Below are 72,089 nucleotides of genomic sequence, written 5' to 3'. Positions count from 1 at the left end.
CATTGACGGCACTTTGAACAGTGGACGTTACATTTCAGATGTGTTACGACCCGTGGCTCTACCCTTCATTCTATCCCTGCGAAACCCTACATTTCGTTAGGATAATGAACGACCGCATGTTGAAGGTCCTGTACGGGAGTTTCTGGATACAGAAAATGTTCGACTGCTGCCCTGGCCAGCACATTCTCCAGATCTCTCACCAATGGAAAACGTCTGGTCAATGGTGGCCGAGCAACTGGCTCGTCACAATACGCCAGTCACTACTCTTGATGAATTGTGGTATAGTGTTGAAGCTGCATGGGCAGCTGTACCTGTACACGCCATCCAAGCTCTGTTTGACTGAATGCCCAGGCGTATCAAGGCCGTTATTAGGCTAGAAGTAGTTGTTCTGCGTACTTATTTCTCAGGATTTATGCGCCCAAATTGCGTGAAAACGTAATCACATGTCAGTTCTAGTATAATATATTTGTCCGATGAATACCCGTTTATCATCTGCATTTCTTCTTGATGCCGGCCGGTGTGGCCGTGCGGCTCTAGGCGCTTCAGTCTGGAACCGCGTGACCGCTACGGTTGCAGGTTCGAATCCTGTCTCGGGCATGTATGCGTGTGATGTCCTTAGGTTAGTTAGGTTTAAGTAGTTCTAAGCTATAGGGGACTGATGACCACAGATGTTAAGTCCCATAGTGCTCAGAGCCATTTGAACCATTTTTTCTTCTTGATGTAGCAATTTTAATGGCCAGTAGTGTATATCTATGAGGTGCAAAAAAAATCGATAATAAGGTCAGAGCGGCGTAGCAAACATCGAATGGAGAAAAATTTTCAGGATAAACAGAGGCTGGATATACACTGCTGTGGAACTACGGCCATAGAACGACAGCCAATGAGCGACGTGTGTGCGGAAGAGTGTGCATTTAAACAAACTTCCGAATGATAACCAAGTCATGACAAAAAGTGCAGTTACTTTTTAAATTAACTCAAAATACTGTCAGCTGAACAATCAAAGCTAGGCCAACTTGAAACCATTTTTATCCATGGCTGGTTATGTTCGATGCGGATTTTCTGTGATGTTTACTGGGTACAGCTGTTAAATCAACTACTCTGACAGTACCACAATACCATTAAATTGTTGTAAAATAACGGACGGGACGGGGAAACAGAACTACAGTATGGTAGTCGATATGTGGTTCTGTAGTATTCAATATTTAAATGTCACATGTTGTAATGATGGTTATCTCAGAGAGCACATGAATTAACTTTTTTTTTTGCAAGTGCAGTTAGTAATTATGATCTACGACAAATTACATCTAAATCTACTAGGTACCGCACGGTGCGTGGCGGAGGGTACCTTGTGCAGCTACAAGAGATTTTCCTCCCTGATCCGCAAGCAAATAGAAGGAAAAACGACTGCTTATATGCCTCTGTAAGAGTCCTAGTTTTTCTTATGTTCATGGTACGGTGGCGGCAGCAAGACCGTTCTGCAGTCAACTTCAAACGCTGGTTTTCTAAATTTTCTCAGCAGCGTTCCTCGGAAAGAACGTCGACTTTCTTGCAGGGAATTCCCACTTGCGTTCCCGAAGTATCTCCGTACTACTCGTTTGTTGATTTAACCCTCCGATGACAAATCTAGGAGCCCGCCTGTGAACTTCTTTGCTGTCTTCCTTTTATCCGACCTGGTGAGAAACCCAAACACTCGACGAGCACTAATGAATGGGTCGGACTCGTGTTCCATATGCGGACCCCTTTACAGATGAGCCACACTTTTCTAAACTTTCATCCGGCCGCTGTGGCCGAGCGGTTCTAGGCGCTTCAGTCCTGAACCGCGCTGATGCTACGATCGCAGGTTCGTATCCTGCCTCGGGCATGGATGTGTGTGATGTCCTTAGGTTAGTTAGGTTTAGGTAGTCCTAAGTCTAGGGGACTGATGACCTCAGATGTTAAATGCCATAGTGCTTAGAAGCCATTTTTTCCCCCTGAACTCTCTCCATAAGCGAGATCGACCACTCATGTTCCGCACTAGAATCCTTACATGCTCGTTTCATTTCATATTGTATGCATCGTTACGCCAAGATAATCAGTCGGCACGACTGTGAAAAGTAGCACCCTATAATTCCGTACTCGAAAATTACGAGACTGTTGGTCCTACTCACCTACATTAAATTACCTTTACACACCAACTATAAACGTTATCTAAGTCAGTTTGTATCCTGTTACAGTCTCTCAACACGACACTCTATCGAACGTTACAGCCGTAGATCGCTGATCACCCTTTGCCAAATATAAAGCAGATATTAAATTTAAACACTCATTTTGCCAAATCACATTTTTTACAGAAAACGCTCCAAATTCCGACTTCCTGTCAAAGAAATGACTGGCGCATCATCTCGAAAATTCTTGGGATGTTGCGCGTTATTGTTGCGACCTGTAGATGCACTAGTATATACACCGAAACGCGTTCGGTTGCCGGATAAGCTGTCGTTTTATGGCGGTAGCTTTACAATGATGCTTCCCTGACCTATGGTTGCGCGCGATATTTTGTTCCGTCTGACGTCCGCTACACTACTGTTGTTTTCTCTTGACTCTGGAAAAAGCTAGACCCCGTTATCGAATTTACAGTGTATGGCGGAGGAATTTTTGGTTCCACTATCATTCCCAGCCCGCTTTCCCTGTTCCATTGTGGATGGTGTGTGGGAAGAAAGAGTAGCGGTTGACTTCCATATGAACTGTAATTTCTTAATTTTCGCGGTATGGGCACTTAGCGAGAGGTATGCTGCAGGATGTAACAGCTTACAAGGCCGCTCGGAATTTCATCCGAAAACCTATCCGTGATGTATAACGCCTCTTTTGTAGCGTCTGCCATCGGAGTTCTCTCGTGCTTACTAAGCGATCCCATGAGGGAAACCGCAACTCTTTTTTTTATATTCTCAATGTTTTTAATAACCCAGGCCTGTAAGGGTGCCGGACTGGCTATCAGTTTTCGGGAATCAACCGAACGAATGTCCTTTCGTGGACAAATCATTCTTCCTTACGTTTATTCCAATAAATAAGTCTGGAACCTACTTTTCCTGTAACTACGGGGTGTTCAAAAAGTTTCTCAGCAATGCCGTATGATTGTTCGCCGCGCGTGCCGTATGCCGAAGTGAATATACCGAAATGAAACTCACTGAAATACAAGTTACTAATTTATTGAATATTCATATTTACTTCCAAATTTTCACTTTAAATGTTGAAAGTGTCCCCCCTGTTGTTGAATACACAATTCAATTCGTCTAATCATGTTTCCAAACACAAGCTGTAACATTTCTTCTGTAACAGAAGCAGTGAAAGTGGATATTGAAGTATTCAGTTCATCGAGCGATTTTGGACAGTTTTTATAAACAGTTGCTTTCGCTGCATCCCAGAAGAAAAAGTCAGGTGGTGTTAGGTCAGGCGATCGTGGAGGTCAAAGTCCCTGTGAAATTATGCGATCACCAAAAACATCAGCAAGCAGTGACACTGAAACGCGAGCTGTATGCGCAGTTGCACCATATTACGAGAATAACAGTTCAGTATTTCACTTAACACAAGTTCTCCTATGAATCGGTACAGAATATTACTGCAGTATCGTTGTGAGTTTATTGTTTCGTTGAAAAATATGGAACCCACAATCCGACGTCTAGAAATTGCAATCCAAACTCCTGTTTTCACAGAATGAAGTGGTTCCTCATGAATACACAATGGATTTGCAGTACTCCACATACGAGAATTTTGCGAGTTCATGTACCCGGATAAATGAAACCCAGCCTCATCATTTAAATACGTTACATGAAGAATGTCCCTTCCATTTTGTTGAACGAAATTTTTGAACCCTTGACAATAATGCAGTCTCTTGCCATGACCAGTATTTTTCAGTTCTTGCACGACTGTCACTTCTTTTTCCTTACAGCTGTTGGGCCGTTCCGACACTAACATCGATTTCCTAGGCGAGTTTTGTTACTGACTTGTTCGGAATGATGGACATTTTATCGGAAATATGGAGTAGTTTATTCTCAGACAAAACTCTAGGACGACCACTTCTCGGTGCATGTCATTGAACCCGTACTTCGAAACTTGTTAATCAAATCTCGCACAGTATCGCGATGTGGGAATGTTGTCTCTGGTAAAACTGAATTAAATGTTTGACGAACTGAAACTGTGTATTTACCGCCAGCTTTGAACACTTGTTCGACTAAAAACACACTTTCTCCAGTGGTTAGCATTTTAACAGTGACAAAAACGAAACAAATGATCAAAGGAATTAAACTTAAGCGTTCACGTCAACACGTAACGACACACTTCAACTATACTACTGACTCTGGCTGAGATAAACGAAACAGTGGAACGTTGGGAGACTCTACATGAATGGAAGTAACCCAGGCAGGCGAACCATCATACGGCACGCGCGGCTGACAATCATATGGCAATGCGGAGAGACTTTTTGAATACTCCGTACATAATTGACACATTAGAGACGGGACTTAATCAGCGTGGTTGGAGCAGCTGCACGGCTGTGTTTAACACGTTTTCCGACAACCGTATCATTCTAATAAAAAATGCGGAACATACATGTGCCGTGTCATTTAAAACAATTGAACGTGCTGTAACTATTCGTAAAAGGGTGATTATGAGATAGAAAGACAGGCAGATACTCAAATAGTGTCATTGAACTTCGTTTTTATTCCGAAATAAAACTTTTCAGCATCGTTCTTACACATAATTTGCAGTGTGCGGTATTTTTTGAAACACTCAGGTATGCGAAGAGCTGTGTTACAATTTGGAGACAACCAGGATATTTGTATCCGGCATGCTTTTCCAGTTTGTCACTTACTCACTTCGAAGCCCACTTTGCAGACACTCGTTTGGTCAGATTTTCTTCTCCTTCGGTATCTTTTCGTCAAAATGTCACCCATCAAGTCTGATTGGTCCAGGAACTGGAGAAGAATGAGTCTCAGCTGCCGAGAATTCTTCCGGGTTGTGTGGTCGTGGTCTATGGAACTCTTACATCCCTGAAGTTTCGTCCAAAGCTAGCTGGACATCTTCGAAGGTGCTCCTGCTTGTGCTGAGTCTTGCTGACAAGACTCGGCACAACAAGGAGCACCTCCGAAGATGTCCAGCTAGCTTTGGACGAAACGTCGGGGAGAGAAAGCCTTCATTGTATAAGAATGAGTCTGTTTCCAGAATGAGATTTTCACTCTGCAGCGGAGTGTGCGCTGGTATGAAACTTCCTGGCAGGTTAAAACTGTGTGCCCGACTGAGACTCGAACTCGGGACCTTTGCCTTTCGCGGGCAAGTGCTCTACCATCTGAGCTACCGAAGCACGACTCACGCCCGCTACTCACAGCTTTACTTCTGCCAGTACCTCGTCTCCTACCTTCCAAACTTTGGGAGACGAGGTACTGGCAGAAGTAAAGCTGTGAGTAGCGGGCGTGAGTCGTGCTTCGGTAGCTCAGATGGTAGAGCACTTGCCCGCGAAAGGCAAAGGTCCCGAGTTCGAGTCTCAGTCGGGCACACAGTTTTAACCTGCCAGGAAGTTTCATATCAGTGCACACTCCGCTGCAGAGTGAAAATCTCATTCTGGAAACATCCCCCAGGCTATGGCTAAGCCATGTCTCCGCAATATTCTTTCTTTCAGGAGTGCTAGTTCTGCAAGGTTCGCAGGAGAGCTTCTGTAAAGTTTGGAAGGTAGGAGACGAGGTACTGGCAGAAGTAAAGCTGTGAGTACCGGGCGTGAGTCGTGCTTCGGTAGCTCAGATGGTAGAGCACTTGCTCGCAAAAGATAAAGGTCCCGAGTTCGAGTCTCGGTCGGGCACACAGTTTTAATCTGCCAGGAAGTTTCAAGAATGAGTCTGTTGAACTGCCCCAAAAGAGCTCCCTAACAGTAACGGAAACTGGAAGTGCACTTCTATCTCCCACTAATATTTCATATCGTGTCTACTTGTACAGAACGAATGCCTCAATGCATTCATGGTGCCTACTACAGAACAATGGAAAAACAATTTTTTCTGTCTTTCAACATCTTCTCTTGAAAAGATATAAGAAAAAATTTGGTATGAACTACCCACTCCTAATAGCAACTTTTGAGGCTTTCGTGCACAGGTAAGTGAAAATTCGTACACGGCGTGGTAGCACAATGCAGAGACCCTTTCTTGTGCTGTCTGTGCTTTTTAGGTGGTTACCGATAAAGGGAAGAAAGCGCAGTGGTAGCTACGAAGTTTTGCACATTCCACTATCAAGGCTGGCGCCGTCCGCTTGAATATCTGCCGCTCCTTGAGTCCCGCTATGGTTACGTTGCGAATGGAATAAACATGGTCATTCCACGCCGGTCCGGATGATTATCCCTAGATATTTTAAATGTTTCCGGAGAGATATCTAAAATAGTATAATCGAACAGTACTAGGTCTCTCCTGCTATTCACGAGTGTTACATTACATTAATGTAAATTCAGAGTTAAATTGCGGTCCCTGCACGTATCGTCGATTCTCTCCAGGTGTTAATGCATTTCGTTAATTCACGTAGCTTTAAACTCTTCTTATAGACAACAGAATCTTGTACGAACAGCCTCACGAATCTCTGCTACCGACATTAACGGCCCAGAAACACTCCCTTGGGGTACTTCATAAGTACTCTATCCTGTTAAGAACTTGATATCCTTAACTGAAAAGCGAAAGAAACTGGTACACCTGCCTACGTTGTATAAGGCCCCTGCGAGCACCTAGAAGAGCCGCAATGCCACGTGCCATGAACTCGACTAAAGTATAAAGTAGCGTTGGAGGGAACTGACGCCATAAATCCTACAGCGCTATCCATCTACATCTACATATACCTCTACGTGGATACTCTATGAATCACATCTAGGTGCCTGGCAGAGGGATCATCGAACCACCTTCACATTTCTCTATTATTCCAATCTCGTATAGAGCGCCGAAAGAACGAACACCTATATCTTTCCGTACGAGCTCTGATGTCCCGTATTTTATCATGGTGATTGTTTCTCCCTACGTAGGTCGGCGTCAAAAATATGTTTTCGCATTCGCAGGAGAAAGTTGGTGATTGGAATTTCGTGAGAATATTCCTCCGCAGCGAAACACGCCTTTTGTTTTAATGATGTCCATCCCAAATCCTGTATCGTTTCAGTGACACTCTCTCCCATGTTTTGCGATAATACAAAACGTGCTGCGTTTCTTCGAACTTTTTCGATGTACTCCGTCAGTCCTATCTGGTAAGGATCCCACAACGCGCAGCAGTATTCTAAAAGAGGACGGACAAGCGTAGTATAGGCAGTCTCCTTAGTAGGTCTGTTACATTTCTGACGTCTCCTGCCAATAAAACGCTGTCTTTGGTTACCCTTCCCCACAACATTTTCTATGTTTTCCTTCGAATTTAAGTTGTTTGTAATTGTAATTCCTAGTATGTAATTGAATTTACGGCCTGTAGATTTGACTGATTTACCGTGTAACAGAAGTTTAACGGATGCCTTTTAGCACTCATGTGCATGACCTCACAATATTCGTTATTTAGGGTCAATTGCCAAATTTCGCACCATACATATATCTTTTCTAAACCGTTTTACAATTTCTTTTGATCTTCTGATGACTTAAAAACAGCGTCATCTGTAAACAACCTTAGACGGTTGCTCGGATTGTCTCCCAAATCATTTGCACAGATAAGGAACAGCAAAGGGCCTATAACCTACCTCGATGAACGCCAGAAATCACATCTTTTTTACTTTCCGTCAATTACAACGAACTGTGACCTCTCTGACAGGAAATTACGAATCCTCTCACATAACTGACACGATACCCCATAGGCACCCAGTATCACTACAAGACGCTTGTATCGTAAAGTGTGAAAAGCCTTCCGGAAATCGAGAAATAAGCAACCAACTTGAAATCCCTTATCGATAGAACTCAACACTTCTTGTGAATAAAGAGCCAGTTGTGTTTCATAGGAACGATGTTTTCTAAATACTTGTTCACTGTGTGTCAATAGATCCTTTCCTTCGAGGTAATTCATAATGTTCGAACAAAATATACGCTCCAAAATCCTGCTGCATATAGACGTTAATGATATGGGCCTGTAATTTAGTGGATTACTCCTACTACGTTTCTTGAATATTGGTGTGCCCTGTGCAAATTCCCACTGTTTGGGTACGGATCTTTCGTGGAGCGAACAGCAGCATATGATTGTTAAGTATGGAGCTATTGTATCAGCATACTCTGAAATCAACCTAACTTGTGTTCAAACTGGACCAGAAGACTTGCTTTTATTAAGTGACTTAAGTTGCTTCACTGCTCCGAGGATATTTAGTTTTACGTTACTCATGTTGGCAGCTGTTCTTGGTTCGATTTCTGGAACATATACTTCTTCTTCTTTTGTGAAGTCATTTCGGAAAGCAGTATTTAGTAACTCTGCTTTGGCAGTCCTGTCTTCGTTAGTATCTCCATTGCTATCGCTCAGAGAAGGCATTGATTGTCTCTTGAAGATAGCATACTTCACATACGACCAGAATATCATTGCATTTTCTGCCAGATTTCCAGACAAAGTTTCGTTGTGGGAACTATTACAAACATGTCGCATTGAAGTCTGCACTAAATTTCGATCTTGTGTAAAAGATCGTCAACCTTGGAGATTTTGCGTCTGTTTGAATTTGGCATGTTTGTTTCGTTGTTTCTGCAACAGTTTTCTGACCCATTTTGTGTACCAAGCACGAGTAGCTCCGTCGTTTGTTAATTTATTTGCTATAAATCTGTCAGTTTCTGCCGATACTATTTCTTTGAATTCAAGCCACATGTGGTCTACGCAAACATCGTTAATTTGAAAGGAGTGGAGATTGTCTCTCAGGAAGGCGTCAAGTGAATTTTTATCTGCTTTTTTGAATTGGTATATTTTTCGTTTTTGTTGAACGATTTGGGGGATATAATATTCAATCTCACTACGTCAAAGCTGTGTTGACTAATTCCTGTATCCGCTCTGATGCTCATTATTAACTCAGGGTTACTTGTTGCTAAGAGATCAAGTGTTTTTTCACAACCGTTTACTATTCGCGTAGACTCATAAACCTTTCAGCAGTTGTATAAACTGAATTGGGAGGTCGGTAAAAGGATCCAATTATTGTTTTATTCCGGTTGTCAACAATGACTTCTACCCATACTAACAGGAACTATATACTTCAATTTCGCGACAAGATATACTACTTCTAACAGCAACAAACAGGCCACCGCCAACTTTTTTAGCCTATCCTTTTCCGAACACCGTTAGGTTATTTGCAAAAATTTCGGCTTAGCTTATCTTCGGTCTTAGTCACCTTTCAATGCCTATAACGATTTGAACATCAGTGCTTTCTATTAGCGCTTGGAGTTCTGGTACTTTCCCAACACAGCTACGACAATTTACAACTGTTACACCGATGCTTCATGTATCTACGTTCTTCCTGTGTTCGGCCTGCACCCTTTGTGACTGACGCCCTTTTGTATTTTCCCGAGACCCTCTAACCTAAAAAGTCGCCCACTCCCCGCCACACAGTCCCTGCTACCCATGTAGCCGCCTCTTGTGTATAGTGGACGCCTGACCTATTAAGCGGAACCCGAAACCCAACCACACTTTGGCGCAAATCGAGGAATCTGCAGCCTACACGGTAGTAGAACCGTCTGAGACTCTGATTCAGACCCTACACTCGGCTCTGTACCAGAGGTCCGCAATCGGTCCTGTTGACTATGCTGCAGATGGTCAGCTCTGCTTTCATCTTGCAAGCAAGACTGGCAGGCTTTACCACTTCTCTTAGCCACTCGAAACCAGAGAGAATGTCTTCTGATCTAAAGTGACACACATCATTGTTACCGACGTGAGCGACCACCTGCAGCTAACCTTTGGATTCATTTGTCCCCCCCACCCCCACCCCCAAAAAATTAAGATGAAATGGTACTACTGATGTCAACAGCGCATCACGATGCTGCCATTAATGATTTCCAGGTGAAGCGGCTACATTGGAGATAATTAATTTGTATAATATTATAAATGTGTTATCGTTCTATTTGAACTTTGTACCACATGTGATGTATCAAGATACAGTAGGTAATGCCACTGACATTGTTCTTTGCTCTAATGAATGTGACAGGAATTAAAGCGCCAAAATTTGATTCCAGTCACAAAACCAGCCGGACATGTCGAAGGGTATCGTAGAATTTCCTCGAGCACTTAATACGCGCCAAGCGACTCAAAGACAAAATGTGAATTTCCGTAGAGTACTGGCTAAAAGAGTTCGATGACAATCATGACCATTACCTCAAAAACTTGCTAACGTTCAGAAAAAACAAAGTCGTTGTATGAAATGTCCAAGGACATAATACCGAAAAAAAAACGTACTTGCAAGAGATGTCACACAGTTTTATTTGTGGAACATAAAGTAGTAATATACTTACAGCATTTTCAAAAATCTTTGAGAAAGTAATGTACTCAAGAGTGGTTAGCCATCTCAACAGTAATGGGATACCTAGTAAATCACAGTTCCGATTTCAGAAATGCTGTTCCACTGAGACAGCAATATACAATTTCACTGTCCTCATAATAGTCTTTAAATAGTAAAATGTCACCAGTAGGAATATTCTGTGACTTATCCGAAGCATTTGATTGTGTGAACCATGACATTATGTTACAGAAATTACAATTCTATGGTAAAAACGGAACAGCATATTAGTGGTTTAAGTCATATCTACAGAACAAGAAGCAAAAAGTCTCTTTATACGCTTCAAGTGATTCAACGGAGTTTGCCACTTCATCTAACTGGGGTTACATTAGGTGTTCCACAAGGTTCGCTCATGGGTCCCCTCCTGTTCTTGATATATGTGAATGACCTCCCTTCTTATGTGAAACAAGATGCTCAACTGACACTGTTTGCTCATGATACAAGCATAATTACTAATCCAGTAAAAGAAAGTCCGATAAAAAACGATAGAAATAAGGTGTTTGGAAAATTTATTAATTGGTTTTCAGCGAATGGGCTTGCTCTGAACTTTGAAAAATCACAGTACATCCAATTTCCTGTTGCAAAACGTATAAGTCCTTCAATAAACATAACACATCAAAATAAGTCAGTAGCCAGGGTAGAACATACTAAGTTTTTGGGTGTACATATAGATGAGAATCTTAACTGGAAATTCATATTTTGGATCTCCTAAAGCGACTAGGTTCAGCAACTTTTGCAATCAGAATAATTTCCAATTTTGAGGCTGTAGAAACTAGTAAGCTAACATATTTTGCATACTTCCACTCTCTGATGTCATACGGAATAATATTCTGTGGCAACTCAACACTTAGGCAAAAGGTATTCACTGCTCAGAATAAAGTAGTTAGAATAATGTGTGGGATTCATAGACGCACATCTTGTAGGCATCTGTTTAAAAGGTTAGGAACTCTTACAACTGCTTCACAGTACATTTACTCAGCAATGAAATTTTTTTCTCAGCAACATGGACCAGTTTAATCAACAGCGACATTCATCATTATAATACCAGAAGAAAGAAAGACCTACACTATACTTTACTTAACCTATCTTTGTCACAGAAACGGGTAAAATATGCTGCTATAAAACTTTTTGATAAATTATCAGATGAAATAAAATATCTGACAGATAGCAATAATAGTTTCAAAAACAAATTGAGATCATACCTCCTCGACAACTCCTTTTATACCATAGATGAATTCTTGAATATGAGTAAATAAATCTGGAGATATAATATATGCATTTTGTGCCATTTAAGGGAATAGGATAGATAATACAAATATTTAGGTATAACACTATAATGTAAACAACAAAAAAGAAAAAATAATTGTTTCCTGTGCGCATTTCTTGTGCATTTGACACGTTCCACATCATAACGGTTTTTCCGTGCTATTTATCAATGGAGCAAGTAACTAACTATGAGATGATTGTGTCAGCCTGGAGAAATTAGATGATGAATCATGAAAAAGGTTTTTTGCCTAATGAGAATGTGTGGTACTGTCTACATATAAAACATATGTACAAACTAAATATGTCACATAGTTAATAGTTATCATGTTTTCCTCTATTATATTTTCATTTTTGTTAAATTAATGAATTCAGTTATTTCAGTACGATAGCTTCGGCACAAAACATTAATTTTAGGATTGTATGTCTCACTATTTGTAAGTGGTATGTGGCTAACATATAAGTAATAAAATTCAATTTTACTGTTGCCACTATATTAAAAATTATGAATAGTAACAATCCATAGTAATACCATGCAGCTGGTTAAACATAATAATTAGAATCTTGAAATATTCATAATAGTTAAAAAAATTACGTGGGGTGTACTATGCCTGACACACCACTAGCGTTAGAATTACAATCCACACCACTCCTGGATTAACTGCTGCCTTTGTCGTGTGACCAGTTAAGATGCATGTTAATTTTATTTTTGTATGCGTGTGTGATCACCGAGAATGATTGCAATAAATTTAGATTAACTTGGGCCAAGATTTGAATTCAGTTGCTAGTGAATCTTATTTTCTCAATTGCACACCCTTACAGATTTTTGCCATACTCTGCATCCAGTGCTCATTTACCACAGCCCCCCTATGCTGTCGTCAAATACGTTCCTTACTGTTCTTAATGTAGTATCCACACTCTTTGGAGAGCGACCTGCTCTTCAGTAGCTTAGCTGATGCAGATCGCTACAGTAGTCGAAAGACTCGTGTTCATAGTTCTGTTGGTGCTTGTCATGGTTCCTTATGTTTGATAGTGCTATATTATGTAGATGCAATCTCATGTTGATCGCAATATGCAGGATTACCACACATCTTCATAAATATTGTGATATAATTATATCAATTCCATTATTACAAATTACTCTAAATACGCAACACGGGAAAGTTGTTGTTCAGTTTATATTTGTTTAGTGGGAATGGACGCTGGTTGCAGTAATAGTAAGAGACTTAAGTCGTACGCCATACATCTGAAATACATAAAATAGTTACGCAGCCTGCAGAGGTGTGCACCGAGGCGAAAGAGCTGAATTATTGCGTAGCAGACACGTTCTGTGCCGATAATAAAGTGGCATAGTTCGCCGTTCAGAGTACCTCTAAATTTTACGGTACCTTCACCGCTTGGTGGCGTTTCACTCCTTGAACGCTTGTAAGCTTTAGTGGTCGTAGAAAACTTTACGATCGGGCAAATTCGCTACCATTCCATATTTATGTCTCGTTTCAGAGTCCTGCAATTCAGTGCGGGAACAAATGCAAGTAGTGTTTCGATTTTGCCCACGGAAACCTAGTGCCCATTTATGTGAGTAGCGTTTGAAACTAGCGAGCTTCAACACTAGCAGAGTTAGTTGTTTTGTGAATTCGTATTTATTGTTCAATGCATTTTTTGTCATGCCTCTATTCAAAGAAACGCCACGAAAGCGTTATTGATTTTTCCACATTCACGTGGTGTGCATATCTCTTGGTACAGACTCCTACCATTTTTCTTCCCTGGGTATCTTATCGTGCGTCATTAGCGGGGCTGAACGCAATTACCGAATATCCGTAATGTTGTGGCACGATTTAGGCACGATGAAAACGTGCTACGCTAATTTCAGTGACGATGAGAAAGTTCTAAATTGCGTGATGCAGATTTATAGAAGATTCTGTTCCTCCAATGTAGAGGTGTCCGTTCAGCATTAGAAAATTACGTACAAACATGTCCCTCCAGCCTCTTTATGTGCGGTGGCGGCTGTGGTAGAGTACGGACCCCAATGATGCACACTAGCAAACTCTGATGCCCAACAGAATAAGGTGCCGCCCCAAATGATCATGCAAAAATTAATTTAAAACAAAGACACTGTGATGCAGTGGTACATATTATTTAAAGAATTAAGCAGGAAGTAAATGGGTACCACACCACTCACATGGATGTATTAATGGATATCTTGTGGATCTTGTAGCGATGAGCGGAAACAAATGGTCGTTACAATAATTAGATTTATAGGCCGTACGCATGAAAATTACCCAATAATACGTTTAAAAAATTAATAATCAGACAAGGGATTATAATTCTAAGGCATAATATTGTCACAAGTGAGTAGAGGGGCTGAAACATAGTTACGTCAATAATTCGCGGACACAGTCAGTGACTCTGTAAGTTCTCCGAATGGAATTTTCACTCTGCAGCGGACCAGGAAGTTTCATTCTGCATAAATTGTTAGTTAAATGTATAAAGTACACCGAAAGATAGGAGTGAACAGGATAAGATTAATAAATTGCGCATTGAGAGCAACAAGCTAGATGCGTGACCTTAAACGTGTATACTCTGGTCGTGGAGGGAGCAGATCAACTTCACGTCTGAACGGCAACAGCGATTGCAACGATAGCACATCTTACCAAACACGCGGAGCTTGAATAAGGAAGGTGGAAACACCAGTAGCAAGAGAATATGATTTCTGCTCTATCTTTGTACTCAATGCTCAAGCACAGACAGCTTACTAGGGGCAGCGAGGGTCGTCTCATCAGTCATCTCTCAAAAAGTCTCTCTACTGTCCTAAACTCTCCAACCGCGTAACATGACGTGTATACCGTGTGATCAAAAAGTCAGTATAAATTTGAAAACTGAATAAATCACGGAATAATGTAGATAGAGAGGTACAAATTGAAACACATGCTTGGAATGACATGGGGTTTTATTAGAACCAAAAAATACAAATGTTCAAAAAATGTACGACTGATGGCGCTTCATCTAATCAGAACAGCAATAATTAGCATAACAAAGTAAGACAAAGCAAAGATGATTATCTTTACAGGAAATGCTTAATATGTCCACCATCATTCCTCAACAATACCTGTTGTCGAAGAATAATGTTGTGAACAGCACTGTAAAACATGTCCGGAGTTATGGTGAGGCATAGGCGTCGGATGTTGTCTTTCAGCATCCCTAGAGATGTCGGTCGATCACGATACACTTGCGACTTCAGGTAACCCCAAAGCCAATAATCGTACGAACTGAGGTCTGGGGACCTGAGAGGCCAAACATGACGAAAGTGGCGGCTGAGCACACGATCATCACCAAACTACAAGCGCAAGAGGTCTTTCACGCGTCTAGGAATATGGGGTGGAGGTCCATCCTGCATAAACATCGTACGTTCCGGCAGGTGCTTATCAGCCAGGCTGGGAATGATGCGATTCTGTAACATTACAGCTCCTTTTATACACGATTGTCATGCGCAGTCACTGACGTTTTGCTGTTCAGCGCCATCTGTCGGACATTTTGTGAACATTGTTTTTTTTTGTTCTAATAACACCCCATGCCATTCCAAGCACGTGTGTCAATTTTTACCTCTCTATCTTCATTATTTCGTGGTTTATTACGTTTTCAAATTTATACTGACTTTCTGATCAGCCGATACTTTGCTAAAGCTTATCATTAAGTTGTTTTCTCTCCGAAAATCTAAACGGAAGTTCCTCTACGTGAACGCTCCATAACTTGACTGTCTTAATGCCAGTGCGGAAACTCGCCATCCAATGACCACACAGACTGCGAGTTCCGACGAATGAAAATACGTCAATCTCCTACTCTTTACCATTTCAATATTATTATATTAGTCGCTCAGAGGCAGGAAAACGGAGGCAGCAGTCTTCTCCCACGTCATGACATGGTCTGAAACAGTCGAATACCAAACTTAGCATGTGAGCCCCAAGTCAAAAACATGCGAAATCCTGAGAAAGAGAGAATAAGCGAATAGGACTGCTGCATTCTGAAAAGTTTGAACAAGACATCAGGTAGCATGGTCATGTGGGCATTTCCCACACAACGCTAAGAGAGGCCGCACCTGCATAAGTTTCTTTTGATGTCCAGAGAGGGCCTCCTTCCAGAATGCTGTGTCGTTCAGAGAAAATCACTTTGGTACCGTCCTTCACTAAGAGGTTCGGGGTGCCCTACGAATGTCGTTCTGTGCACCTCCTTAAAGCCACTCTAGGCCTCAACTTTACAACTCTGCCATGCTCTCTAAGAACGCTTTTCGCCTTCGTTATCAAGCCTTGATCTCAGTTTTTCGAAGCCTTCGCCGCACTACAGAGAGAAGAGAAGAAAACCACTAGCGATGCTGACAGGGATCTGCAATTACAGAGCAGTGTAACTCAATGACTAACTGATCTAAGGAATTTGCATATCATCCACTGAAACGTCTGCTGATAATATCACGGAAAAAGGTCCACGAAACAATGTTCTCTGTCTGCCATTTCGACAATAACGATCCAGACATCTTCATGCACAAGCTGCTTCCACGTCATAAATAAACGATGTGTCTTGGTTACTTGGAAGACATTTGAGGAACATCTAAGCTGCCTGACAACCATCTTGAAAAGCATTCACATTGTGCTCTTCAGCCTGAATCGTAAAATGCGCCTCTACGACATCCAAGAAATAAAACTCTAGCGGCACATAGTGAATGGTGACGGAGTCACTCTGATGCAGAGAAAATATCACAGGTGGCCAGACTCAGTGGTACATTCGTGATGCGAGAAGTGTTCTCAGAATGTGTTCATACAACTGGCGATTCATAAAGGGCTTCTGTACTAAGTCACACCCCTTGCAAGAACTGTAGCAGGGAGAAGCCAAAGTTGCCTGGAACGAGGTGCAAGAAAAATATTTTCTTATCCTTTAGGTGGTGTTAACGTCATCTTCAGTCCTACTATAGTGTAACGAGAATACCGAGACAGAACCTCATACCAACGCTATCGGTTGTGGTATGGTTGCAGTTTTGTGCAAATTCAGTAAGTTGCTAAAAGGGGATGCCTTGTGTCTCCGTCCGAAGTGAACTACTCTACCACCAAGAGAGAGTACCTACAATTTGTCATCAACCAATTGTGGCTCTATTTATTTTGCAAACGTTTACCGTTGTGACTGCCCATCACCTATGTTAGCTGACTGAAGAGTTTTACGCATCGACTGGCAAGACATGAACCAAGGATTCACAAATATAACGTCCAAAAGATATACAGTTAACGGACGTAAGCACAAGAGCGCCGACTGCCTATCAAGGAATCCTTTGCCTGAACACAGCAGCGTGGATGAAATTAAATAGCGGAATTAAATAACAATTCTGCTGAACAGAGAGATGATCCAGCACCGCCGAAGACCATAGAGGTTTTGACGGAGGAGGACCCACCCATTGGAGAATTAAAGTTCGTAAAAAAATGGTATAAGAGAAAATTTGATCAGGTGGCTGGAAACGGTTGCCAATCGTCCCAAATTTTCTATCCTAAGCTACCTCGAAGTATGTCGATGGTGCTCATACATCTGGTCACGTCTCTAAGGGGTTAAAAATCACAGAAACTCCTTCGTGAAGGCTAGACAGATGTTTTTGAGTCATCAGTCTTCTGACTGGTTCGATGTGACCCCCCACCCCCAACGAATTCGTCTCCTGTGTCAACCTCTTCATCTCAGATTACCACTTGCAACCTACGTCCTCAATTATTTGCTCGAAGTCTTTCAATCTCTGTCTTCCTCTACACTTTTTGCCCTATAAGCTCCTTCTAATGCCATGGAAGTCATTCCCTCATGTCTTAACAGATGTCCTATCATCCTGTCCCTTCTCTTTGTCAGTGTTTTCCATATAAGTATTCCTTTCCTATTCTGTGCAGAACCTCCCATTCCCTAACTTATCACTCCATCTAATTTTCAGCATTCGTCTGTGGCACCACATCTCAAATGCTTCGACTCTCTTCTGTTCTGGTTTTCCCACGGTCCGTGTTTCACTATCATAAACCGTTGTGCTCCGAACGTACATCCTCAGAAATTTATTTCTCAAATTAAGGCCTATGTTTGATACTAGCAGACTTCTCTTGGCCAGCAATGCCCTTTTTGCCATTGCTAGTTTGCTTTTGATATCCTCCTTGCTCCGACCGTCATTGGTCGTTTTGCTGCCTAAGTAGCAGAATTCCTTAGCTTCATCTACTTCGTGAGCATCAATCCTGATGTTAAGTTTCTCGCTCTTCTCATTTCTGCTACTTCTCATTACTTTCGTCTTCCTTCGATTTATTCTTAATGCTAGTACTGATCGTATGATTCATTCCTTTCAGAAGATCATGTAATTTTTCTTCACTTTCACTCAGGATAGCAATGTCATCAGCAAATCGTATCACCTTGAATGTTAATTCCACTCCTGAATCTTTCTTTTATTTCCATTATTCCTTCTTCTATGTACAGATGGGGAACAGTAAGGGGGAAAGACTACACCTCTATCTCACACCCTTTTTAATCCGAGCGCCTCGTTCTTGATCGTCCACTCTTATTTCCTCTTGGGTCTTGTACATAGTGTGCATTGCCTCTCTCTCTCTCAATAGCTTACCCCTGTTTATGTCAGGATTTCGAACATCTTGCACCATTTTACATCGTCGAACGCTTTTTCCATCTCGACAAATCCTATGAATGTGTCTTGATTTTTCTCTAGTTTTGCTTTCTTCATCAACCACAACGTCAGATTTGGCTCTGGTGCCTTTACCTTTCCTCAAATCAAACTGGTCGCCATTTAAAATATCCTCAATTTGCTTTTCCATTCTTCTGTATATTATTCTTGTCAGCAACTTGGATACGTGAGGTGTCAGGCTGTTTATGAGATAATTCTCGCACTTGTCAGCTCTTGCAGTCTTCGATTGTGTGGATTATATTTTTCCAAAAGTCATGAGGTATGTCACCAGACTCATACATTCTACATACCAATGTGAATTATAGTTTCGTTGCTACTTTCACCAATGATTTTAAAAATTCTGGTGGAATACTATCTATCCCTTCTGCCTTATTTGGTCTTAAACCCTACACAACACTTAAATTCTGATTCTAATACTGGATCCCCTATCTCTTCTAAATCGACTCCTGTTTCTTCTTCTATCACGTAATACATATCTTCCTCCTGATAGAGGCCTCCGAAGTACTTTTTCCCCAATCCGCTCTCTCCTCTGCATTTAACAGTAGAATTCCCGCTACACTCTTAATGTTACCACCTCTGCTTTTAATTTCACCGATGGTTGTTTTGACTTTCCTGTAGGCTGCGTCAGTCCTTCCAACCATCATTTCTTTTTGGATTTTTTCACATTTTTCATGGAACCATTTAATCTTAACTTCCCTTTACTTTCTATTTATTTCATTCCTCAGTGAGTTGTACGTTTGTAGTCCAGAATGTCCCTGAACATTTTTGTACTTCTTCCTTCATCGATCAACTGAAGTATTTCTTCCGTTACTGATAATTTCTTCGCAATTACCTCTTTTCCAACTTCCGTGATAGCCATTTTTAGAGAAGTCCATTCCTCTTTAACTGTATTTCGTCAATCCTTAGTACTTCTGCATCCCAATTCTTTGTATATTGATTATTCCTGAATAATCTCTTAAACTTCAGCCTTCTATTCATCGCTAATACATTGTAAGCTGAGTGTATATGTGCTCCTGTGTACGCCCTACAATCCATTACCTGATTTCGGAATCTGTTTGACCATGATGTAATCTAACTGAAACCTTCCTGTATCACCCGGCCTTTTCCAAGTATACTTCCTCCTCTTGTGATTCTTGAAAAGAGTATTCGCTATTACTAACTGCAATTTATTACAGAGTTCAATTAGTTTTTCTCTTCTCTCACTCATTGTCCCAAGCCCATATTCTCCTGCAGCCTTTTCTTCTACTCCTTGCCCTACAACTGCATTCCACTCCCACATGACAATTAGATTTTCATCTCCTTTTATGTACTGATTGCCCTTGAAATAGCCTCATATACCTTCTCGGTCTCCTCCTCTGCAGCGCGCCATGTAGGCATGTATTCCTGAACTATTGTTGTTGGTGATGGTTTGTTGTCGGCTCTGATAAGATCAAACCTATCACTTCACTGTTCACAGTAACACACTCTCTGCCCTGCCTTCCTATTCGTAATGAATCCTATTCCTGTTATGCTGTTTTCTGCAGCTGTTGATACCAATCTATGCTCATGTGACCAGAAATACTTGTCTTCTTTCCATTTCACTTCACTGACTCCTACTGTATCAAGATTGAGCCTTTACATTTCTCTTTTCACATTTTCTAGCTCCCCCACCACTTTGAAGGTTCTGACATCCCAAGCCTCGACTCGTAGAACGTTATCCTTTCGTCAGTTACTGGATTTTTTTCTCATAGTTACCGCCCCCTTGGCAGTCCCGTCCCCGATATCCGAATGGGGGAGGTTCCGGAATCTTTTGCCAATGCACAGATCACCATGACGCTTCTTCAATTACAGGCTACATGTCCTGTGGATACACACACGTTACGTGTCTTTAATGCAGTGGTTTCCATTGCCATGCGCATCCTCATGCCGTTGTTCATTGGTGAATCTTCCGCCTTAGGGGGCAGTTTCCCACCCCAAGGACAAGAGTGCCCTGAATATTTGTCGGCTACTCCGTCATCATTGACAAGACTGTTGCCAGAATGAGGTTGACTTCTTATGCCGGAACTCTTCGGCTGCCAGTGCCAATTATTAATCAAAAGTGAGCGGTGGCGGGTTTCGAAACTGGGATCAAGAACGTTTTGATCACTAATCAAAGTCGCTACCTCTAGACTACAGACGCATATATTAATGGGCAGGTCTGTGGCGATCTGTTAGTCACCACCTGCGCCACTGTAAGAAATGCCGTCGTTGGAATTACTTGCTCCACTTATCTCTGTCGTATCTGGTACCAATTCCAACCGCAGTAACGCCATTACATTGAACTGCAGTAGACAGCTCACACGGCCTTTCCGGAGACATTGTGAATATCGAACCTTGGTCTTAACATCATAACCGTAGAACCACGTCTCATCACCAGTTAGATTCTTTTAAGGAACATCTCGTTCTCATTTGCGCGATCCAAAAGATATTTCTGGTAGTGAAACTTCCTGGCACATTAGAACCGTGTGCCCGACCGAGACTCGAACTCGGGACCTTTGCCTTTCGCGGGCAAGTGCTCTACCATCTGAGCTACCGAAACACGACTCACGTCCGGTACTCACAGCTTTACTTCTGCCAGTATCTCGTCTCCTACCTTCCAAACTTTACAGAAGCTCTCCTGCGAACCTTGCAGAACTAGCACTTCTGAAAGAAAGGATACAACGGAGACATGGCTTAGCCACAGCCTGGGGGATGTTTCCAGAATGAGATTTTCACTCTGCAGCGGAGTGTGTGCTGATACCAGGCGTGAGTCGTGCTTCAGTAGCTCAGATGGTAGAGCACTTGCCCACGAAAGGCAAAGGTCCCGAGTTCGAGTCTCGGTCGGGCACACGGTTTTAATCTGCTAGGAAGTTTCATATCAGCGCACACTCCGCTACAGAGTGAAAATCTCATTCTGGATTTCTGGTATTGATTCATGAGCTGTGGGATGATCAAGGCGGCAACACGATGCGTTCCAAGATGTTGCGTCTGTTGTGTCAGGATTTCATGACATGATCCAATTGAAATTTTACATACTTCTGCAATCTCTAGGAGAGTAAGTCATCAATTGGCACGCACCATTTTGCTGACGTTCCTGACAAGAGCGTAGGCAGTAGACGTAGAATGGCGGCCTGAATGAAAGTTGTCTTTGTGAACTTCCGTCCGGCCATTTTAAAACCATGTGAACCATTCGTAACACGGGGCACGTCTTAAGCACTCATCACCCTAGGCCTTCTGCATCATTTGGTGTGTCTCTGCAAAGGTGGTGGTGGTACGTTCCTATGGGGCCAAACTGCTGAGGTCATCGGTTCCTAGGCTTGCACACTACTCAATCGAACTAACTTACGCTAAGGACAACGCACACACCCATGCCCGAGGAAGGACTCGAACCGCCGACGCGGGAGCCACGGAAACCGTGGCAAGGCGCCTGAGGTTACGCAGCTGCCTCGCGCAGCTGTGTAAAGCTTTTCGTGAGTTTCACGCAAAATTTAATGCATTCGCGTTGCTCCTCTAACTCTGCCATCTCGGAATTCTGAAACTGTGGGACAAAATGTTCTACTCAATACAGTTTTGAACAAGTACTAACAGATATACAACAATGAAACTTCTGACTGTTACGCGTAAAAGACTCGCGTGTGCAGGGATGCCAAGTGCATTTCGCTCCAACACACCATTGACAAGAAATTAGGAATGTTTTGGAACTTTTTGAACTGTCCTCCTATGGACATAATGGTGTGAATGAGTGGTATATTTTAGCGCTCTTATAGCAGTAAAGCACGAGATGTTTTCACTGTAATAATCCAACATCAATGCAGAAATACAGCGAGGCAGGTTAGCTTCCCGAACCAGTAGGGTCAGCGGCCACTGCAGAGACCCGTGCGTTAAGAGGGAAGGCAGATTTCCACTTTGATAGTGGCAGTTGTCATGTAGAATACATGACTGCGAGCAGCAGATATGTACAACAAGCGCGCTGCTGCCAACTGTAAGTATTGAACATTTTGTAACAAATTTATTTTCACAGTCTTATAGGACTAAGGGTCTGTGCCGTGACACCAGTTCGAGGTCATGGTACGGCAACAGCTCTATGCATTAAGCCCCCACCCCAGCGTCACGATGGCATGGCACAGCAGGCCATCCTGACAGTGGACCACTGAAAACAGGGCAGCACGAGTAGTTCTTGCTGTAATGCTCCAAAAAGCCGGACGCAACGTGTTGTATCCCGCCTATTCGTCAAATATGGGGTGCTTAGGAAACCTGCTTTCTCGTATCACTACACAACAATTCAAGCAAATCTTAATAGTGAATTTTATTTTAAAGGGAAATGATTACAATACTTGACTTTGTGTTATACAGATGTCACAAGCAACGAGCGACAGACAAAATAAGAAATCTCTTCAGTATAGACAATGTTACATAGTAGAAGCGAAATAACCAGTCTTGATGGTATTCTTGAACTCGCTGCTGTAGAACTCGTAGAACTGGGCCGCGGCCAGTCAGGTGGAGCGCTTATGTTCTCTTCACGTAGAGGGCGCTACCATAGCGTTGCCGTCCCGGAGAGGGGCAGTCAGCGTGCAATTGGCTGGCGCTGTCTCACAGTCGCCTCTGCTCTAACGTTCCCGCTAATATATCCACCGTCCGCGGATAGGAAAATCTCAGAGTGTGAGTTATTGCACTTTTATTTAAACCAAAGTCTTTCTTCAAAATTTACAAAATAATATTCGTGAGGTAGGACTGATCCTCCAAGCCTACCAATAACTAAATCAGAGATTCTTCCAAACATAAACTGTCTGTAGTAACCATACAACTTCACCTAACCAAGCCGCGGGCGTCTTGTGGAGAGCGGCGCGGAGTCCACGTTGCCGTCACCTGAGTCCGAGGGAGAGTAGAGGCCCTGCGAGGATGGCTCCGGTGGACGATGACGCGGCGGCTACGATGACACCAGTGGGCTCGCTCGGCGCGAACTGCCTCTCGAGGTTTTTTTTTTCTTTATTGTTATTTTAAACCTGTACAACAGGCAGGCTGTCAGCAGCAGTCTACGCCGCTCTTCAGCCAGAGGATACACAAAGAGAAGAAACACTGAGAACACACAGAAGTTACAGAATGGTGGGCAATAAAACAGTAGACACATAAAGACAAACACGGAGCCGTTCACACTCGACGATAATCCACACTGCAAACTGTTGATACGACGCACAAACACTGAAGAATATGATGGCACTGGTGAACTATGGAGTGTGACGGTGAAACACTGAACACTAAACATGACGGCACACACGGAACAGGGGTGAGGTGGGGGAGAGGGGAGAAAAAGAATGCCAATGGCTGAGGAGACGGGGGCAGGAGGAGAGGGACAGGGAAGGGAGGCCCGGGGGAGGAGGGGGGAGAAAGGGAGGAGGGAGGGAAAAGGGAGAGAAGGGAGGGAGGGTGCCCAGAGGAGCAGGCACAGGAGGAGGGCGGGAGGATCAAAGTTGGTAGGAGGGGTAGATGGAGGGGAGGAGGGAATCATCAGGGAGAGGGAGCTGGCGGAAGCCACCCTGGGAGAGGGTAAGGAGGGTGGAGAGATGGAGACCGGGTGGGACGAGCAAATACAGGTGCGGCAGCGGGCTGGGGTGGGAGAGGATCGGGGAGACGAGCGGGTGAGGAGGATCGAGTTTGCGGGAGGTGTACAGGATCCGTATCCTTTCAAGGAAAAGGAGGAGGTGGGGGAAGGGGATGAGATCGTACAGGATCCGCGTGGGGGAGGGGAGACGGATGGGATAGGCGAGGCAGAGACCATGACGTTCAAGGATTTGGAGGGATTTATAAAAGGTAGGGGCGGGGGGGGGGGGGCGGAGATCCAAGCCGGATGGGCATAACAAAGGATAGGGCGGATGAGGGATTTATAGGTGTGGAGGATAGTGGAGGGGTCCAGACCCCACGTACGGCCGGAGAGGAGCTTGAGGAGACCGAGTCGGGAGCGTGCCGTATCTTGGATTGTCCAGAGGTGGGGACCTCTCCAGGCTCCTGCGCCAGCCTAAATACTGCTCGGCGCATGGATACGGTTGGCTCTATTTGCAGTCACGTGTCGAGCGGAAGGAAAGAGGAGACCTCTTGCGGCGCCGTGGACGCCTCCTGGTGGTCTCTGGGAGGCGTCTGTGTTTCCGGGGCGACCGGCCAGGCAGATCCCTACTCGGTCCGGGGCCCGCTGTACCGGTCTGCTTCTCGGGAAGCGAGAGTTGCAGGCGCTTAGTCTGAACACAGTACCGCCTTGCGTTCCGGTGCTTGACTTTACGCCGGAATATTCCTCCCCTCCTTCCCCCCCCCCCCCCTCAACAAAGTTATGGACTATCGTCGTATAAGGAGCTAGACAGCGGGAGGGGATGCAGGATCGTGCACGCTGCTCTGGACCTGTAGCTGCGGCTGCAGGGGACGTTAGGCTTCCGGTCGTACCGCGCCATCCGGCCTTCACTCTGGCGGAAACGTCCCCCAGGGAACGACCAGAATGGTACGCATGAACCTCCTGAGGCCCATAGCCAGATGTAGAAAGTATCGGCTACTGTCAATCTACATTTTAGTCCTACATCAGATAACACACGAAACAAAACACCCAAATTTGCAATGTGTTCTGAAAGTGTACGACCTGCTGCTATAATATCGTCCAAATAGTTTGAACAGTTTGGTACTTGAGCAGTCAGCTGTTCCAAATACCATTCGAAATTGGCTGGTGCGGAAGCAATGTCAAAAGGCAAACGCAGAGATTTAAACAAGCCCAAATGAGTGTTCACAAGTCATGGTTTTTGAGATTCTTCATGTAGTACTATTTGAAGCTATGCGTCGGGCAAATCAGTTTTCAAAAAGTAGCGAATAGCGCCTAAATCTGTCTATGAGATCCTCTGGGCGTGGCAATGGATAAGTATCAGAGTTTGATAATTGACTGTAGACTTAATGTCAACACAGAGGCGATTGCGATCTGAAGGTTTGGGGAGCAAAACGAATGGACTTGCCGACTGACTAGCTTATATGGGCGCAATAGCTCCGCTATCTTGCAATTCTTTAAGCTCAGCTGAGACCTTGTCCCATAATGCAATAGTAACGGTTCTGGCTTGGCAAAATTTCGACTTAACATTCTTTCATAGTTATATGTGCAACAAAGTTGTTAGCCTTGCCTAAACCTTCAGAAAAAAGCTCCAGAGAGTCTTTCAGCAAGCTGTCTCTTGCATTGATGGCAGACACTCACAACACATTTTCCTGAATTTGAAAGGCAAACAAATCAAACGAATCAAGGCCAAATATGTTCTCACAATCGCGTGATTATAGCACAGTGGAAGTCATAGCTTTTGTACGGCAGTCAAATTACATTTTCCGAGAGTGGGAATGTCTTCTGAGTCCATTATAAGCCATCAGGTGCATGCTAGTTTTAGACAGGTGCGGGGAGCCTAACAGCTGTTATGCGTTACAATTCAGCAGTGTAACAGAGGCACCTGTGTCCAACTGACCACTAATAAGCAAATGTACAAAAAGTCTGTTGGACTGGCGCAGCACAGAAGGAACTGTTCGCTTGCTGGTTTTACTAATGCCTGTTGTAGGCTTTCAATACACTGCATTTATAACATGTGCCTTGTGACCAGAATTATGTGAGTGGTCAAAATTCTTATGTTTGTTCCGTTGCAAACATACGGATTGTACGTGCCTCAAGCGCGACACTGTGCTTTTCGGGATGGCAGTCTTGGCTTTTATGCTGTGAATAGCACCAGGGGCATGACTTAATTCTGTTCACCTGTTTAAAGAGCTGGTTGCACGACTTGGAGAACCGTTTATGCAGAGTGGCACGTGCAAGCTATCACTGCCTAAGGGGCCAGTCGCAAGAAAGAGATAAGTGGATCTGACCTATTAATGGCTGCTCAAATATATTGGCCGACGTGGCACCGGAATCATACTGATCTAGTATTGGAACTAAGCGCTGAAATGAACTGTTTCAAAATCTGTTGTCTAACTCTGAGATCAGTTACATTCTATCCGTCCACATCAAACAATATAACATCTGAATATAGAGCACAATAACGACATTTGAATTTGCATTTCCTCGTCATATCCCGATCGTGATATGTTTGTTCTGACCGTTTCTTGCAATTAAAGAATTGATACCTAGCTGCTGCTACTACATTCATTTGTTGGTCATAATAGTTATTTAGCGAATCTACAACCTGATCGTAGGAAAGTTCACTCGGTGTGGCGTTAGGAAATAATTTCTGACGGAGTTGGAACACTCCACTTCCTACTGCGGACAAATAATAATGGAGTTTCACAGTACCTGGTACATTGTGAACAATTCGTGGGCTTCAGACTGTAGCAACCGCTCAAGCCATTCCTCTTGTTGTTCATTAAACTGTCGAAACAGCGGTATGGCACTAGGAGCTGAAGGTACGGCTTGTTGTTCTACAGTGGTGGCTTCAGCTGTCAGGAGCTGTTGTACCGTGTTTAGCAGCGCCGATATTTGCTGGGTCTGAAACTGAAACATCTGCATTAGCTGCGTTGCATCCATCGCTCGCAGCTAAGACGCCTGAGCAGGGGTGGGATAGGTGGACTGTTTCCCTTCTCGTCTCTCTTTTATATTATTTTGTTTTGTTATTATTATTATTAATACTTGCGTAACAACGCATATACGAAAAGAGCCGCGAAATACCTTTCAGTAATGCTGTGCCATGAATTTCTTTATAAACATTAATTTTCAACAAAACAGAATATATCGTATTGTTATTGTTCTGTATCTGGCTTTCTATTAAAGGAACATTTTTACGTTACCGTAACTCACTATAAAATTCCACATATCTTCCCTACTTTATAGTTATTGAAAATGAAAATTACTTTGTTATGAATACTGATGTTACAGTTCGCAATGATTGATCAACATCAAAATTTTGCAGTGGATTTTTGTTAACAGTAAAACACCAATAATTACCACGACTAGCACAAGAACATGAGACTATTATCGGAGAAAAAGACGTTTTTTCTATAAGGTTTGCTAGACCAGAACTAAGCACAGCAAGATTCCTATTATGTTACGACGGTAAATTATCTTTTTTGTACTGTTAGTAATATATTATCAGCAGCCCGCGTCAACCTGCAAAACACATCATAAAATCTGCTGCTCTGCTCTGCATGTCCGAAAGCTGAAAGAAATAATTTTATTTCACTATTACCTCCCCGCTTCTTTGCGGTATGATAGATTTCATTTAATGCAGTTTGAATGAGCCGCGGAAGCGGCTCGATCGTTCGTAGCGCAGCTCTGCACCACGGATAATATTTAAATAACTGAAAATGTCTTAAAGGGGTGGGATAATATGCCGAGCAAGCTATTACAAATAATAATGCAAGGTTTCATTAAATAACTCTATTCAAAACATTTAAATATGTTAATTATTACACACCTTTAAAATGAGTACGTAATGGCGTACATCTCTCAATCTTGACAAAAGATTGCTACGCTAGCGTACAGTACAACGTCACAGGCTATCCTACTCCCGTAACTCCAAGAAGAAGACAGAGAAATTAATGTTCGTGCTGTATTATTTATACTAGTCACACATTCTCAACTTTGTTTGATATTTATCGTCTGTGGCGGTTTCAGTACTCGCCGACACAGATATTATCTAAAATAAATAAATAATATATAATTCCATACAATAACAAAACATGATACACAATGTTTTCTCTTTACTACATAATATGTCTTTTGCTAATAGACGTTACAACTGCTCATATTGGAAGAGATAAATGCAATGAACATGCAAGGCAAGCAATAAAAATAAGTACAAGAGCAAATAAAATTTCCGCAACGCCCACCTGAAACGCTGATTAGCGAAAACACTATAAGAGACACTGTTAAAGAAAGTGTTTACACACCAGAATAGGAAAGATAATGAAGAAGTTAGGCGCCAACAAAATACAAAAACCTATGAAAGGAAAACATAGAATCTCTAGTGGCTGTCGGTGCTGGGTTCTTTTTTGTAACTCGTCGCCAATGGTGTATCCTGCCTATTCTTCAAATATGGGGTGCCTAGGAAAACTGCTTTCTCGAGTCGCTAGACAACAATCATATTAGTAAATTACAAAAGGAAATGATTTAAATACTTAATTTTGTGTTAAACATACGTGTCGCAAGCAAAGGGCGACAGACGAAATAAGAAATGTTTTGAGTATGGACAATGCTACATCATCATCATCATTAGTGTTCTGCAAAAAGGCAGGTTTTCACAGGGTAGTTCTCCGGGCTGTCCGGTCTTCTGCCATCCTTTTCAGGTCCGCATAATTTCCTCTTCCCTTTATGTCGTCTATCATCTTGTATTTCCTTCTTCCTCTGTCTTCTCCCACAAACCAGTCCTTCCAAAGCATCCGCTAGCAAGCACTCCCTTCTCAATGACTGTCCCAAGCAGTTCTTTTTGCCTTCTCTTATAATCTTCAGCAGACATCTTCTCTCACCAACCATTTCCTATACTCTTTCAGAACTCACTCTTTCCATCTAGCTTATCCTCTCCATTCTCCTTCACATTCACATGTCAAATGCTTCTAACCTTTATTCATCTTCTCGTCTCAGCGTCCATGTTTCTGCCCCATATAGTGCCACACTCCAGACAAAACATTTGCCAAGCCTTTTCCTTATACCTTTATCTAATTTGCCACATGAGTCTCCTCTTTCTGTTGAATGCCTCCTTCGCTATGGCAGTGCGAGTTTTCGCCTCCTGATGACGTCTAAAGTCTTCAGTTACTGTGCTTCCAAGATAGTTAAATGCACTTACTTACTTACAGGGCTGATGGTAGCTTCTCCTATTTTAATACAGGAAACTCTGCGTCTTGTACTGATGACCATACTCTTTGTTTTTGCTGCGTTTGTTTGCATCCCATATTCCACACAAGTTTCATCCAGATCTTTCAACATGTTATTCATTATCCACTCAGTTTCTACCACTAATACCATGTCATCAGCAAATCTTATACTCTTTCCATCAATACATATTCCTGTTTTCCCATCTAAGCCTTTCGCAATAATGTCTTCAAGGTATGCGTTAAACAACAGTGTGGAAAGGCAACCACCTTGTCTAACACTTCGTCCAATGCTACTTCCTTCTGACATTTCATTTACTATCCTTATCCTTACGTCCTGGTGTAAATATAGATTCTGAATCAGTCGTCTCTGTCCAATCTACTCCCTTCCTCTGCAAAATATCTATCAGCTTATTCCACTGACCTCTGTCAATAGCCTTTTCTAAACATATAAAAACAGCAAAGTTTTCTCTACCTTTTTCCATATACTTTCCCGTATAGTTCTTAAGAGGCCTATGGCGTGGAAGCCGAGCTTGTCGAAGTCACCGGTGCACAGTGGAGACCCCGCGCCAGCATCGCAGAGCGTCCAAGCAGCTGCCCCTAGCAGAATTCAGTGGCCAGCTGGTCACTGCCATGGAAATATCCAGCCCATATGTTTCAACGAAGAACTGGTTAATTATGCCCTTCTATGCAACTTACCTCTGAGACCTACTTACACCACTCTCGTCCGTAGCTGCCCCTATATGCTCTGGGACCGCTTTAAAGTGAAAGGGTTTTGTTTACGGGAACATGTCCAGCAGTGTTAGAAGCTATCGTGATAATTAGAATTATTCCTGCCAGAAGCTCGTGATAAGACACTTGTCCAGTATATCCAAAATATAACCGCTACCACAACATTTCGCTTAAAGGTCACTCAAAGAGAAGTTGTCAGTAACTTTGTGGGGGGAATGCCACCTGAAAATCGTTCAGGTATGTTGTTTGCTGATAAATCTGGTACCACTGCTGAGCTCAACAGCGTTTCTGAAGGCTTTGAGATCATTCACTTCAATCATCAAAACCGCAGCACCCGAGATCCAATTCAAGAACCTGCCTTTAAAACTAACTTCATTCATAAGCAAGACAGAAGTGTGACTCAACACAGTAGCAGCTGTTATCAAAGTAATTAGCCTGGACATTTTATTAACAATTGCCCATTTGGTCACGGAAGATTTTAAAACAGCTGACAACACACGCTCACTGACTGGCGTTGTGCTAGTTTCCCACTGAGAGGGCGTAATAAACTGAGAGAGGTTTCTAAACAATCTCTTCTGTTCTTATGCATAACCATTATCCATGAAAGCATGTACATCATTTTGCACTCGCTGAGCAGTATTTCCGTCTTAGATTATGAGTGGTACCTTAAATGCGGGACAGGGTTAGTCGGCAGTGTTGGACTATGATGAGCAAAAACTGCCATTAGGTGACCAGGTAAACAGTAGCGTGCACATTCAGCGTTTGTGATGGCGAAATAATTTCATCATATGAAGACGATTGTCCACAAGTATTTTGCTACATGTTGACTGCATTGTGAGCACTGCCTTGGTTATTTATTATTCTCGCAAGGGCTCCTATTTCAAATTTCAGCCTCATAAGAGAAGCGGAGGCCAGACAGATTTATGTTAGAGGTAGTGACAAGGACACACTGAGGAAGGACACCTGAAATAATGCCATTGTATTGCAGTGAGGGCTACTAACGCCGTTACTGTGCAAGATCGAAAATTTAAAGTAGATCACCTTGGCGATTCCCAGGCTGAGGGGACGCTGCGCCTTCTGACCGCTTTTCCGTTTGTCCTCACAAACAAGTTACGGATTACTAACTTAAGGCCACCCCTGGTGGTAGGTCTTCGAACCCTGCCGAGCGGTCTATGGCGCAGCAGTCATGGACTGTGCATCTGGTCCCGGCGGAGGTTCGAGTCCCCCCTCGGGCATGGGTGTGTGTGTTTGTCCTTAGGGTAATTTAGGTTAAGTAGTGCGTAAGCTTAAGGACTGATGACCTTAGAAGTTAAGTCCCATAAGATTTCACACACATTTGAACATTTTTTTTTTCGAACCCTGCCATAGTTAAATTTTGAATGAAATTGATCATTGCAGACCGAACACTTCCGTTATACGAAGCCACCCTCATTCTGACAAAGGCCTTGTTAAAGAGGGCGGAGAAGGGCACAAAGGTTCAGGGATGGGATGGGAAACTACCCATGAAAGAAGAATCAGCAATTATCGACGGCATAAGCATGCAGAAGGCAATGGAAGCCACTACTTTAATCACATATCATGTGTATCCCCAGAACGTATGCCTGTAATTGAAAAATTGTCATGATGATCTCTCCATTCACAAAGGATTCCTAAATAATCCCTGGAACCTACAATTATGGATAAAGGGATGTAGGGCGAATGGTTGTGGCCTAGGTACCACCATATGTCGTTTCCTGTTACTATCTTTATTGAAATAAATACCTCTAAAACACGTAGGTCTTTGGCAATCAAAATTTCAGTTAATTACAATACAGAATAATTAAGGTAACACATCTCAATAGTAGTGCAATAAAACAGGAAGGTCTTGTTTAATAAGAGTTTCAATTAAGAAAATTACCAAATGCAAACGGGTAGACATTCAAAAACAACAGCTTGAGTTAAGCAAAATTACTAAATGGAAATGAGGCAGACCTTCTTTAATAACAGCTTCAGTTAAGTATAAACCAAACAGAAAACATGCAGGCCTTCAAGTAATAACAATCCAAAACTTAACTTTAGTTGACGAATTGAAGCTGAAACTTGCCGGTTCCAAAGGGGCACAGAATCGGCCCAGCGAAACTGGCTTCAAATCTCTTATCGGCGTGCACGTCCCGGAGGTGGCTGGCCAGACTACGCATGAAGACGGAGCTCTAAATCAGTCATGGATTCAAATCAGCCCACAGATATACCCAGCAACCACTCGCCTTCCCGCGTGCCCCAGACTACGCATGAAGACGGAACTCTAAATCAGTCATGGATTCAAATCAGCCCACTGATATACCCAGCAACCACTCGCCTTCCCGCGTGCCCCAGACTACGCATGAAGACGGAACTCTAAATCAGTCATGGATTCAAATCAGCCCACAGATATACCCAGCAACAACTCGCCTTCCCGCGTGCCCCAGACTACGCATGAAGACGGAACTCTAAATCAGTCATGGATTCAAATAAGCCCACAGATATACCCAGCAACCACTCGCCTTCCCGCGTGCCCCAGACTACGCATGAAGACGGAACTCTAAATCAGTCATGGATTCAAATCAGCCCACTGATATACCCAGCAACCACTCGCCTTCCCGCGTGCCCCAGACTACGCATGAAGACGGAACTCTAAATCAGTCATGGATTCAAACCAGCCCACAGATATACCCAGCAACCACTCGCCTTCCCGCGTGCCCCAGACTACGCATGAAGACGGAACTCTGAATCAGTCATGGATTCAAATCAGTCCACATATATACCCAGAGACCACTCGCCTTCCCGCGTGCCCCAGACTACGCATGAAGACGGAACTCTAAATCAGTCATGGATTCAAATCAGCCCACAAATATACCCAGCAACCACTCGCCTTCCCACGTGCCCCAGACTACGCATGAAGACGGAACTCTAAACCAGTCATGGATTCAAATCAGCCCACAGATATACCCAGCAACCACTCGCCTTCCCATGTGCCCCAGACTACGCATGAAGACGGAACTCTAAATCAGTCATGGATTCAAATCTGCCCACAGATATACCCAGCAACCACTCGCCTTCCCGCGTGCCCCAGACTACGCATGAAGACGGAACTCTAAATCAGTCATGGATTCAAATCAGCCCACAGATATACCCAGCAACAACTCGCCTTCCCGCGTGCCCCAGACTACGCATGAAGACGGAACTCTAAATCAGTCATGGATTCAAATCAGCCCACAGATATACCCAGCAACCACTCGCCTTCCCGTGTGCCCCAGACTACGCATGAAGAGAGAACTCTAAATCAGTCATGGATTCAAATCAACCCACAGATATACCCAGCAACCACTTCTCTTCCCGCGTGCCCCAGACTACGCATGAAGACGGAACTCTAAATCAGTCATGGATTCAAATCAGCCCACAGATATACCCAGCAACCACTCGCCTTCCCGCGTGCCCCAGACTACGCATGAAGACGGAACTCTAAACCAGTCATGGATTCAAATCAGCCCACAGATATACCCAGCAACCACTCACCTTCCCGCGTGCCACAGACTACGCATGAAGACGGATCTCTAAATCAGTCATGGATTCAAATCAGCTTACAGATATACCCAGCAACCACTCGCCTTCCCGCGTGCCCCAGACTACGCATGAAGACAGAACTCTAAATCAGTCATGGATTCAAATCAGCCCACAGATATACCCAGCAACCACTCGCCTTCCCGCGTGCCCCAGACTACGCATGACGACGGAACTCTAAACCAGTCATGGATTCAAATCAGCCCACAGATATACCCAGCAACCACTCGCCTTCCCGCGTGCCCCAGACTACGCATGAAGACGGAACTCTAAATCAGTCATGGATTCAAATCAGCCCACTGATATACCCAGCAACCACTCGCCTTCCCGTGTGCCCCAGACTACGCATGAAGAGAGAACTCTAAATCAGTCATGGATTCAAATCAACCCACAGATATACCCAGCAACCACTTCTCTCCCCGCGTGCCCCAGACTACGCATGAAGACGGAACTCTAAATCAGTCATGGATTCAAATCAGCCCACAGATATACCCAGCAACCACTCGCCTTCCCGCGTGCCCCAGACTACGCATGAAGACGGAACTCTAAACCAGTCATGGATTCAAATCAGCCCACAGATATACCCAGCAACCACTCACCTTCCCGCGTGCCACAGGCTACGCATGAAGACGGATCTCTAAATCAGTCATGGATTCAAATCAGCTTACAGATATACCCAGCAACCACTCGCCTTCCCGCGTGCCCCAGACTACGCATGAAGACGGAACTCTAAATCAGTCATGGATTCAAATCAGCCCACAGATATACCCAGCAACCACTCGCCTTCCCGCGTGCCCCAGACTACGCATGACGACGGAACTCTAAACCAGTCATGGATTCAAATCAGCCCACAGATATACCCAGCAACCACTCGCCTTCCCGCGTGCCCCAGACTACGCATGAAGTCGGAACTCTAAATCAGTCATGGATTCAAATCAGCCCACAGATATACCCAGCAACCACTCGCCTTCCTGCGTGCCCCAGACTACGCATGAAGACGGAACTCTAAATCAGTCATGGATTCAAATCAGCCCAGAGATATACCCAGCAACCACTCGCCTTCCCGCGTGCCCCAGACCACGCATGAAGACGGAACTCTAAATCAGTCATGGATTCAAATCAGCCCACAGATATACCCAGCAACCACTCGCCTTCCCGCGTGCCCCAGACTACGCATGCAGACAGAACTCTAAATCAGTCATGGATTCAAATCAGCCCACAGATATACCCAGTCAGCACTCACCTTCCCGCGTGTCCCAGACTACGCATGAAAACGGAACTCTAAACCAGTCATGGATTCAAATCAGCCCACAGATATACCCAGCAACCATTCGCCTTCTCGTGTGCCCCAGACTATGCATGAAGACGGAAGTCTACATCAGTCATGGATTCAAATCAGCCCACAGATATACCCAGCAACCACTCGCCATCCCGGGTGCCCCAGACTACACATGAAGACGGAACTCTAAATCAGTCATGGATTCAAATCAGCCCACGGATATACCCAGCAACCACTCGCCTTCCCGCGTGCCCCAGACTACGGATGAAGACGGAACTCTAAATCAGTCATGGATTCAAATCAGCCCACAGATATTCCCAGCACCACTCGCCTTCCCACATGCCCCAGACTACGCATGAAGACGGAACTCTAAAATAGTCATGGATTCAAATCAGCCCACAGATATACCCAGCAACCACTCGCCTTCCCGCGTGCCCAAGACGCTTGCTTATGTGCTCGCCTTACTAGCCTGGCAGATCTCTCACATCGTTCTCGTCGCTCCGTTACCACTCCCCAACTGCTACGCCATAAACCGACCCGTCCACATTAATAACTTCGACCTTAGTGGCCTAAAATGAGAGGGATATCACACGACAGATCGAGCTAGTGGCGCCAGGAATTCAAAAGGCGACGCCAGCAACCCATCCATGGCTGAGCCTCTCTCATTAAACAATGGATCCCCGTCCAACCTACAGAATAAGGGGAAGGTTAATTAACGGGCTTATGTTCATGAAGGTACACCCTGAGGACCATAGCAGGGGCCAGATGTCTGTGACGCAAGTTAACGAGACGCATAATTTTGATGATAGATCATGGGCAACTCTTGCCCATTGGCCACACTACATCTCTGAGGGCAGGGGCACACGGAAGATGATTCATACTACTTCCCTAACTCCAAATACCAGTTATAAATACTGCAAATGCTCCCTCTTTAGATGCCCGAATCTTGGATCCATAGCAAGCAACTTCGCTGCGGAAAACGATATAAATTATTGCAATGCATGACAGGCAGTAACGGATCATTACGCTCTAAGGAAATGATCACAGGAAATGACAAATCCCATAGAAAGGGTAGAGAAGTCCAACCCCCCCCCCCCCTCCGACAAGAGAACGCAACCACGCTCTGCTACCAACTGAAACCTACATAATTTACAAAGGGATGTAAGGCGAAAGGTTTGGGTCCATGTACCAACATGTGTCATTTCCTGCCTCTGAAACAGGTAAGCCTTTGGCAGTCACAAATTCAAATAATTAGAATACAGACGAAGTAGGATATCAAATCTCAATAATATCACAATAAAACAGAAAGGCCATGATTAATAATAATTTCAGTGAAGCAAATTACCAAATGAAAACCGGCAAACCTTCAATAATAACCACTGCTTGAGATAAGTAAATTTGCTAAATAGAAAACAGGCAGGCCACCTGTAATAAGTTTTGGTTAAGTAGAACGACCAAATAGAAAACGGGAAGGCTTCAATAATAAGAGCTTCAGTTAAATAAAATTACCAAGAGCAATAACAACAGCTTAACTAAAATTACTAAATAGAATACAGGAACGCCTTCTTTAATAACAGCTTCATTTCAGTGAAGACCAAATAGAGAACAGGCAAGCCTTGAATAATAACAGCTAAGACCTCAAAATCCAAAACATAAGTTTAGTTGACGAATCGAAGCTGGAGCTTGCCTGTTCCAAAGGGGCCACAGAATTCAGCCCAGCGAAACTCGTTTCAACTCTCTCATCGGTGTAAACGTCCCACAGCTGGCTGGCGTGGCTACGTATGAAGACGGCACTCGAAATCAGTCGTGGATTCAAATCGGCCCACAGGTTTCTCCAGCAACCACTCGCCGGACTGCGTGCCCCAGACGCTTTCGGAAGTGTTCAGCTAACTCGCCGGGCGGACCTCTCACACCGTCCTCCTAGCTCCGTTACTATTCACCAACTGCCCGCACCACAACACGCCCCGTTCCCCACCAACAACCTCGACCAAAGACCTTAGTGGCCTCATATCAGAGGGATACCACACGACAGGTCGAACTAGTGGCTCCAGTAATTCGAAAGGCAACGACAGCAACTCCGCCATGGCTCAGTCTATCATTCGGATTTCTGGGAGACGCTGCCGAGGGAAGGTGACTAAAGAGGTAAAATAAAAAGCAAAAGGGTAGCGCTCTAGGAATCGGGGCGTGTAATGTGAGATTTTTGAAAGTGGTAGGGCAGCTAGAAAATCTGAGAAGGGAAATCTTAAGCCTCAATATAGATACCATGGGGGTCAGAAAAATGAAATGGAAAGAAGACAAGGATTTCTGGCCAAATGAGTATAGGGTACTATTAACAGCAGTAGAAAATAGTATAACGAGAGCAAGAATGTTTACGAATAGGAAGGTAGGGTAGACAGAGGTTACTGTGAACAATTCTGTGATAGGGTTGTTCTCATCAGAATCTAGAGTAAACCAACAACGACAGCCATAGTTCCGAGACACATGCCGACTTCGTCATCTTAAGATGAAGAGATAGGGAGAGTACATGGAGACACTGAAAGGGTAATTCAGCACGTAAAGGGAGATAAAAACTATTAGTTAAGGGGGACTGGAATGCTCCTGTAGGGAAAGCAGAAGAAATCTTTATGGGACAATACGTGCTTGGTACTAAGAATTACAGAGGAGAATCTCTGATTGAATTCTGTAGTAAGTTTTAGCTAGTTACAGTGAATACTCTCACAAGAGTAGGTGTTATTCTTGGGAAAGACCGGCAGATAAGGGAATGTTTGAGTTATATCACATCATGGTCAGACAGAGATTCCGAAAACAGGCACTGATTTAAGCCGTACCCAGGAGGAGATATAGACTCAGATAACAATTTAGTAGTGATGAAGAGTAGGCTGTAAGAGGTTAGCCAGGAAGAGTGAGCACGCAGAGAAGTGGCTTAAGGAAGTAGCAAGGAATGAAGATATACGCTTGAAGATACTGCAATAAGGAGTAGCTCCATAGGTAGTTCAGTTGAAGACGATCGAACATCTCTAGAAAGGGCAATCACAAGAGTTGGAAAGAAAAATTTGGATACAAACAAGGTAATTGAGAAGAAATCATGGGTAACGGAAGGAATGCTTCAACTGATCAATGAAAAAAGGAAATAGAAAACTGTTCAGGAAAACTCTGGAATACAGAAATACAAGTCACTGAGAAATGAAATGAACAGGAAGTGCAGGAAAAGTAAGACGAAATGGCTGCATGAAAAATGTGAATGAATGCAAAAAGACAAGAGTGTCAGAAGGATGGACTCAGCATACAGAAAAGTCAAAACAGCCTTTTGTGATATGAAAAGCAATTGTGGTAACATTAAGAGTGCAATGATTATTCCACTGTTAAATGCAGAGAAAGAACGGATAGGAGGAAAGAGAACATTAAAGGTCTCTGTGAGGACGAAGACTTGTCTAATGACGTGGTAGAAGTAGAGACAGTTGTCGATAGCGGATCCAGTTTTGCAAATCAGAATCATTCTATTATTTTCTATGGGCGTTTAGGAATTAGTCGAACACTTCGAAAGATAGGGAATTTATTACTTGGCCTACCTTGTGTAAGTATATCCGCCACGTGGTGAGGAAGTGGCACTGATGTGAGATTCCTAAGCATAATTTTAATTCTCGTACACTCTTCAGGGCAGCACATTCCCATGGAATAAGCTCTTTATTGGTTGTCTGGCCCCCGCAGTTTACCCACAACAGCAGCCGGAACATCCTGGTGCTTCTCGATGCCCTCTCATTTCTCTGATTAATATCCCGTAGTGTTGTTGTTGCTGGGTTAAGGATCCGTCATCTGTGGGAGATATTTTCAATATTTGGAGCCCAACCCAAGCACGACTCACGACCCGTCCTCACAGCTTCAATTCTGCCAGTACCTCGTCTCCTACTTTCCTAACTTCACAGAAGCTCTTCTGCGTAGCTGTGAGGACGGGTCGTGAGTCGTGCTTGGGTAGCTCAGATGGTAGAGCATTTGCCCGCGAAAGAGAAAGGTCTCGAGTTCGAGTCTCTGCCCGGCACACAGTTTTAATCTACGAGGAAGTTTCATATCAGCGTACACTCCACTGCAGAGTGAAAATCTCATTCTGCTTAAGTCATGTCCGTATTGTAACTGCTCACTTCAGTCTCCACTGGGAAACTTTCCCAGCATCAGAGATCATCACATAGGATGTTCCACGCTACAAGATGATGTCTTGTCTGCGATTTTCGGAGTTTTGGTGACAGTGTAGCGATTCATGAAGTCAGTGCAGACTACTATCCATGAATTCCCGTTTGCTACTTCACGTAGCCCCAAGGAGGTCGGTTGCAGTTCGGCACAGCTGCCGGCGGAATTGGTACCAGACCTGCCCTGAAGGCAACTGCGTATTGTCCTTCTGTGGCCTGCTTCCTGTAGCTCTCATAGTGTCTAACGAATAGGTAGAGAGCTGACCAGTGATACCTGTGTCAGATTGTGCCTAGAGTCTTCTCGAATCCCAAGTGACTAACGTTAGAGAGGCGCAAAAATATTTCACGATATCTAGAATAAAGAGTGAGCATTTCCACGTCCTTAGATAGTGGACCCTGCTATGCAACGCTCCGTTCATGAACTGGAATTCTCCTTTCATCGGTACCACCTTCTTCAAAGTTTCTATGCAACTAATCAGTGCTAGATATTCCCTCTGTTCATAAACAATGTCATTTAACACAGTGACGAAAGAGTTACTTACTTGTTCGAGAGATCTTCTGAATGGTTCTTTTGTAACAATGATGTGTTCAGTTTACATTACTTTGTACATAATTAATATTAACATTAATGAACGGATTTTCAGTCTAATTCATACAACTAGACTGATAAACATCTTCTTACAGGCCACCACTTGCGAAATAGATGATAAATGATTTTAGGTTAGATGTAAAACTTGTGCCGCTACCTGGAGAAAATTTAATGTTTTTCGACAAATCATAGAAGTTCATCCGCCATAGAATTCCTTGAAAATCATTTGGCTTTCTGCCGTCTGCGGCCACTTTTGTGTAGTACTGTGGCTTCACACTCTGGAAGTCTTAGTGCCCGTCTTGCCAGTCTACCAGACGAATTCATTAGACTAGTCAGCTAGAATAGCGGATTCTGGTTCGTCACAACGGCGAATGGTTTGCCAAATTAATGCGACCGAAACTTGTTGATAGTCCATACATCTGCGCTCTTTGTCGGTTGTAGAATAGTTCATCTCATCAGCACTACAATTGCACCATCCCACAACGTCGAGAAACAATTTGAAGTCATTTCACGCCCCCCACGTTGTATTATCCTGGGGCTGAAGATGTTAGCACCTCCTTAAGGATACGGAAACATCTCTTTCGCAACTTGTTCCAGGCATCTCCCTGCAGCAGTTCTTGCAAGGAATGGGGCGTGGTACAGAAGTCCTTTATGACACACCTGTAGTGTGAACGCATACCAAAAACACATTTCATCTCATGAATATACCAAGAAGTGTAAAATCTGTGACTATTCTTATTTTCTTTGCATCGGGGTGGGTAATGTTTTGGTGACGAAGAGGCACTTTTTCAGACTGAGGCTGAAGTCTGCAGCATCAACATATTTCGACACAGTTGTAGGGCGACCTAGCTGTTCCTAGATGTCTTCAAAAAGCAATAATTTCACTTAGACAGCAAAATCACTTCGTCCATTTAAGACGTCGAAGTAGGTTTATCCATCAGGCGTTCGAAGGTGGCTGGAGCGTTACGGTCGAAACAACAAGAATTTAACTCATAGATGCGCCGGGTGTTACAAAGGCAGTATTTTCCTGCTCAACCTCGATTTTCCAGTGGCCTGTCTGCTTCTTCACTGTTGAGAAGCACTTCGCTGCTTTCAAACATTGGAAACTAAATTTTGGAATTTCAACAACACAAGAAGAAAACAAAAAATAGATTGCTGCTTACAGCAAAAATGACACGTTCAGATGGACACAGGCACAACGAAAAGAGTGTTACACCTTTCGCTTTCGGCCAAAGCCTTCTTCAGAAAAGGAAACACACACAGATTCATTCACAAAAGCAAGCACATGTCACTTACACCTGTCCGCCATTTCCGGCAGCTCGGACCGGAATGCTCCTTTCTTTTAGTGTAGGCCGTCATCAATGCGCAGCATTTCTCTGATTTTTTACAGTCGGTAGTCAACACAGGAGCGCCAGACAACATTCTGTTTCAGAAGAACCACGGGAGAGGACAAAGGACTCTGAATTGTTAGTGTTATCATCCTGCGGCAGCTTCTGCACTTCGTCCAGAATTAACCGTCGTTCAGCCGGCGACACTATGTATGAGCGCTGACTGACTGCTGGTAGAGCCCCAGCCTCTCTATAGCAATTCTGCACGTGTGGGGTGTCGCATTGTCCTGCTGCAATTGCCCAAGTCCGTCGGAATGTAGAATGGACATGAATGGATGCAGATTATCAGACATGATACTTACGAACGTGACTCCTATCAGTCTTATCTAGACTATCAGGGGTCTCATATCACTCCAACTGCACACGCCCCACACCATTACAGAGCCTCCATCAGCTTGAACAGCCCCCTGCCGACATGCAAGGTCCATGGATTCACGATGTATCCATACCCGTACACGTCAATTCGCTCGACAGAATCTGAAACGAGACTCGTCCGACCAGGCAACATGTTTCCAGTCATCAACAGCCCAATGTCCATGAATTTTTAAAAATAATTATACTAAAACACGGCGTTATTCCAATCAACGCCGTGTTATAATTTCGAAGAAACTGGTTAAGAACTTCCAGAGATTTAAGGTTTTCAGCAAACAACATTTACATTTTTATTTGAACTGTTTTATTGAGTGCTTGTGTAATTTACAAGAACAATATGCATTGTCTACGAAAAATAATCGAGTCGTTTATTTATTAAAACTTTACAGGTAAGTGGTAATAATGACAACAAGATCAAAGTGGAAAACCAGAAAACTCGTATTGCGATGGACATAAGGTAGCACTCCTGGTTGTTATCACGACATTTAATAAGTGCATCAAAGCAGCAACGATGGAAATGAAAGGAAAATGTGGAACACGAATTTGCATGCCGTGTAGAAGACTAAAAATGGTTCAAATGGCTCTGAGCACTATGGCACTCAACTGCTGAGGTCATTAGTCCCCTAGAACTTAGAACTAGTTAAACCTAACTAACCTAAGGACATCACAAACATCCATGCCCGAGGCAGGATTCGAACCTGCGACCGTAGCGGTCTTGCGGTTCCAGACTGCAGCGCCTTTAACCGCACGGCCACTTCGGCCGGCTGTAGAAGACTAAGTATTCAGGTTCGCAGCTGACATAATTCCGCTGGCTCGAGTTAAAAAGAAGGTATGAGAACAGTGGCATTGAATGAGGACGAAACTTAGTTTAAAAATAAAGGATGGAAATGATATGAGTAGAATAACGTAATGTTTTGGTACAGGCTACATCAAAACTTCTGGTAATCCTACAGAAGAAGCAAAACACAGAAGCAAGTGAAAAAAGATTTTCCTTAACAATAAAAAAGGTGAACAGCTGGTATCCCTCTGGGATGCGGAATTGAAGATGGAAGTCTTGTAAACATTTGTCCCAAATAAAGCATTGTGTTTAGTCGCAATGAGAACGGCTAAAAAGTAATAAAAGAAGGAACTAGAAGTTTTTTAAGAACGGAACCGTATAATAAAGTTAATTTTAACTTCGAATGAAGATGAGCAACATGAAGAAATACCAGAAAGAACAGACAAGGTTAGTTTCTTTTTTATTCAAGTAATCGCGAAAAAGCTAAAAGAATGGAATATAAGCATCTCTAGTGTGATCATGAAGTTGTAAGTCGAATGGACCTGGGGTGAGTCACTAAAGCCATGACAAAAAAAGATGTGATAGCAATAAAAATGGCTGCAACGAAGGGTGTTAGCCATGCGAAACTCAACGTGCCGATATCATACAGGAAGGCAAAATACGAAGCTTGTGAAGAACACTTCTGACATAACTGGACATTCGATGAATTGGACGCAAATGCACATGAACTGTAATAGTGCCCCACCATCTCGGCTTTCTACGTTTACACGTTACCTTTATGGCGTGCAGTGTTTTGCCAGAGCTTTTTTTAACAACCGAACAAACTATCTTCAGCTTTAAAATTTAAAAGTCTAAGCTAACGCGTGGGGTATAACAAAGATAATACTGAACGTATTGCAAAAAAAGCAATCCTTCTCATGTGCATACTGTCCAATGAAATAACAGCGATTTTTAAGTCAGTAATGTAGAGATTCCTATTCCATCCGAGAATCTGTTTGAAACTGAATAAAAATTATTTTGATTACTGATGTCAGACACTATTAATAAGTCAATAAACGAATTGTAAATATTAATAAACTTCATGAACTTAAAATTAATGAACAAGAATTGAGTAACAGTAAAAATGTACGTACGTATTGTCAAATTATAGGCCTAACTGTATGTTTTCAGACACTTTTGCGAGATAGGGAGGGTACTTTCTTGAAGGAAAGTAGTAATGATTTGGCCCCACGGTTCTCCTTTTAACAGGTTCCTACTTGTTCCATGAAGTTTCCGGCGAACCGACAAATCTCAGTAACTTGTCAAGTTATGACATCCAGCAGCCGATTCGAATTTTCAGGTAACATTCGATACGTCGGGAATGTTATAAATATTACAGGTTCGTACTTAATAAAACGAATATAACCGCATATAAAAGCAGGAATTAAGCTTAAAATAATTGTTATCTTACTGCGATTGGCAGAGGAAAATCATTTAACAAAATAATCCAAAGCTTATTTGTATTCATTCCTTTTAACGTGACTGTGTCCTTCAAGTTTATACGACCTAAGGAATGGAACTGGAGTCGGAGAAAGTTGTTAAACTCTTTAGTAGATCAGTTGTATCGCCTGTAAGAGCAACTCCATCGTTTCAATGAATGCTGAGTTCATTGTAAACCCAAAATAACATTTTCGCGAAAGCACGATATCCTTAATTTTTAATGTCTTGAGTGGCGCCAACGCTGCCTCTTTCGAAGTGAATAATAACTTCTCATTAAAACTGTGCCGAAACTTCTCGAAATCTTTCCCTCAGTGAGCTCGCTTCGGTAATACGAGTTTAATTCTCATTTTCCGTTCTTCTCTCCACTTGGATATAATTTCCAGCAACTTTGAAGGAGACATTCCGCGATGGAAATCTGACGTACGATCGAAAATTTTAAGTTCAGACGTACCTTTTCTGTAGCAACATTTTCGAAAACTCTCATGTTACCAGGCATTAATATAACTCAGCGGTTACTTCTCATCAATGATGAAATGCATAAATCAATACGAGTAGTGAAACTGCAGTCAAAAAACTGACCTGGACGTGTTTTATAGCTGCAGTTCCACAGCATTCATTTACAGTTGGCCATAGTAGTGAGCAATTAACGCGAGAGAGGTAGAAAAATAGAGCTGCAGAATGGAAGTTTTATTTCAGTAGTAGCTCATAAAACCGGCATTGTCCAGGTATTCATTCTGCCAACTATCAATTAGAAATGAAAACAAAAAAATTAAGTGCGTTTGTAGAGCAATACTGAAAAAATTTCATTTAGATATATTTGTGAAAACACGTTTGAAATTATCGAACAGTTTCTGTACGCTGGGAGCAGCTGATTGGCGTGTCTACAACGCGTATAGACGGGTATCGTCTTCACTTACAACAGTTTTTGCACTTCGCAGTTATACACTGACAAAACTGCTTATAGGTGTCAGGGATTTCCTTAAATTGACTCGACGTTAGGAACGTCTTAATAGTAAAGAATAATTGTAACAAATTTCATGCATGATGCGGAATTTTTTCATGACTCTGTTTATGACGTCATATCTCTTAAATATGTATCCTAAAATTATATATTTATGGAGGTACATTCAGCGGCATATGTGGGTACTGTGTGCGAAGTTTATTGCGAACAGAGTTAGCAGCACAGAACAAATTAATTTAAGCACCGTGCAGTTTTTCACGTATATAGATGTTTGTGGCTATGTATCTTGAACTGTAGTTTGTAAGTGGTGCCTAGCCCCACAGTAATTCTTGCCTGATGCTAAGGGATATCTGTAACAACTTTGACTGGAATCGGTCCAGTGGTTTCGGAGAAGATATGGTACATACATACGTACATCAACATTTATATGTACATATTTAATATGTAATGTCCAAAACACGTTAAGCTACACTGCTGGCCATTAAAATTGCTACACCACGAAGATGACGTGCTACAGGTTCTATGCACCCAAATTGCGTGAAAATGTCATCACATGTCAATTCTAGTATAATACATTTGTCCAATGAATACTCGTCTATCATCTGCATTTCTCCTTGGTGTAGCAACTTTAATGGCCAGTAGTGTATTTAGGGTAGGTGACATGTGTTTACTGCTGACCTAGAGCGAAGCTGTACTTGGTTCCAAACTGTTCATGGTTCCAACTGGTCTTACAAAAGGGGACATCTCCATTACAGTTCAGATTAAACTAAAAACTTTTTTCCGAAGATTCCAAAACCGCCAGCGCACAGAACTAGAAGTGCTGAAAACGTTGCCGTCATAAAGAGTGCCGGCCGCTGTGGTCGAGCGTTTCTAGGCGCTTCAGTCTGGAACCGCGCTGTTGCTACGGTCGCAGGTTCGAATCCTGCCTCGGACATGGATGTGTGTCATGTCCTTAGGCTAGTTAGATTTAAGTGGTTCTAAGTCTAGGGGACAGATGAACTCGGATGTTAAGTCCCATAGTGCTTAGAGCCATTTGAACATTTTTTTTTTTGATAAGGAGTCAGATCTCAAAAGACGTGCCTAGTTTGTATGGAGACACTGAACTAAAATCTGCGCTAAATATTGCACATAGTGATAAAAAAGCAGGAAAATTCTATCTACGACAATGCACTGAAAATTCCCAAATTCCTTATTGCTGTGAAACGTAAATCAAGGCAGTGCCAACAGCAGGTAATAGCGTAAATTTTACTCTCACACACAGAGCAAACATTAACTGGAGAAAGCTTAAAAATAGACTGGCAGTGACTTGTGCATCACTAACATCGAACGCACGCGTAGCACTAAGAAATTGAGGACGGATGAATAAAAGTTGCCAGTGTTTCAAAGGAGACTTCTGAGAAGCATTGTGAGAGACTTTGAAAGTCATAAGTGGAGTATACAGGGTGAATCACCTATAACTCGCACCGCAGATATTGCGGTAATGGAAAGTGCTATTGATGTGCGGTTTTCGCAGAATGAATTGGTAGTCAGCGGCTCGTATTGTTAGCCAAACAACAGGTTGCAGTAGCACATTTGAAGTGCATTTTTGTCCGAACATACACTTTCTAAGTGGAAAATGCCTATTAACATTAACAAATTAAAAGTAGGGTAAATTAGAATGTCACAGGCGTTTGTTGCAGGTTTCTAAGGCGAGTCGGTTACGTGATAAAGTGTTTTGAAAAGTTCCCACACCGACACTCGTACGATGCCTACGTTAGCACACACTAAAGAACAACACAAGTGCGTACACCAGTTGTGTTGATTCTGACCAGCAACGAGACAACTGACCATCAAAGGTTGCGTTCAAAATGACCATTCGCAGCGGGAACGCCTCCAGTCTGATATGATACGACTGCCGCAAACGTGCTCGCATTTCAGTAGAGATACCCGAGCAGGCTGGAATAACACGTCATTGTATACCATCAGGTGTAGTTGGTATGTCCTGGTAGAAAGCGTCCCTCGACTTTCCCTACAGGAAAAAGTCTACAGGCGTCCATTTCGGGCAACGGACTGACCGAGGTACAAGTCCTCTGCGTCGAATCCAAGGATTTGGAAGGAATTCCTCAAGACATGCTGTAGTACTTTGTGCACTATGGGCTGGACAGCCATCAGTTGGTATTACAGGTGCAGAGGAACGTATTCTAGCATCCGTGGAGGGTAGTCTGTTAAGAGGCTGCGATACTTGTGCAAGTTCAGTGTTCCGTCTATGGAAACTGGGCCTGTGGGCTATGCTCCACTATCCCACACCACACGTTTACATTCCATGGACGCACGCGTTCCACCTGACGAATCCATCATCAGAACATATTTCGGCGGTTTACCTGGCCTACATTGGTAAATGTGGCTTCATCAATAAACAGCAGACATAATACGTCTGACGTATCCTGTCTTAATACCCATCTACAGAAAATTGACACGATTCGCATCATCATTTCCATGCAGCTCTTGATGGAGACAGATCTGATAGGGATGGAAATTATGTCGCTGGAAGGTGTGTAGAACACTTGCCTGACACATGACACTTGCCCAAGTATTTATATGGTAGCTAACGTACAGATCAAATGCCACAGCGGCAAGAACATTAATTTCCCCCTCTTCTGTCGTCACTTGTTTCCTCCAGTTACATTGTCTAGTTCTTACACTACCGCTTCCACGTAAGACGTCTATTGAGATACCTTGCTGCATACACCGTACAAGAATGAACTACATTCCTCCTACACTTCCCATACACCATGAGCATGTAAGCTTTTTCTGCATTGGTATTTTCCATCGTCTGTTTAAAACCGTTCGTACTGTCACAAGCTAACTGACTAGCAAGTCGCTATGCACTCAAAGAACACACCAACACACTGTAAGGAAACATAACAACACTGTACCTAGCAATTATGCATGTTAAATGGCATCAACAAGAGTCGATGTGGAAACTTTTCAAAATATTATATCTCGTAAACCACTCCCAGTAGAATCTTGCAATAGCCGCCACTGACATTCTAATCTACCCTGATTTTGGTCTGTTAATGTCAATAAGCATTGTTCCAGTTAGACAAGTGTATGTTTGCACAAAAATAAATTTTTAAGTATTATTATAACCTGTTTGTTGGCTCACAATACGAATCCCTGACTATCTACCCATTTTGTGAAAAACGCACATCAACAGCACTTTTCATTTCTACAATATTTGTAGTGCAAGTTTTACGTGATTCACCCTGTATACAGGGTGTATCATAATCAATGGCGTAAACGCATACAGTTGAAAGTACACGATACTAGAAGCAAAAGTGTCTCAGTAAACATAGGGTCGAAAATGTATACCTTAAGAGCTACGAGCAATTTCCTATCTTCGACTCTACTCTCTTCTACTGTTAAGCTCTTTGCTTTCCGTATTTTGAGAAGTGATCATTTGGACCAAAACAAGAAAAAATTGTTCAGTAAACATGTGCTCTAAAATGCATACCTTAAAAGTTATGAGCGCTTGCTCATTAGAAGAGTTGTGCTTCAAAGCACCAAAGATTAACAAGTGCTCATAGCTCTTAAGGCATGCATTTTAGAGCACATGTTTTCTGGACATTTTTGTTTTGTTTTGGTCCATATTATCACTTCCCAAAATATGGAAAGCAAAGAGCTTGCAGTAGAAGAGATTTGATTCACAGTATCGAAGATCAAAAATAGCTCGTAGCTGTTAAGGTATGCATTTTCGACCCCATGTTTACTGAGACCTTTTTGCTTTTAGTATCCTGTACTGTCAACTGTATGCGTTTACGCCATTATGACCCACCCTGTATATTTATCTGCAAAATGTGCTCGATGGATGGAGTAACATAACATATTAGCTACTCGGTGGAATCGAATGAATGAGCAAGAGCATGTTGCCAGAGGTCTCCAAATCGCGCACAGAGTTGGACGTTACACGGAATGAGATCAGCGAGGCCGTTGAGGGGACGGAAAAAGACAGTATGCGTCAATCAGCGAATATTTACGGTACACTGTGGTGATGGTCTTTCATGACCCGGAGACATTTGGATTACTTCACATGGGGAGGACTCATCGGGAAACTGAAAGGACGAAGTGTGACGAGTTTAGCCCAGGAGTTTGGAGTTGCTCACAGCATTACCCGAAGGACCACACACTACTACAGGAGCAGATGGCCACTGCATTGTGCAACAGGCAAGAAGGGGCTTATGTCAAATAAAGGGTGCAATTACAACCAGGTTTAACAGGATTGGAAGGCACGCAATCTCACGCTCCATTGTTACACGACGACTGCGTGGGTGTGGTTGCTGACACCCACACATTGGCGGCACCGGTTGCGATGCTGCCAAGAGCAAAGGTCCTGGACTGACGAGGATAAAGGCCGCATGCTTTTTTACGATGACAGCAGTGGAAGTAGTGGCTTTGGACCTACTCTATGGCTAGGAGTTGGAGCACATAATGCATCCAGGAGCATCGTGAACTTTATCTGTTTTGTTGATGCAGGTGTTACGGTGTAGGAAGGCATAATGCTGCATTTGTTACCGATCTCCATATCTTTGAACACGGTAAACTCACTGGTCAGTGTTATTATGACACTGAAATTCTTACCCATGTGCCTCTGTTTAGAGATGCATTCCACCCTGGCTTCATTTTTGTGGGCAACGGTATCGAACAGGGCAGGTGGAGCAGCTCTTGGAACGAGAGGATATTCGGTGAATGGACTGGCGTGGGCGTTCCCCTGACTTATATTCTATCGAAGGCGTGTGGGATGCTTTGGGGAGAAGTACTGTATCACACCCACATACACCAACGATCATCTAGGAGTTGTCACCCTCCGTGGTGGGCGAATGGAATGCCGTACACAGAGACTTCCTTACTCACTTTGTAGCCAGTATGTGAGCACGTAGCGGACTGTGTGTTGTTATCCATGAGGAGCTCACACCTTGATCAAGGCCATGTCCAACCTTTTGTAATATTCAGGGGTCCAATATAAACGACGGTTATTTTAGTGTGTTTCTGTTCGACATCTTGCGTCTTTCTTTCAGTTAACTCCTGTACTGCACTGTACTAAAGTACTTATTTCTGTGTATGGTCCAAATTTCATTCACCTTTGTTACTTGACACTTGCACAGAAGGGTATATACAGTGACTCTTCTCTGTACCAAAAGATTGGAAATATTGATATCTAAGTCCGGATTCGTCGAAGGTATAAGTACACCTAAGGGCCAGTGTAATGTAATTAAATTTAATTTATATATTCTTTGATAATGTTTAATAAAGTGACGTCAAAACAGAAGAGAAATGACTCTGATAATACTTATAACAGTGTAATGTAATTTTATTTAGCCCGACGTGGATCAGCAATCAGCAAACTAGCTCAGTACTCAGGCGATTACGGGATTATAAATAATTAAGTGTCTGTCTCTTGAATTATCACAGGCATTCCTCAATATATATAAATCAAAAGTATAGTTAAAACTCACGTGCTTATAGTACCAAATAATATTTCGTAGGTCGGTTCAAAGTGAAGTAGTAAAACCCGTAACTCCAAATCGTGATTTCGTCTCGAATACCAATATAAGGTAACAAGTATAATCTTTTGCTGATGAAATCTTATACTAGAACTAGAATCCTGTGACTAGGCGTTTCTGCCTGGGATGTTATCTCGCAACCTTGAGAAAATCTGAAAGTGAAATATATTAAATCATTCGTGGCGGCAGTATAGGTCGTGGAATCTGAAAGAAAGTTTAGTGTCCTAACTGGCGGCACGTCTCGAAGATGAGCTGCAAGAAAATTGCTAATTATTTTCTAGTACGGCGCCTAACAGCGGTCAATGTTCCGGTAAGGCCACGTCTACTCAGGACAAGCAAGGTTTAGGCTTACAAGATTTACAAATTATTGCGTACCGTACACAAATTTACAGTCATGAACAGCTTTATTTTAGTTTCGTTTCCAACTTACATAGACTGTTACAGCAAGATGAAACTCAAACAATCGTTATTTCCTCTTAGAGTTCAAGAACAGAAGAAGACCAAAAAAAAGTTCAGTCACAGAATCTCGAATGTCCATGGAATATACTGCAACACAGTGCATTTGTTTAATCTTTGGCATAATCGTCAGCTGTTCATACAATAATTACACTACATGGAATTTATAAATTTCAAAATCATGACCACACCAGGAGGTACAGTACAATTGCACCCTGGGATGGCTGGGACAGAATTATTTATGCATACCAGTCAGTCCACAGTACTGTTCGATTATAGTTTCAAATTTCATAACATTGTACATATGTTTCTTCAATGAATTTTTCAAATATCGTTTACACACAATAGTAATTAATATATGTGCTTTGCCGAATTCTAAGGGAGGGTAATAACAATACTTCTCTACCCGTGTGGCAGATGTTTCGGTCTGGAAAGGTAGTAACAAATCCCACCGGAAAATGAATTGAGTTAAACACCCTATTTATGTTCGCGGGCATGGGATAACCACGAGTTAAAAACCAGCCCGAGGTCTTCGGACTGTATGGCCACATCATCCAGTGTCTCCAAAAATCCCAATCTACATTTTGCTGATACTCAAGGACGTTTTGATCGAATGTTCCCCAAGTGAACCACATCAAAGAACACAACATGAGAAAATAGGAAATTATGATCACACAAACGGAAATTAAAAAAAAAAAAAAAAACAATCTACTTGTATGTGAATAGCATTTTTCACTTATAGTGGATCACTACATGGAATTTATACATTTCAAATTCATGACCATCCCAGGAGGTACAGTACAATTGCACCCTGGGATGGCTGGGACAGAATTATTTATGCATACCAGTCAGTCCACAGTACAGAAGCTTGTTACCACAACACAGGTGCACTCATCACACATCATACAAGTCGTCTATCGCCGATTTTCAGCCGTTGCAACTCCGGTGTGAAGAAGGCGGTGATGCGGCGATACTACAATTGACGGAGCTCCCAAGCGCCCCCCCCCCCCCCCCCCTGCCCCTCACTACGCGGACAGGCGATGGTTGGGCGGCGGCCATTGGCTCTCCGATCAGTTGATTCGCCTCTGCTCTTGCACCGTCTTAGCATCGTGTCCGTTGCAGGCGCGTGAACATGAAATAAGCCCACGCAAGCATTAATGTTAACTATTCACAGAACAGATGTTTATGGCTAGTGAGAAAAGAGAAGTATTTACTGGTACATTCATCCGATATTCGCACATGAATATTCGTTTTAATGTTCTGTAGTGTATTTAATTTTCCGAGCAACCTTTAATCCAGTTTCCGGAACACGATGTATTCTCTGTTTAATTCCATTGTGAATTACGCAGCCTATTTGTCCATGACTAGCAAAGTTTCGGACTCTTAGTGTTCTGCAAACTCATGTAGTCCTTTATAGAAATTGCAACTGCGTACAATTGCTCACAACAAGTGCGTACACAGTTGTATAACATTCACTTAGACTATCTACCTGTCACTATGGTTGGTGTCTAAAAGTAGATTTAGTTTTGTCCACACTCACTTAAGTGTTTACAGTGACTGCTAGCTGTAACGCATTTTAGCTTCACATGATATTAATACTCATATTATTCCGTGAAGTCATCTTCGCTCCACCGTCATAATCTTGACTAAATATCAAATTTTTTAAAAGAATGAAACAAATTACTATGCCAACCTGAAAGATACTCAGATTTCAGAGACCTTTTCTGTTTACACTTTTAACTGATAGAAGACCATATTGACACAGTCTTTCACTGTCTTTATGCGTCTGCTAGGCACATTTTTTTTTATTTCCGTAGCACCCACTGATCATTTTGCGAATTAAATTGCTTTACATATTGTTGTTGTTTCTATGGAAGCGTTATTCACCATGTTGATATATATATATAGGCTTTTTCGTTGACATTACACCTTCCAGTTTTACTAGTAATGACATTAATATTTAGTCCCCATTAGGATTTGACGTGATTTGCATAAATTCCCTCAATCTTTCGTGCCGAAAGTAGACCTTTGGCCATCTGGACTGCCGATCCTAGGGTAGTTACATGAATGTTATTCATCACTAATCACTGATCCAAACCTTTAGCTACTTAAAATTTTAAGTGCGAGTGTTACAGAGATACTCAACAAGCTGAAGAGACACGTTGGCCATCATGAAGAGGTTTACTATTAAAATTTGAATCGAGCACTTTCCAGGAATAGTCTAACTAGATATTACTTACCCTCATATAAATTTCACGTAGTAACCACGATGAGAAAATTGGAGAAATTAGAGCCAATACAGAAGCTTACCAACAATCATTATTCCCACACCTCATCTGCGAATGGAACATGGTAGGGGGAATCAATAATACAAGATTTATTTTCCGCCAAACACCATTTGGTTGCTTGCGGAGTATGATGTAGAAGTGTATGTGAAAGTAATATGGGAAATCGATCTGTTACCTCTGTCAGTGGGCCTCTTGCGCTGCAAGCTCTTTCCTTTCCATACTTTGCGGGGAGGTAGTATATATCAAAAAAAGAATAGAAGTCCAGTAAATAGGGAATCTGAAGTGCATACCTTATGATCTATGAGCACTTGTTCATCTTTGCTACATTGAAAGACGTCTCTTTTACTGAACGTGTGCTCATAGCTCTTAAGGTATGCACCTTAGAGTCAGTGTTTATTAGCGAATTCTTTCTTGTTTTGGTCCACACTACCTCCTCCTAAAATATGGAAAGCAAAGAGGTTGCAGTAGAGGTGGTAAATTGCCAGATTTTCGCTTATAGCTTTCAACGACGTCGTTTCGGGACTTGGGACTTTTCCCTCAATTCTTGAAAATTTGTAAAATCATTACATATTACACATTTATGACCAACGCCCACTGCGAAACTAAAAGCTCCTGGTGGCGTTGTGAGCCAGTGGCGCGTGAAGTATACACCGAGGCGACAAGTGTAGTCCTAATATCGTGTTTGTACCTCCTTTTGTCCGACGTAGTGTAGCGGCTAAACATGGCATGGACTCAACAAGTCATTAGAAGTCCCGTGCAGAGGTGCTGAGCCATATTGACTCTACAACCGTCCATAATTGCGAAACTATGTTCGATGGGAGCTATGTCGGGCTACCAGGATGGCCATCAATTAAGCTGAACTGTCGAGAAAGTTCTTCAAACAAACTGCCATCAGTTCTGCCCGAGACATGGCGCACTGTTACCCGTAAAAATTCCATCGTTGTTTGGGAACATCACGTCCATGAATGGCTGCTAATGGTCTTGAAGTGGCCGAATATAACCACTTCCAGTCAATGATCCATGTAATCATAGCACACAGCATTACAGAACCACCACCAGTTTGCACAGTATCTTGATGAGAACTTCTGTCCATGTCTTCGTGGGGCCTGTGCCACATTCTCACCTTATAATCAGCTCTTAACTGAAATAAGGACTCATCTGACCAGGCCACTGCTTTACAGTCGAGTAGGGTCCAACCAACATGGCCACGATTCCAGGAGAGTCACTGCAGGCGATGTTGCGCTGTTAGGAAAGGCACTCGTCTCGGTCGTAAGCTGCCATAGCCCATTAACGCCAAATTTCGCGGCACTGTCCTAACAGATATGTTCCTCGTACGTCCCAAGTTGATTTCTGCTGTTAGTCCACGCAGTGTTGCTTGTCTTTTGTCACTGACAACTCTACGGAAACGGCACTGTCCTCGGTAGTTACGAGAAGGCCGTCGGCCACGTTGTTGTATGTGGTGAGAGGTAATACTTGCAATTTGATATTCTCGACACACTCGTGACATCGTGCAACGCGGAATATTGAATTCCCAAACTATTTCTGAAATGGATGGTTCCTGACGTCTAGCTGCAACTGCCATTCCGCGTCCAAAGTCTGTTAATTCCAGGCTTGTGGCCACAATCGCGACGGAAACCGGTTCATATGAATCGCCTGAGCACAAACGATAGCTCCGCCAATGCCCTACACTTTTATATGTGATGTACGCGATACTACATCTATCTGTAAATGTACATATCGCTATCGCATGACTTCTTTCACCTCAGTGTACTGTATAAGCGGAGCAGAAACGAAAGGGGCATTACATAAGCGACGATAAGGGTCACAAATCGGAGGATCCACTCAGGTAAGCAACTTTGGCAGAAGGCAGATTGTTATGGCCCGACACCTGGGAATAAACGCCTCTGAAACGGCGAAGCTGGAAAGTGGTTAGAGGACGGTGAAACTACGAGTAGGTGACAAGATGTTCGACGCCAATGCCTCGTAACAGTGAGTGTAGGCTGGAGGCTTGCCTGCTCTGTCAAGCTTGAGAGGCGGCGATCTGTAGCACATCTGACAACAGGCTACAGTGCTGGTGCAGGCCCAAAACTTTCGGTGTACACACTGTTATGGGTTTCCGAGCCGACGACCATGCTGAAACAGCGAAGTCTTCAGTCACGATTCGAGCGGGCAAGGTACCATCGAGGAACATGGTAGTGAACTGACGTTTTTGTATTGGTCACTAAACTCACCTCGTGATAATCACATGGAACTTATTGGGACAGTCACTATCGTACACCAGCTCTGCGTCCACAAACCGCTGACCTTTAATTCACTGGACATGAGTGTCCTGTGCCACATGCCTCCTGTGATTTACCAAGAACTTGTCGAATGAATGCCACGCCGAATCTTTCCTACACTGCAATCCAAAAGTGAACCAACGAGCTGTTAAGCAGATGGTCATAATGCTGTGCTTCATCAGTGAACATGATACAAAGGATAAAAAAGCAGCTCCGTGAGACTCTCGTGTAGTCATTTCTCTACTGTCGTGCGCATCTTAATGCTACGCAGGCACAACACACTGATGGAAAAAAAACGCAAATTCCAAGCAATAATTAATGCAGAGTAATGAAATTTCGGGAATACAACTGTCTAGTTACCATATTTAAGTGATTATTGCAAAACCACAGGTTAATGTAAGCGTGCCCGCATCTCGTGGTCGTGCGGTAGCGTTCTCGCTTCCCACGCCCGGGTTCCCGGGTTCGATTCCCGGCGGGGTCGGGGATTTTCTCTGCCTCGTGAAGGCTGGGTGTTGTGTGATGTCCTTAGGTTAGTTAGGTTTAAGTAATTCTTAGTTCTAGGAGACTGATGACCATAGCTGTTAAGTCCCACAGTGCTCAGAGCCATTTGAACCATTTTTTGTAAGCGCGACATACGCCATTGTAAATTTGAAATGGTACTACATCAGTAACCGGTGTAACCGCCAGAATGTTCAATCTAAACATGCAAATGTGCATACATTGTGTTTTACAGGTGCCAGGTATCAGTTTCTGGGCTCGATTTCCATGCATCTGGCACTTAGGCGGTCAATGCAGGGGTGGTTAATACTGGGTGTGGATGACGCTGGAGTTTTCGTGGATTGCTGTCCCAAACGTGCTCGACTGGAGACAGATCTCGTTATCGGACAAACCAACGCAACATGTCGACGCGCTGTAGAGCAAGTTTGATTACAATAGCGGTATGTGGGCGAGCGTTATCCTGTTAGAGAGCACGCCATGGAATGCTGTTCATGAATGGCAGCACAGTAGGTCCAATCACCAAATTTACGCACGAATTTGCAGTCTGAGTGCGTGGGATAACCACAAGATTATTCCTACTGTTATATGAAATTGTACCCTAGACTTTAACTTCAGGTGTAGGTTGAGTGTGTCTGGTACACAGACAGATTGGTTCCAGGCCCTTAATTGGCCTCCTCCTAATCAACACGCGGTCATCACTGACACCGACGAAGAACCAGCTACATTTAGAAAACACAGGAGATCTCCACCCTGCCCTGCAATGAGCTTGGGTTGACATCAATAATGTCGCAAATGGCGGTGGTTTGGGGTCAGTGGAATGCACGTTATACGGCGTCTGGCTCGGAACCTTACCCTTAAAGTAACCGATATCTAGGAGTACGATCTGTCACTGTGGTGGTATCCGCTGCTCAAATTGCTGTTGAAGAGTCAGTACGGTGCGCCATGCGTTGATCACGATGGTCTTCCCTCGGTAACGCCACGTAGCCATCCGGAGCTCTGTCGTCTTGTCATCTTTTGCATCATCTCAGAAGGAACATCCACCTTCTCGCAGTCCTATTTCACGATCTCGTTAAGGCTGAGAGAGGTGTTGATAATGGCGTCTTTGTCGCCTCAAAGGCATTTTCCACTAAAATCAACTCATCACGTCCAGTCTCAAAGGTAACTAACGCTCGCTACTGTTGCAGCATGTATTTGATGCAAAGCTGATTTGTATCCTCATAGTGACCCTACCAGCGCCAGTATTATGCGACTGGTGTAGAATTTGAACATACATCGTCTTTCACATGAAGAACCTTTTTTCCGTCAGTGTGTTACGAGCATCAGCGGAATCTCTAAGGGCTGATAGGAGTACGAGCGTGGTCTCCAAATGCTGGTTCCCCAGTGTGCACGCACATGCTAATTGTTGGACTGAATGTACGGTTACCCTCTATCTCGCAAACAGTTAGAATCACCCTCTCGTCTATGAAAATACACTCCTGGAAATTGAGAAAAGAACACATTGACACCGGTGTGTCAGACCCACCATACTTGCTCCGGACACTGCGAGAGGGCTGTACAAGCAATGATCACACGCACGGCACAGCGGACACACCAGGAACCGCTGTGTTGGCCGTCGAATGGCGCTAGCTGCGCAGCATTTGTGCACCGCCGCCGTCAGTGTCAGCCAGTTTGCCGTGGCATACGGAGCTCCATAGCAGTCTTTAACACTGGTAGCATGCCGCGACAGCGTGGACGTGAACCGTATGTGCAGTTGACGGACTTTGAGCGAGGGCGTATAGTGGGCATGCGGGAGGCCGGGTGGACGTACCGCCGAATTGCTCAACACGTGGGGCGTGAGGTCTCCACAGTACATCGATGTTGTCGCCAGTGGTCGGCGGAAGGTGCACGTGCCCGTCGACCTGGGACCGGACCGCAGCGACGCACGGATGCACGCCAAGACCGTAGGATCCTACGCAGTGCCGTAGGGGACCGCACCACCACTTCCCAGCAAATTAGGGACACTGTTGCTCCTGGGGTATCGGCGAGGACCATTCGCAACCGTCTCCATGAAGCTGGGCTACGGTCCCGCACACCGTTAGGCCGTCTTCCGCTCACGCCCCAACATCGTGCAGCCCGCCTCCAGTGGTGTCGCGACAGGCGTGAATGGAGGGACGAATGGAGACGTGTCGTCTTCAGCGATGAGAGTCGCTTCTGCCTTGGCGCCAATGATGGTCGTATGCGTGTTTGGCGCCGTGCAGGTGAGCGCCACAATCAGGACTGCATACGACCGAGGCACACAGGGCCAACAACCGGCATCATGGTGTGGCGAGCGATCTCCTACACTGGCCGTACACCACTGAATAGTGCACGGTACATCCAAACCGTTATCGAACCCATCGTTCTACCATTCCTAGACCGGCAAGGGAACTTGCTGTTCCAACAGGACAATGCACGTCCGCATGTATCCCGTGCCACCCAACGTGCTCTAGAAGGTGTACGTCAACTACCCTGGCCAGCAAGATCTCCGGATCTGTCCCCCATTGAGCATGTTTGGGACTGGATGAAGCGTCGTCTCACGCGGTCTGCACGTCCAGCACGAACGCTGGTCCAACTGAGGCGCCAGGTGGAAATGGCATGGCAAGCCGTTCCACAGGACTACATCCAGCATCTCTACGATCGTCTCCATGGGAGAATAGCAGCCTGCATTGCTGCGAAAGGTGGATATACACTGTACTAGTGCCGACATTGTGCATGCTCTGTTGCCTGTGTCTATGTGCCTGTGGTTCTGTCAGTGTGATCATGTGATGTATCTGACGCCAGGAATGTGTCAATAAACTTTCCCCTTCCTGGGACAATGAATTCACGGTGTTCTTATTTCAATTTCCAGGAGTGTAATACAGATGTCACAGAGCAGTAATTATTGTTCATATCAGACATTAATGAAGGCAGTTCTACCTATAAACGTATACAGCAATCACTTTTATTTTTTTCGCAAAACACAGTTTTGATTTATCTTCGTCTGCTATGAAAAAGACCGTCCCATTCAAATAGGAACTTCTGTTAGTCATTTTACAGATCCTTTTGCTTCAGTTAATACTAAACAAATTATTTAGTAATAACGGTGACGCTTGTCGAGAAAAACTGCAAATAGGTGAAAAGGTGAATTACCTGTTGTTGTGTATAGAGAACCAGCACGCTTGACGGTTGTAATCAAATGGGAGACGACTTGAAGAGGAAAGACAAGTATTGCAGCGATGGGTAGTCGACGCTCAACCAAAAATAAATGCAGCGTATCCCGAATAAGTAGATGAACAGACCCACTATTATTTGAAAACACGTTGGCTGAATAATCTCTGGAAAACAGACATCGATTAAATATCTGAGAGCAAGCGTATGGAGCGAAAGCAAGTGAAACGACCGCGCAGGGATTAATCGTAGGAGAGCCAGATGTCGCACTAAGATTCGCTTGAAGAATTCTCAGGAAGTTTAATCTTCCCTTCGAGGGACGAGATTACAAAACCCTAGACTAACCGATGCCGGAGTCTCCTAGAATAAATTTTCACTCTGTAACGGAGTGTTCGCTATTACGAAAGTTTCTGGAAGATTAAAAGTTTTGCCTGATCTGGACTCCAGCCCGGAACCTGTGTTTTTCGCAGGGAAGTTAACCAACCCGACCCGTCCTCACAGCTTTAGTTCCGCCTGCACCTCCTCTATTAGCTTTCAAACAAAACAGAACTTCTCCTGTATAATATGCGGGTTCAGCACTATTGGAAGAAAGAACGTTGCGGAGACATGGTTTAACCATGGCCTGGGAGATAGTTTCCAGAAAGAATTTTCATTCTGCAGCTGGGTGTCCGCGGGTCCGAGAGCAGTTCCGGCACACAGTTTTAATCTAGGAGGAAGTTTTATATCAATACACATTCCACTGCAAAGTGAAAATTCATTCTGGGAACAATCCTGTAGCCAGTGGCTAAGCCATGTCTTCACAATATCGCCAGCCGGAGTGGCCGAGCGGTTCTAGGCGCTACAGTCTGGAACCGCGTGACCGCTATGGCCGCAGGTTCGAATCCTGCCTCGGGCATGGATGTGTGTGGTGTCCTTAGGTTAGTTAGATTCTAAGTTCTAGGGGACTGATGACCACAGCTGTTAAGTCCCATAGTGCTCAGAGACAACTGAACCATTTTCTTCACAATATCGTTGCCTCCAGGAGTGGTAGTTGTTGTGTCATCGCCAGACACCACACTTGCTAGGTGGTAGCTTAAATCGGCCGCGGTCCAATTAGTACATGTCGGACCCGCGTGTCGCCACTGTATGATCGCAGACCTAGCGCCACCACAAGGCAGGTCTCGAGATACGGACGAGCACTCGCCCCAGTTGTACGGACGACATTGCTAGCGACAATACGGACGAAGCCTTTCCTCTCATTTGCCGAGAGACAGTTAGAATAGCCTACTGCTAAGTCCATGGCTACGACCTAGCAAGGCGCCAATTGTAACAGTGCATGTATCTTACGAGTCTCATTTGTATAGTCAAGAGAGATGTATCACAAGGAGTGATGAAAAGTTGAGTATATTCCAAAGCTACGTATTTTCTTTATGGCAGTCATAACGTATCCTGTTCCAGAATTGACGCCAGTCGGCGTGTGTGTACGCGTGCCTTTCTTTCGGCTCCCTTCCCAGTGTGGCGTAGCAAGCTTGTTACGCCACAACAGTAGTTCCTTAAGTTACCAAGGAGAACTCATGTGAAGTTCGCGTGCTAAGAGATGAGACACTGGCAGAAGTAAGGCTATGAGGACGGGTCGTATGTCGTGTTCTGATAGCACAGTTGGTAGGGCGAAATGCAAAGATCCCAGTCCGCACACAATTTTAATTTGCCAGGAAGTTTCACTGGAGTGTTGCTCCTTAGTCTGGCGGGTTCGTAGAGGAAACGGAGAAGATGCAGAGAACAGCACCACTTTTCGTCACGGATTCTTTTAATAAGCGCGAAAGCGTCATAGAGATGTTTATGCCATTTCAGGTTCAGTTGCTATAACAGAAGCGTTGCGCATCGAGACTCGTGTTGTTAACAAAAATCAGTGAGCATACGTTCCTAGGAACTCATTGCTTCCTCCGACTTACACGTCGCGGGAAGTATGTGAAGGTAAAATGAGAGACATTCGAAATGATACAGACTCTCGCCAACAATCGTTCTTCCCACGTAGCATTCGTGGCTGGAATGAAAAGGGAGGGAAGCGACAGCGATACGAGAAGAATCCTTGGCCGTGCATCTTAAGCTGACTTGCGGACTGTTGATGTAAAGGTTAGTGTTCCCGATTGTTTTGCACTACTTTTTTACACGCACTTTGCAGTAGTATCTACGAGCAGCGTTTGAGATACAACAGCAAAGAGCATATGTTCCTAGTGTGGAAGGGCAAGCACGCAGCAGATCAGTTATAAAGGTGCCAGAAAAAGAACAGAAAGCCTAGAAGAAGGAGAAAAAATATTTCTGTGAGGGGCAGGTAAACATACTTAACTACGCTGCCATAAATTTCGTCAAAAACCTCTAGCTGTGGTTTGCTGATGAAGGTAACGGTCATGCAGCGGCTGTATTTTACCGTGAAAAATTGTGCGGCTTCTCGATGCTCCAGTTAACGGATAGCTGCAAAAACGTTTACCCTTATAATACGCTTGGACTGTTTACTTGTAACTCTGGCATTGGAACTTGTGCTACAGAGCGGTTTTGGTTGTAACGATACTACACGAGGATAATCAGTATCTGTATTATGTCGAGTGTACTATTCGGGACTTGTCGGGTCTCTGTCGGTAAGTTCGCCTCCAGAGCTTCTAATGTGCAATGACAACTGTGAGAACTAAATTTATAACACCAGGAAATACAGTAACTAATGAAATTTTATTTCTTGTGCGTATATGATACGGAAGGAAGAGTAAATTATTAAATTTGTGAGTGTTTTGGAGGAACCCAAGAATGCGAATGTACTGCTAACAGGAAAAATGGCACTGCCTTGGCTGAGAATCAGCTCAAAGAGTTCTGGAATGACATTCTCATCATGATATTATTTCATGCTGCTTCAAATCTCTGCCACATTTCTTCAGTTATAATAGCTCATAAGAGATGGCGCGCCGGTCTCTCTGAGATGTATGAGCTGATGTTTCAAATGGTTCAAATGCCTCTGAGCACTATGGGACTTAACATCTGTGGTGATCTGTCCCTTAGACTTAGAACTACTTAAACCTAACTAACCTAAGAACATCACACACATCCATGCCCGAGGCAGGATTCGAACCTGTGACCGCAGCAGCAGCGCGGTTCCGGACTGAAGCGCCTAGAACCACTTCGCCACAGCGGCAGGCGAGCTGATGTTTCCAATGGGTCCTCGCCATAGGCTTCTGCAATCCGCAGTGGAGGGGGGTGGGGTGGGGGGAAAGGCATGCATTTCCTCCCTCCACTCGCCTGAAATCTGTACAGACATCTATTGATCAGATTTCCCATACAATTAGTGAAGTGAACTGATAACCATCAGTTATCTGGGATATAATAAATTTTTCGTGTCACATATAAGATTTAATTTCTGTCAAATGGTACGTCTAGAAGTTGACTGACCAACAAGTTTTTATCAAAACTGGTAACTTTGGACTCTCACCATTCCTACCCACATCCCTACCTTCCCACGTGAATAAATTTCTGCGAACGCAAATTGTCCTTACCTTCGAAGTAAGTCAGGACAGCACTTGCAACACGTGGTCGTGTGTTATCTCGTTGAAAGCTAACATCAGAGAGATCTTCAAAATAGAGCTCAGGCACTGGCCTTAACTTGCCAGCAACGCAGTAGCTGATCTCCAAATTAACGCCTATGTGAAACAACGGTGATCGTGTGTGTACCTAATAGTGTTCGATAACATCACGCCAGGTACTGGTCCCATATGAAGATGACGAATGCAATCTAGCAACGGTCGTTCTCATTAGATCCGTCATATATGGAGATAACCATCGTGATACTGTGCACAGGTACTGCAAAGTACTTGGGATGTTCAATAGCCAGTAATTTCTAATAAAATCATGACGGCGCAAAATCAAAATTTTGCTGCTTGACTTGTTAGATATACGTGGTGGATTTATGATGTCTTTTAACTTCAGCGACAAACATTCTACGTTTGTCTTGTTCGAAATGAACGTTTTCATTTGAGATTTTACGTGCAATGTCCCCTACGTTACTTTGTAGGTTTTATGTTTCTTGTTGCTTTATCCGAAATGGCCCTGTCTCTGTTTTGACGTTCTTGGAATAAAAGAGGTGTCTGATTTCGGAAACATTTCATTCGCTTGCAGGCTGTGGGACTTGCGGTTCATGCCACCTGTATGATAATTGCTTTTTATTATTCGGTGCTGTCCAAATCACATATCTCTCGACTAGTGAGTAGGAGAGAATGCGGCAGATGGCTAGCCGAACCAGTTGATCGTATGAAGTAGCCCATCACGCACGAGGCAATTGCTTTGCTAGAACACCAGCAACAGCGCGAAGACTGCGCCGCAAACACTCCGTGTAGTTGACTTTAATGCAACACAAGCTTAGTGCCCATTGCTTCACTCGCGTAGTCTGTATGGCTTGCATAGATTTTGAAGTTTTTCATTAATTGAATTTTTATGATGTTCACAAACTCCATTGTCTTCTAAACTTTATACGCTAATAAAGGTCATAGAAGAATGTCATTTTCAGAATTTACTTCTATCCAAAAAGTGATTCTGGTTGGTAGAGTCAGAGATCTTTCTTAATCCTGGCTTATGATTTCTTTTGGTGACATTTCCATAGAAATTTTCATCCCTTTCTCCTCACAAGTCACACACAAAGTTTCATAGGTTTAGCTTTAAAAATATATGACTACAACGAAATACTTTCGTAACTGCTTTCATCTGCCATTTCACCCCCTTAGGGATTGAATTTCCAAAAAAACCACTTTCTCCTCACAAGTCACACACAAATTTTCATAGGTTTAGCTTTAAAAATATATGACTACAACGAAATACTTTCGTAACTGCTTTCATCTGCCATTTCACCCCCTTAGGGATTGAATTTCCAAAAAAACCACTGAAACACGAACTTTCTTTATTTCCAAGCGAGAAGTCCAATACAAATTTTCAGAGATTTATTTTCAAAATGCTTTCGTAATGAAATACCTCCATAAAAATTTGCATCCCCTACTTTACGCCCTTAGTGGTTGGATTACCAAAAACAGTGGTACATGTACTTCTCATTTCTAACACAGATGTCAAATACGTATTTTCATACATGCAGCTTTACAAATGGGTCAGTAGTACTTTAATAATGCATTATTTTACTAAAATTTAGCACCCTCTCTTTCATTCTTTAGTGGTTGAATTTCCAAAAACACTGAAGCTCTAAAATCGAATTTTGAAACTCCCTTCTCAAATGATTCCTTCAGTATATGATCCACACCCTCCCCAAATTTCAAGTTCCGTCTTTAGCGGTTTGGGCTGACCGATGATGAGTCAGTGCATCATTCTGGTCCTGTTTCAACCTCTTAGGTTCGAATTTCCCAAAATAGTGAAACATTATTTTTTCGTATCTGACCAAGAAACCAAATACCAGTTTTCATAGATTTAGCTTTAAAAATGCTTTCACACTGAAATATTGTATTGAAACATTTCAGTATCCCCTTAGGGGATGAATTTCCATACTCAGTGACATGTGTATTTTTTTTTTATTTCTAATAGAGAAACCAAACACAAATTTCGTCCCCTTTTTCACCACTTATGGGTGGAACTTCGAAAATCTTTTCTTAAACGGCGCGTAGAGTATGAGATCAATACCTATAGAAATTTTAAGTTTCTGTCCTTAGTGATTCAGTCAGTCAATCAGTCGGGACAGGTTCTTTAATGTGCAGAGAAGATACTTTAGCTGGAAACCTAAAAAAGAAAGAGCATAAACATCGTAAAACATACAGTTATCTTATTACGAAAAGCAAATTCATGTTTATAGTACAAGTGAAAGGGGAAGTTTTGCCTGACAGAAACAAATCGTTGCTGAACCTCTTCGAGAATTCACAATTACAACTTTAGTTGAAGGTGCAGTGAGTTAGCGTCCGTACATCGATTCAGTAACACTTCCACAATCCATTGTGTTTTTAACGTGAAAGATTTTTCTGTAATTGTGAACTTCTGTGGAGACTTATGTGCGCAGAATGTGTTTTGATGACTGTACAGGACAGAATGAATTTAAAAACAAAAATCCCTGTTTCACTTTTTGTGCAACGTCCACTTTGCCGCCCAGAGTGGGCACACGGTTAGAGGCGCCATGTCACTAATTGTGCGGCCCCGGGCCTGGGTGTGTGTGTTGTTCTTAGCAAAAGTTAATTTAAATTAGGCTAAGTATTGTGTAAGTCTAGGGACCGATGACCTCAGCAGTTTGGTCTCTTAGGAATTCACACACACACTACGTCCGCTTTAGGTAAGAGCCACTAATAGATGTCCTAGCCTTTACAGGGGCGAAAGAGAAATATGAACTGAGTCCAATATTTTTCTTCCTTTTCATAGCCTGTTGATGTGGTAAAGGGCTTTGATAACTCGTTCACCAATATCTAGAAATTGTCACAACCCGCGGCTTTTCCCGTTGTTGAAAGTTACATCTCGGTGTAGTTATTTTAAAAGTGAAAAACGAAGAAAAGGCACGAAACATTTAAAAATTAGTTGTTGTACACCGTGGTACATAAACGCGCAGTATTCTAAACCAAGCGCAGTGTACTGACTGGCTTCTGCAATTATTGACCTGGTAGTGAGTATGTATTTCAACGGAGCTTACGTTCATCTAGGTGGAGAGCTCTATGACAATTCCCCATTCTGATATGTTGTGAACATGCAGCATGTATTCCCAAGACAAGTTGTCACATCATTATTCACCGTCTACGGTAAATTCTTTATCGTGTTGATGACAGGAAATTCTGGTGTCGGTGACGAAGTCATTTTTCTCTACAGTGGTTAGTTTCTAAACCATTTATGTGCACAAATGGTTAAAGACCTTTTTCACACAATCTTTACTGTCCCATTAACAGGTTGTCTGCCGGTGAACAGGAGATCGAAGCTACGCTGCTTACATGTTCCTAAAATTGGGAAAGGTTTATAATTTTGAGGTAGTATTACATAAATCTACCACAATGGCATTCCATGGGAAACATTCAGTACGAAACGGAATTGTAGTTGAGCATCAGAGTTTGGAACAATTTCAGCACTTGAGTTACCTAGGGAGGTATATTACTGTCAACGAAGATAGGAATGTAGATATTAAATTACAGAGCTGTGAGAGTTTAAGTGGTACTTCAAACAGAACATACAAAACATGCGATGGGTCACCAAAATGAAATCCTGCAAAGTACCTCTACATATTCTACTATATGGCAGTAAGCCTGAGTTATATAGAGAAGATTCTAGCCACGTTCAGGTGGCTGGAATGAAATTTTTACGGTGAGTCCAATAAATTGAAGCGAATCCCTACTGCCGGCCGTGGTGGTCGAGCGGCTCTAGGCGCTTGCAGTCCGGAACCGCGCGGCTTCTACGGTCGCAAATTCGAATGCTGCCTCGGGCATGGATGTGTGTGATGACCTTAGGTCATTTAGGTCTAAGTAGTTCTACTTTCTACACAACCCTGGCCAACACCAGCTCTTCTTCGTTGCCGTAGTGCTCCTATCCAACGCTGTGCTCGTAAATACACGGCGAGCCGCGGGAACTTCCTTATTAAAAAAATCATAAATCGGAAAGTATTAGAAACACCAATTTAATTCTGTTTCTTTACAAAGACTAACATCTAAAGTTTTGTTCCATTAAGGTTTCAAGATGATATCTTGAAGGTGGCCTCCGTTCTGCTCAATTCATTTGGAGATTTTAAATTGGAAGTTTCGGCTTACTTTTTCCAAGTCTCTGTCGATGTTGACCATAGCTATACGAATATTGTTCTGTAGCTCAACCAGCATCTGCTGGCTACTGCTACACACCAGGTATTTCAGACAGCTCCTTAAGAAAAAGTTGCATGGCGCTAAACCTGGCGAGCGTGCTGGCCACTAGAGATCGCCCCTCAAAGAGATGAGACGATCGGGGAAGTGTTCGCGCAACACGGTCATCGATGTTCCTGCCGTGTGAGGTGTGGAGCCATCTTGTTGGATCCAGACATCACCCAAATCCATTTCAAGTTCTGGATGAAAAAGAAACTGTTCAATCATCTGAACATACTCAGAAATGACCATCACTGCCTTATGGTTCTCTTCGAAGAACGCTGAGCCAATAATGCCAACTGTAGATACTTCACGCGAAACAGTCACACGTTCTGTGTGCAGGGGCTGCTCATGAAGTTCTCGGGGGTTTGTGCCACTCCAGACCGCATATTTCGTTTATTCACGCAGCTAGACAAATGGAAATGTGCCTCGTTGTTGAAGAACACTAAGGCGTTATGAGGCAGCTCATCGATCAAGGCTTCACACACATTTTTTGGTGATACAAAATCACGTGGGTGACGTGTGTGCACCACTGACAGTTTATGCGGATGAAATTTCAGTTCTTCACGAGGAAATCGTCTCATTATGCGTTCAGAAACTGCAAGAGCAGCTGCATGTTTGCGTGCATATCGCTTGGGGGAATTCAAACTCTCTCGATGTTTTCAGGCGTTCTGGTGGTTCTTGAACGTCCTGGTTTCTTTTTCTGCGCACTTACAGTATCCATAAAGGTGTGAACCAACATAAAAATTGATTTCCCATCAGGAATACGATCTGCAGGAGTGATGTTGAACTGTTTCCTGAATGCACGCTGAGTTCTGATGACCGAACGTAGGCCGCAACGGCGAACGCTCGCTCTTCTCTTGCCCACTGCAAAGCCACTAATAAACAAACCTTTAAAAAATGTGTAGTCTCGCACTTTTGATTGCACTGAAACCCACGCAACAAAGAGTAACAGCCGCTGTGTGCCGCGCGTTTCAAATAAGGAACTTCCCGGGCCGCACCCTGTACAAGCGTGTACCACACCTCACAGCTACCGCTGACGCCGCTTGCGCCACCGCATCGCAACGCGCGCCAGTAGTATCTCAGATACTTCGCGGAATGCAGAGAATGTATTGCAAATTTGTGGTAAGTTCCTATGCGTCCAAACTGCTGAGGTCGTCGGTCCCTAAGGTTACTCACTACTTAATCTAACTTAAACTTACTTACGCTAAGGATAACACACACACACACACACACACACACACACACAGACACACACACACACACACACACACACACACACACACACACACACGCCCGAGGGAAGACTCGAACCTCGGACGGGAGGAGCCGCGCGAACTGTGAGAAGGCGTATGAGACCAAGCGGCTACCGCGCACAGGAATGCTGAGAAGCTACTCAAGGTAGAGAGATGGCTTTCCAGGGTAAGAGAGCAATCGGCACGTAAAAGTGGACTCACAATGCAAACCAAAGAACTTGGGGACCTGAGACGTTCAGCCAAAGGATGGAAACGTGGCCAGAACAGTTCGACAGACCCAGTCTGTGACAGGCAAAGCAACTGTCTCAAGTGGGTGTCCTAACATATCAGTAAGCATCTTCTGCTCTCCAGAAAAGTGTTTCTATGATATGTAGCGGATTTCATGTGAGATGATGTTAAAACAGTAAAGTAGTTGAATTAACTAATCCGTGGTCCTTTTATGCAATCAAAGGTCAGACTAGCAAAAGGCTATAGCCTTATTTGTATTATGACTTGTCCGTATCAATCATGAAGTGCAACAAATTTTCATCTTTAGAGCATCCTTTGCCGGCCGCGGTGGTCTAGCGGTTCTGGCGCTGCAGTCCGGAACCGCGGGACTGCTGCGGTCGCAGGTTCGAATCCTGCCTCGGGCATGGGTGTGTGTGGTGTCCTTAGGTTACTTAGGTTTAAGTAGTTCTACGTTCTAGGGGACTTATGACCTAAGATGTTGAGTCCCATAGTTCTCAGAGCCATTTGAACCATTTTTAGCATGCTTTATCTAATGATGCTATTAGTTTTGGAGGCGTAATTCTCCATGTTAAAGCATTCGTAAGCAGACAACATGAGAGAGAATAAGTAACCAGTCACTTATAAGGGGATCACGTCTGCTCGTCATCTCCTATTGCACGCAGATTTTTGGGATGCAGGATTTGGCGAGACATGAAAGTGATAGAAGAAGGAGCTCAGACAATAAAACACTTTTTATGCGGCTCGGGCGAGGTATAAGCCACTTATGTTGGAGTAGCTGACAGGTCGTGGTTGGCGCTGCGGAAAGAGGGCAAACTGGTAGTCCGAAGGTCATGGGGCCGAGTCTCTAAGAGGGAACTATACCACATTTTCTATTTTTTGTTTTACATACTTACACTGGAAATAAAGGGATATAATGCTCTACATATTGTGTTTATTAACATTTGCATCAAAGGCATCAAAAGGAAACGAAGAAGAGTGCGTTAAATTTCCAGAAAAGCATTTTAAGCCATTTCGAGACCTCTGTGTAAAAAATCAGATACTTTTATTATTTTCGAGATAATGGCTGATGATTTACACATGCGGCAGTGTAATTTATCCTTTCGAGATAATGGCTGATGATTTACAAATGCGGCAGTGTAATTTATCGTAAAGACACGGGAAGAAGTAATTTTCTCGACATTCTGCAGATGTTATAAACGCCGCATTTTTTTCGTTACATGGTTGTTTTCAAAGTTTTTACAGAAACACAAGTTTGGCTTACATTCATAAAACGTCGCCTCTTATCTCACAGTTTGGCAGCAAACCATCTGTCACCAACTTTTGGCAAGGATGTCTGGTGATGTACAGTGAAGTGTACTGTGATGCAGTTTCCTCGGGATGTGGTTAATTTTTCTCTCGGTGAGATAATAGCGGTTTTGAAGTTTTCTGCTGAAATTAATTACCCGACAAAAACAGACATCGCAGGTTTGCACAAGCGTTGCGTATTAGTGTTTAACTACTTTAATACTGCACAACGGCAGTCCTCTTTATCTTGAAATATCTCGTCGTATAATTGTGGATTAGTTTTTCCTCCAGACGAGTCGATTGACAGTAGAAATTTGCTCCGCTGCACGTTGCGCTTCATATCAGTGAAAACAATTTTCATATCCGGTTGTTATAGGTTACCCAGATTTTGATGAACTAGTAACAACATTCCTGTATTTTGTCTTTCCCTTTCACTTTCACCTCTTTTACGAAAATATAGATAACTACAATATATTGAACACTTCTTGAGTTTATCTGCATCGCAACTAACGTAAAAATTGAAAATGACCTCGCAGCCTCCGGAGTACCGTTGAGCGTTGTTTCCGCTGCGTCAACTGCTGCCAGGAACAGCTCATTCCTCACCCGACCCACACTAAGAGTGCAATTATTTCTAAGCTTCTGCCATCTGGAGCCTTCGCCTCCGCCACTTTCATATCTGACCAAGCCCTGCATATACCAGAATGCGGACGAATTCGGTGATGACAAGTAGGCACCGACTGTTAAAACCCCATTTCCTTGTAAGGTCCTGTAGCTGGGCGTTGCTATAATGCTTGCACAAGTTACCATCAAGCAACCAGAAAGCAATAACGCTGCGCTCTGTCACAAATGGCCGGATTCATGAATAGTCCTCTTTCAACCTACAAAACCAGTCCGCATCCCGCATTCGACCAACGCCGTATCCTGGTCAGTCTTCAGTCACCGCACCAGGTCTTTTCCGGCATCGTCGTCTACTGTTCGGAGCTGCTGGTCTCCTACAACCAGCCGACAGCTACCCCAGACATGTACGGGCAACAAAATGAATTTGTCAGGGCAAGGTTGCTGAGTTGCAGCCATCACCTGATACTCCAGCCAGACTTCGAGGCTTCTGATTTCAAGCTGGAGAGCTTGCACGCTTTCCGTGATGTGGTCGCCAGTGCATATACTCTACAGCAGGGCTGCCCAACGTGTAGTCAGCGGATCCCTTAGGGTTCTGCCGGCTCTTTCTAGGGGGTCCGGGGCCACCCTTCACGAAATCGTAAAATTATTGAATAAAAATGTGAAAATCAAATTCATCACCACTTTATTTTGTGTGTGTAAAAAATGTGTACTTTTAATTCAGGTCGTATTCCCAAGCAGCCTTTGCGGTTCCTAAGTGAGAACGCATACACAGTTTAGTGCCGGAGAATAAGGCTTCTCTGATCGACTGTTTCACAACAATACGGGGGTCATTTGTGCGCCGGCTCACGGCGGTAGATGCGCTGAAACCTTTTACGCATTCGCGGAGCGAGCTTTGTCGACCAATCACAGCACTCGCTGGCACGTATGCGGCCCCAGGCATCATTAAATGTTAAACTTGCTTTGTTAGTGCACTACCTATTTCATAAGTAGATTTTTGACCTTCAAGTTGTTTTCATTCATCTCTAAAACAAAGACTATTGATACTTCGGGGGGGGGGGGGGGGGGGCAAGGGGGGTCATTGGGAACAGACTAGGGGTCCGCCATCGATTTTCGACTGAAGAAGGGGTCCACCAGCTGAGAAGGTTGGGAAGCCCTGATCTACAGTATCTTGTGAATACAAGCCGACAACATTCCAACAAATATTATGCAGAATTTTCGCGTAACTGAAATAGAACTACTATCAATTAGCGAGTCTTAAACAAATTTTTAGATCGTCTATGACTGTTATGAATGATAGTTACGTTTAAATATGTTTTCTTTTTCTTTTTTTTTTTTAGCCAAAAACTTAATAAACTTGAACAGGCGTGCATCTTACGAAGAGCCGTCTGAAGATGAAACCTTCGGTTCGAGACTGGCTACGGCGCCATTTATGTGAAGGAATGGCATTATCAGTTGTGACTTTGTGGCTCGAGCTGCTTTTTTTTTATTTTTAAGACTCTACTAGTACTTGTATTTTCTACACAACCACGGTCTCGAAACGTCAGCTTTCGACAAAATAGCATACGCCTGTTTCCTGGCCTTGCATCGTCTACCATTAGTTTTTTTCTTGTTTTTTTTTCCAACCTCCAATCGGTCGCGAAATTAAAACTACAGTGTAAATCCGATGAAGGTTTGCACATATGTGTTTCGCACTGTCTCCAGTATGGCCGTCGAATGCGCCATGGCGCACTTTTCAGTTCTCAGTGCACAGTGAGCACGCAAAGACGCATACAGCAAATAGAATCTCCCACCAAGTGCTGTTGCTCGATTTCTTCCGCCTGATTTCAAGCGGCCCGCATAAATAATTGTCCTTCCTTTCCTTCTTCATGGCAGTGCTCAGCCACACTGTGTAGGGGCAATGAGGACGCCCTTGAGCGTTCGTAGCCTTTTCAATGGGAAGTGTTTGATCGCCCATCGTACATCCGGGACTTCGCTTCCTCTGATTTTCGTATCTTTGCTCACATGAAACGCTGCCAATGAGGACAGCATTTTGGCACAGTCAGCGAGCTCCAGTCCACGGTAAGGAATTGGCCGAAATCTCAGGCTGCTGCCTCCTAGACAGGGTTA

The sequence above is a fragment of the Schistocerca piceifrons genome, chromosome 2, assembly GCF_021461385.2.
Source record: "Schistocerca piceifrons isolate TAMUIC-IGC-003096 chromosome 2, iqSchPice1.1, whole genome shotgun sequence".
In the NCBI taxonomy this organism is placed as follows: Eukaryota; Metazoa; Arthropoda; class Insecta; order Orthoptera; family Acrididae; genus Schistocerca; species Schistocerca piceifrons.
This window is presented reverse-complemented; position numbering follows the sequence as displayed.